Source organism: Elephas maximus, chromosome 1 (assembly GCF_024166365.1).
Source record: "Elephas maximus indicus isolate mEleMax1 chromosome 1, mEleMax1 primary haplotype, whole genome shotgun sequence".
NCBI lineage: Eukaryota > Metazoa > Chordata > Mammalia > Proboscidea > Elephantidae > Elephas > Elephas maximus.
Window position 1 is genome coordinate 107,780,027 of NC_064819.1, and position 66,593 is coordinate 107,846,619.

The 66,593-nt window shown below is 41.6% G+C and overlaps 1 protein-coding gene across 1 annotated transcript; it reads right to left on the bottom strand.

The window, feature by feature from the left end:
* Positions 1-15,127: 15,127 nt before the first annotated feature.
* On the bottom strand, positions 15,128-45,759 carry ZNF318 (zinc finger protein 318). The gene is made up of 10 exons (XM_049892652.1): positions 45,151-45,759; positions 41,620-41,771; positions 35,875-36,514; positions 33,409-34,857; positions 31,582-31,681; positions 27,733-28,034; positions 21,364-21,567; positions 20,800-20,899; positions 19,825-19,943; positions 15,128-19,530 (listed from the first exon to the last, which is right to left on the bottom strand). Exons 1-10 carry the CDS (start codon positions 45,604-45,606, stop codon positions 16,228-16,230), a joined length of 6,825 nt encoding a protein of 2,274 aa, XP_049748609.1. The 5' UTR covers positions 45,607-45,759; the 3' UTR covers positions 15,128-16,227.
* Positions 45,760-66,593: the final 20,834 nt, after the last annotated feature.

Sequence of the window (66,593 nt, forward strand, 5' to 3'; positions counted from 1 at the left end):
CAGTATCCATAATGTTTTCATACTTGTTTACTTGTCGTACTTTCAATTCACAGGATTGAGGCTTACTTTTCTGTATATCTCTAGCACTCAGTAGAGTGTAAGTGTTCATTACATGATAACTACTATTATTACTATTAAAAATCTTCCCCTAATACTTTTGGCTTCATGTTTTTAAGCACTATTACCTGTGTTTTATTGACTTTGCAAAAGCATTTGACTGTGCGGATCACAACAAATTACGGATAACACCACCAAGAATGGGAATTCCAGAACACTTAATTGTGCTCATGAGGAACCTGTACATAGATCACGAGGTAGTCATTCCAACAGAATAAGGGGATACTGCACGGTTTAAAGTTAGGAAAATTGTGCATCAGGGTTGTATCCTTTCACTATGCTTATTCAATCTGTATGCTGAGCGAATAATCCGAAAAGCTGGACTATCAAGATTGGAGGAAAACTCATTAACGACCTGCGTTATATAGATGACACAACCTTGCTTGCTGAAAGTGAAGACTTGAAGCACTTACTGATGAAGATCAAAGACCGCAGGCTTCGTTATGGATTACACCTCAACATAAAACAAAAATCCTCAGAAATGAACTGATAAGCAACATCATGATAAATGGAGAAAAGGCTGAGTTGGGGATTTTATTCTACTTAAACCCACTATCAACACCCATGGAAGCAGCAGTCAAGAAATCAAAAGATACACTGCACTGAGGAAATCTGCTGCAAAAGACCTCTTTAAAGTGTTAAAAAGTAAATATGTCACCTTGAAGACTGAGGTGCACCTGTTTTCAATGGCCTCATCTGCATGTGAAAGCTGTGGGATAACTAAGGCTGAAGAAGAACTGATGCCTTTGAATTGTGGTGCTGGTAAAGAATACTGAATATACCACGGATTGCCAAAAGAACGAACAAATCTGTCTTGGAAGTAGTACAGCCAGAATGCTCCTTAGAAGCAAGGATAGAGAGACTTCGTCTCACATGCTTTGGACATGTTATCAGGAGGGACCGGTTCCTAGAGAACATTATGTTTGATAAAATGGAGGGTCAGTGAAAAAGATCAAGACCCTCAACAAGATGGAATGACACAGTGGCTGCAACAATGGGCTCAAGCATAACAATTGGGAGGATAGTGCAGGGCTGGGCAGTGTTTCATTCTGTTGTACATAGTGTCACTATGAGTTGGAATCGACTCAATAGCACCTGATAACAACAACAATTAGGTACACTTAAGTTTTAGGATTGTTGTGTTTTCTTGATGAACTGATATTGTTATTACTGCTGTGAGAAAGGCTCTTCAACTTTTTTTTTCCCCTTCAGCTTTTCAATTCTAGGTGAGTGGGGAGGGGGTGGGGGTGGAGACAATGACCTGAAACACCTAGAATGCTGTCACAAAAAGTATTAGGGGCACTACCAAGACCCCTAGATAGAGACCACTGGAAGATAGATTTGGATTCAGTCTAAGAAAGAACCTTTTAACAGAGCCCAAACATGAAGAGGCCGCCTCAAACAGTAGTGAGCTTCCTGTCTGGATATAAGTAACACTGGACAACAAACCAACTGATCATCAGTGTGCATAAGGGATGAAAACATCATAAGCTGACAGGCCTTGAAGGTCTCTTCACAATTTGACAATCTATGATTCTGTGATTCCATTCCCAAAGAGGAGTTTTGAATTTGTGTGAGCAAGAGAGCATTGCTGAAATAATGACAGCTACCGTCTATGGAATGTCAGTCACTGTACCTGTTATTTCTGATCCTTGCAACAACCTGATGAGGGGTATGTATGTTACATTAACACAAGTACAGAAAAGGAAAGTGGCTTGGAGAGGTTAAGAACTTTCTTCAACATTATACAGGCCCCAAGAATTCTGACTCCAGAGCCCACACTCTTCCCACTCTATGCTCCTAAGCTTGATTTCTACTAAGTTGTCCACGTGTTTCAGCCTGAAAGGATGGTAAATTTATCTGTACGGTAGCTCTGTACCTGAAGAAAAGAGGGCCTGTCCAGGAAATAATGGGTTGAGAGACAAGGGCCACGAAAATGTCACTGAAACCTTTCCATGGCTTCGCAGTGGCAGCAGGATAGTTTTTAACTTGGCTCTAAAACCCTCCATACCCAGGCCCTCCACCTCTCCAATCTTCTAGCCATTCTTCCTGTTGCATAATCCATACTAAATGAGCTTCTTAAACCTGCCAAACTCTTTTCTGCCTCAAGGCCTTTGCAAATGCTGTCTCTTTGCTGGGAACTCACTTCTCTAATAACTTCACCTCACCAATTCCTGCCTCACTCAGCTCACTCAGCTCCCTCACCTACTCAATACCAGGCTATTGGTCCCAAGTACTATATCCCATAACAGCCTGTGCTATAGGGCTGAGGGGGCCCAATCAATGACAACCCTGTTTTCCTTGCCTGACTGCTGGACAAAATGAGGGATAAAAGGCAGATGGAGACCCATGCATTACCGGTAAAGGCTAGGTTGTAGCTTAGTGAAAGAGTCAAATAGGCCTGCCAACCTCCTGCCTACCTCCCCCACCCTAGTCTAGGCTTTGTCTACCCTATTAGTCTGTAAGCTCCACGGGGGCAGGGACCAGGGTTGTCTTGCCAACCCCTGTGTGTGTTTCTAGTGCCTTGCTCAACTTTTTGGCATACATGTTCAATAAACATTTGTTGGTGAATGAATGGTAAATGTTATATGCAAGTCCCCCTCAGGTATAAGTAGACGAGCGTCAGTAGGAATAGGAAGTTAGACAGAGATGTAGGAATAGGAAGGGGTTGAGAGTTAATGGGACACTAGTAGTAACAGAAGCCCTGGAGTGAGGGAAGCTCACCTGCCTAGGAGTAAGATCTCAGGAATTTCTTAATGTACATGAGGATCAGTATGTATGATGCCCAAAAGGGAATATAATTTACACTGATCCTGATTATAAATACTAGGTAGCTCATAATGTAAAAAGGGAACTGAAATTTTGTTTTGGCAGCAAACCAGTCCCATTAATTAGTCATCCATAAGAACTTGCTAATTAAGCTTAATTAGCATGTAGCACAATTATGTCTATCATTAAATATGTGGCAAATCAGAGAATGTGTTATATAAACTATAAAGAACCTTGCATATATGGCTGCTATTATATGGCAGGTTAGCTTTGCAGTGAGTTTTTGTAGACTTACTCAACTAAATGGTCATAGGCTTGTGCCTTTTAAGGCATTATCAAGAACTTTGCTCCTAGACGACACTTTTAAAAGGGAAAGTACCTGGTTCTGGTATGTCTGTGAAAAATCAGTCTTACCTCTTTAGAGCGTATTTCTTAATCTTTATTACCCATATCCCTTAAGCTTTCTCACTCCATCTTCCGCACATCCCCTCCAGCAAGAAAACCCTACTTTCTGTAGTTTATATTACTTTTAAAAAATGTAATACAAATGGAAATATACAGAAAAACAAATAGAATGAATATGCTTTAATAAAAACACACTAATCCCCCTACCTATAGAGAATTGTTGCTTAATAGCCATACATCTCCTATGACTCTTTCAAGAATCTGTTTGATTTTTTCCCCTTGTTTTCCAGCATCATTTTGGCATCACAGGAACCTGTTGAAGGCAATCTCTGTATAGCTATCTGTACTGGTAGCTTGGGATTTACTGAGTGGGTTACATTTTGTGACTCAGTGAAATCAGCTGGACTAATTCAGAATCAAGACTGCATAGAGGACCCCCTGACCCTTCACCACGACTGCCTTTAATCTTTGCTCATAAAGAAATCAATAACAGTTTTGAACGATGGTCTTCTATGCAAAGATGGATTTGGCTTCTGTAGTATCATCTGGAAATGTGTATTTCATCTGAGAATATATAAAAGTAACTACTCCCAAATATCTGTAGCATGAAAATGTATCCATATGCCAGAAACTAAGGAGGTAAAAAAAAAAAAAGAGGAGTGAAACTCAGTGGTCAGTTTGCTTATCATTCTAGTAATGGTAACAATGCTCTTTGGAATTGGCATAAACTACCACCAACTTCTTCATCTCTGTACTAAGGTCTAGGGGGAGGTAACTCTTTATAATACGTGAGTACAGTTCTTCTAGATCATGACAGTATGTTAACAAAGCTAAAAGGGTTTAAACTTAAGGATTCAGACAAATGCAAATGCTTACCTTTCAACAAAGGAGTCTTTTAGTTCCTCTATGAAGCTCAAGGTCACAGAATCAGGAGTCAAGCCCCAGCTTCTTCTCAACTCCAAAATGACTGGGGTTTTTCTCTTCTTATTCTGAGCTTTTGGAACAGGCAAGGCTATAAAGTCCTTATTTCTAATCTCTACTAAAAAAAAAAAAAGGAGGCGCAGCTACTATTGTACTGGAGACAAGAACCTGGGCACCCATCTCTTGATGAAAAGTCACAAAGAGAAAGGCTAAAAAGAAAGAAGGCACTAAATCTCTGCAGCTCTATAGAGGACATTTTTATTTTCTGTTTAGCAGAATTTATTTTGGAGAACCTCATCTTCCTCGAGACCATGTTAATGCAACTTATGTCAAGACGGTTCAGTAGGGCAGACCCTGCCTTCCCATGGTGAACTTGTGACCTGGGCCTGGTCTGAGTACCCCAACCACCTGACCACAGTGCTGGTTCCGAGATATAAATGTGACCCAAGATAGACTAATCAGTGTCCTCCCTGAGACTTTTAGTGTTACCAGAAAAGATACATTGTCATTTTCTAGATGGAAGCTTACAAGGCCATGGCAGCTTGAGACTGATGGGGACCATCCTGCTCGAGTGGAAAGAGCTCTCAAAATGAGGTGAAGAAGAAATGAACAGAGTCAAGCAGAGTTGCAGGAGTGAAGAAGAGAGTTCTAGTGACATCTCTGCCTTCCAGGATCTAGGTCGACCTTAGTTTCTCAGTTACCAAGCCACAAAATCCTCCCACCCTTTTATTTTTCTCAAGCTTGTTTGAATTAGGTTTCTGTTACTCGCAACCAAAAACTCCTAATTAATATAACCTATTATAACATGCGCCTTTGTAGTAGAAGAAAAGCATCTTGTATTTACGCATTTTATCATCTTGTACAAAGGGTCTGACACTGTACATAGTACTATATACGTACTTTCTTAATGTATGATTTCCAGGGATCCAACTACGATATTTTTACATTAATAATGTGTGCCTTCTACGTTTGTTGGCTAACCTTGCCCTCGCACCACGAGGTATTTTCATAACTGCCAATATGCCAATTTTTTTTTACACTAAAAAATAATTGGCATAGCGGCACTTATGAGAATACCTCATGGGGAAGGGCACAGGTGGCAAAGAAACATAGAAGGCATGTATTATTTGCATAAAAATATAATATATTCTGTCTATAAGAGAATCACTTTAAAGACACAAATAGGTTCAAAGTGGAAGGATGGATAAAGATATTCCATGCAAACCAAAAGAAAGCTGGGGTGGCTATATTAATATCAGACAAAATAGACTTTAAGCCAAAAATTGTTACAAGAGACAAAGGAGGAACAATTCATCAAGAAGATATAACAATTATAAACACAGACTCACCAAAATATATGAAACATAAAATACACGAAGCAAACATTGTCAGAACTAAAGGGAGAAATAAACAGTTCTACAACAAGCAACTAGAAAAAGAAAAGGAAATTAAACCCAAAGCTAGTAGAAGAAAGGAAATAAAGATTAGAGTGGAGATAAACAAAATAGAGAATAGAAAAACATTACAGAGAATCAATGAAACCAAAAGTTGGTTCTTTGAAAAAGTCAATGCAATTGAAAAACCTTTAGCTAAGATGACTAAGGAAAAAAAAGAGAAGATACAAATAACTAAAGACAGAAATGAAAGTAGGGACATTATTACCAATCATACAGAAATAAAAAGGATTATAAGACAATACTATTGACAACTGTACACCAAAAAAATTAGAAAACACAGATGAAATGGAAAAATTCCTAAACACGTACAAATTACCAAAACTGACTCAAGAAGAAACAGAAAATCTGAACAGATCTATAACAAGAAAAGAAACTGAATCAGTAATCCAAAACCTCCCAACAAAGAAACATTTAGGAAGAGGGTTTCACTGGGGCTCGGGTGAAGGAGAATGGGGAATGGGGACTAACTGCTTAATGGGTTTGGTTTTTATTTTGGGGTGATGAAATGTTTTGGAATTAGAACTGGTGGTTGTAAAATATGGCGAATGTACTAAATGACATTGAATTGTTCCATACCTTTAATTTTACATTATTGAACTTTCACCTCAGTAATAAAAAAAGCGCTTATAACAGAAGTAAGAATAATGGCTATATTTTGGGAAAGTAGCAAGTGGAAGAGGGCATGAGAGGAGCTTTAGGGGTGTTGGTCATATTCTCTTTCTTGATTTCGGTGTTAGTTACCCAGATGTGTTTACTTTCTGAGTATTGTTGAGCTAAACACTTCTGATGTGTATGCTTTTTTAAAATATGAATATTATACTTTAATATAAAAGTTTATTAAAAAAAAAAAACTTAAACAGAGTTACATACGACACAGCAATTCCACTCCTAGGTATATATCGCGAAGAATTAAAACCATAGGTCCCGCAAAAACTTGTACATAAATGTTCATAGCATTAGTCATAATAGCCAAAAAGTGGAAATAATCTAAATGCCAAGCAACTGGTGACTAGATAAACAAAATGACTAGAAAAACAACAGAATACTATTCAGCCATAATACAGAAGCAAGCACTGCTACAACTGATACATGCATGCTACAACATGGATGAACCTTGGAAACATTATGCTGAGTAAAGAAGCCAGACACAAAAGGCCACATGTTGTAGGACTCCATGCATATGAAATGTCCAGAATAGGCAAATCCATAGAGACAGAAAGTAGATTAGCGGTTGCCAGATGCTGGGGGCAGGAGGGAACTGGGAGAGACTAATATGTACACTGGGTAATACGCACAAGGTTTTCGGGGGAGTGATGGAAACATCCTGGAATTAGATAGTGGTGATGACTGCACAACCTTGTGAATATACCAAAAAATCACCATTTTAAAGTATACTTTAAAATGGTGAATTTTGTCATGTGAAATGTAATGTTATGTGAATTATATGTCAATAAAAAAGGAATAGATCTTAAATATTTCATCACTCTGAATATATACAAATGCTAACATATCAAACAAAAGAAGCCGCAAGAGAGAAATATTATTCTCAAAAATGTTCCCCTTCCCCTGCCCATCCCCCAGATCAGCATACCTCAGTCATGTACTTCACACACCACTGGAAAACGGGGGTTCAAGCAGCAAAACGGGCTGGAGGTAGGAATGGAATTCACAGTTAGGGATGAAAGCTTGTGACCCACACCCTTGACTGTTCCTGAGCAGAGGAATGTGGTGGCTGATGAGAAACAGATCTTAGGCTGGCGCAGGGAAGGAAAGTGGTGGTGACAATGTGCTGGCAGCCCTGGCACCAGACTGCTTTCCATTGCTTCATCCACAGGGTCACGCCTCAGGAATGAGTAGTCCTTCAACTGATAAAACCTCAGCAGCAAGAGGCCCTGATACACCTCTTATCCCTTTTCTACTGATGGCTTTGGTTGTACATTATGCAGTTCTTTGTATTTATGACATCGTGAGTACTCCCCAAAATTACCAAAACCACAGATGTATTTGGACAGTAAACTAGACCCCCAGGATCCTAAAAGTGCCTCGATTTACAAATAAGGGACAAAACTACGCTAATGGTCTTCTAGATAAATCTGGAACTGGGATAGCTCAGATTTAAATGAACTTAAGCATTTGAAGAACTTAAAGGTCAGCTAATTTTTTTGTTGTTGTTGTTCTTGTTCTCAACCCCACTGTATTCTCCCTCCCAGAATCACAAAGTACAAAAGAAGCACCTACTGGCAATTTAGACGGACAAGACTAAGGGGTTTCCTCAGTATTTTGAAAGGATGCTTGCTGCTTCCACGTACCTGACATTTCAGTGTGTGCAGAAGCAGTAAATCTGAATGGGGTTAAGTCATGGATTGAATTATGTCTCCCAAAAATGTGTGTTATCAATTTGGCTGGGCCAGGATTCCGCATATTGTGTGATTTTCCTATATGTTGTAAATCCTGCCTCTATGATGTTAATGAGGAACGATGGGCAGCAGTTGTGTTAATGAGGCAGGACTCAATCTACAACATTGGATTGTGTCTTAAGAGAATCTCCTGAGAGAGAAAAGAGAGTAGCAAGCAGAGAGATGCTGGGGGCGGGGAACCGCATACCACCAAGAAAGCAGTGCCAGGAGCAGAGTGAGTCCTTTGGACCTGGGGTCCCTGTGCAGAGAAGCTCCTTGTCCGGGGGAAGATTGATGAGAAGGCCAACAGAGGGAGAAAGCCTTCCCTTGGAGCTGACACCCTGAATTTGGACTTTTAGCCTACTTTACTGTGAAGAAATAAATTTCTCTTTGTTAAAGCCATCCACCTGTGGTATTTCTGTTATAGCAGCACTAGATAACTAAGACAGGGTGTGATACCCCAGAATTTCTCAGACATCCTTTTTGTGATTATACCTCCTTCCTGGCAACTTCCTTTAACTATTCATATCACACTCCTCTAAGGACATGCCCAATTGTTACCTTGATTTTGGTAAGGGACACTGGAACAGAGATGGAAGATGTTCTACTTGCTAGGGACATTTGGGCACAGGGCCCAGAAGGGATGGACAAACCCAAACTCCACAGCTCTAACACGGTATCGTGGCACAAAATGAGAGATGGAAGTTTAGGTGATAGCTGATTCAATGCTAAATGAGGTGAGGAGGGGCACCTTCTATGCCCATCTTCACCTTGTGCCTCCTCTATTGGTATGAAGATACAAACACACATAGAAGTATTTACTCACCCAACTCATCATTTCCTGGAAAGTGAAACTGCAGCGTCTTCTCCACAACCTATCCCTTCCCCAGCAGCTATACCCACCTTCTGGAAGTCAGACCCTTTAGGTAACTGCCTATTGGCCACGAGGGCGCTCATCACTTCTGTGGACTCTGTGGCTTCCATCCAGGCCTCCCTGAGGCAGAGATGTCTGCTGCAGTCCTTCCTTTTGGAAACCTGAATTGCTCCTGAAAAGAAAGACAGGTTGGTGAGTCAATAACAATGTCATCAGAATCATCTTATGCAGGTAGGCTATGGAAAGGATGGATGGAACCTTAGTGGGGGGGGCAGAGTATCAGAAAGCCAAGAATGTAAATAATACCTCAATATACTTTTTATCTCCTTGCTATCTTTCTCCACTCTCTCTTTTGTTCTCTCATTATGTAACTCTGCCTTCTATTTTCACCCTGCTCACTCACTTCCTTTAAGCATGCCCATTTCCCTTGTTTTCTACAAAATTCCTTCCTTGCCTGATCCTCTACAAATGGAACAAAAGCCTGTAAAGTTTTAATTTACTACATCTAGATAGTAGTAGTCTTCTGTCCTTTTGTATGTAACAAAGTTTGTGATAGCTTTTGTGGACCTGAATAAAAGTAAGTTTTGTGAAGACAGGTAGCTTGATTTATATAATGTCCAAGTGCCTGCACAAATTAAAAAAAACCCATTGCCACTGAGTCGACTCCGACTCATAGGGGCCCTATAGGACAGAGTAGAACTGCCCCAGAGTTTCCAAGCAGCACCTGGTAGATTCAAACTATCGACTTGACCTTTTGGTTAGGAGCCATAGCCCTTATCCACTACACCGCCAGGGTTTCAACGAATATGCACAACCAGCTCAACAGAAGTTGGGATAACAAAAAGGGAAGAGGAAGAGAGGGAGAAGAAGGGTAGCAGATTCCTGAAGAAGGTATGTTGCCCTGGTTCAATGGGAGTAGAAGAATTGAGGGAGTCTTGAGGGGAAAAACAGCAGGAACTGGCTGTAATGATGGAAAATAGATGAGAAGATGTACGGAATGTGAGACACACACACACAAAAAATCATTAATTTTTTTTAATACGGAAAGGAAAAAAACCTGGCCTGTAATTCTGCAGCCCCAGCTAACCCTTACAAAGATTAGATTAGATAGATAAACACACGCATGCAATGCATTTTCATGGGCAGAATGTTGAAACAAAACAAGAAAAAAAAAAAGAAACCATCTCTCCTCCCTTTTCCAAAGACAAACTTCTTTGGCTAATGTTTTTGTTTCTTTCCAGAAATAAAATTGTGATAGCTTGATTTCCAGTTTTGAGAGGTGACAAGAAACTGTTGGGCTATAAAAGGTTGAATTATTCCTTCAGCCAAATCAGAGGGATTTGAGGTTTGACTGGCTGACTTCAACATCTGAACTCTGGCTAGACAGAGAAAAGATGTGAAAATCAGAGCCCCAAAAGCCTTTTACCGCTAACTCTAAGGTTACTCTACCCTCCTCCCCATCCTCAGTTTCTCTTCTAGAGCTGTGGGGGTAGTGTGTCCCCCACCTGGCCTGACACCACTACTGCAGAATGCTGTTGAAGTGAAGGGATCACAAGCAGCCTTGATATGCACTCATGGCTGTAGACAGTGCTTTGTATACAATGACCCAGGACAGAGCAACAGGACAGTCAGCCTATAGAGTTCTAAGCACCCAGTGTTATGGATTGAACTGTGTCCCCCAAAACTGTGTATTGTAAATCCTAACCTCTGTGCCTGTGGTTATAATCCCATTTGGGAATGGGTTACCTCTGTTATGCTAATGAGACGGGATTAGTGTAGGGTGTGTCTTAAATCAACCTCTTTTGAGATATAAAAGACATTAAACAAGCAAGCTAGGAAGCAGGGATAGGGGAAGAGAGATGGCAAGCACATGAAGATTGTCCAGGAGCAGAAGTTCAAACAGACAAGGATTTTCCTTCAGAGCCAACGGAGAGCAAGAGCCACCACCCTGAATTCAGACTTCTAGCTTCCTGAACTGTGAGAAAACGAATTTGTTTGTTAAAGCCATTTACTTGTGGTATTTCTGTTACAGCAGCACGAGGTAACTAAGACAGAATTTGGTACTGAGGGAGCAGAGCTGCCATCCCCGTGCGCCTGGAAGGCAGAGCTGAAACCCAGGATTGAGGAGCCTCCACCCAGAATCCAGAGGTGGTGGCCAACACTCAGAGTCTGGCCGGCAGGGCCATTGCCTAGATCGTCCCAAAGAGTGAAGGATTAGTTTCAAGCTTTGAAAGCTAATGTAACCGTTCTGCTGGGTTTTGGACTTGCTTGGTGCCCGTTATCCTTTTTTTCGTCCAACTTCTATTTGGAATGGAAATGTCTACCTTGTGCCTGTTCCACCATTGTACTTTTGAAACAGATAACCTGTTGCGTAGATTTCACAGGTTCACAGATGAACAGGTTATTCTGCCCCAGGATGGAATACGCCTGAAGCCTTACCCGTAATTTGATTTAGATGATTCCGAAGACGAGATTTTAGGCTTGCAGTTGATTTTAAGACTTTTGGGATGATGTGATGGAGTAAATGTGTTTTGCATGTGGCAGGGGTATGAATTTTGGGAGCCCAAGGGTTGAATGTTATAGATTGAATTGTGTCCCCCCAAAATTATGTATTATAAATCCTAACCTCTATGCATGGGGTTATAATCCCATTTGTGAATGGGCTATCTTTGTTTTGCTAATTGAGACAGGATTAGTGTAGGGGGTAGATTTTTGAGTCAATCTCTTTTGAAATATAAAAGACATTAAACAAGTAAGCTAGGAAGCAGAGATGGGGGAATAGAGATGCCAAGCGCATGAAGGCTGCCCAGGAACAGAAGGTCAGAAGAGACAAGAACCTTCCTCCAGAGCCAACAGACAGAGCAAGTCTTCCCCTAGAGCCAGCGTCCTGAATTGGGACTTCTAGCTTCCTGAACTGTGAGAGAATAAATTACTGTTTGTTAAAGCCATTCACTTGGTAACATTTCTGTTACAGCAACACTAGATAACTAAGACATCTAGCAAATAACAATCATTAGTTTACGGTTTTTACCCACTTGCTAATTGTTAAGTATTAACAATCACTTAATTTAAATAACAGCTACTATTACCACATTGATTCTTTCATCCAATTTTTATTGCATGTCCTCTGAAGGGTCAGGCAACTGTGCACTATAAATACAATGATGGAAAAAAAAAAGTAACATTGTAAGCAAAGACAGACTTCTGTTTTGGAGAGTTTATAATCCAGTTGGGATGGGGTGAGGGAGAAAGACATATATTAATCAAAGAAACATAAATGTAAAATTGCAACCACGTTCAGTGCTACAACATAAAAGTACATGGTGCTCTGAAAGTGTTTATGGGTTTAGGGCAAATCAGGATGGTTTTTTTTTTAAGGGTAAATTTTCATTATAATGCAACTGCTTGATTTATCAATGAATAGTGCTATTATATACATAATTTTTAGTTAAAAAACGCATAAACACGATTACAAAATTAAACTCTAAATAAAGAAATGTGCCCACAATTCCAGATTATTTTCATTTGTCTCCATTCTCACATAAATCGTGAATGAAGACTCTGTTTAGCTCCTCATCCTAATGGTTTGGTAGGTAAGCTTTATTAAGGTGGAGAACCAATGTTCAGGAATATATTAAAAATAAACAACACCCCTCCTCACTAGGTTCTGTTCAAGGCTATATCCTCTCTGAACCTCCCCAACTTCTTCAGTAATATACATAATGTCCCTATTGGGATCCCTGTGTCCTTTCTCAAACCCCCAATTCTTCCTTAGTCCCTGAATCTGGCAATCTAATAAATTAATGCAGGCTTTGCTACCAAAAACTCAGCTAACTTCTTGATTTTCTAGAGATGGAGCGGCATGGGGTGAAGTGGGAATACTCTGCTACATTACTCAGCAGTATTAGCAGAAAGGTTATTGAGTATTATGTGTCCTGAAGCTAGCTGTGAATATGAGGAAGATGGCTTGTAAAACAGGGAGGTATCCATTCACAAAGCCAAGGGGAATGAATATTAAGGGGTTATTTACACAACCTAGGTAAAATTAGGTGTTTGTCTCAATTTAAACATAACTGATTTATTCTCAGTAGTCAGTAATACTTGCTTCGGATGTTTTCAGAAATTGGAACCATAGTTATATGACGCCACAAGCCACACGTAAAGATCAGGCCCACTCCTGGCATGTGCCTTCGCCTCTTAATGTGAAAATTTATTCAGTGCTGTGAAAGTGTGAATAAAAAGACACAGGCTCTACCTCTAGGCACTAGCTCCTAAGTTAGAGTTCTGCCCTTTCTTTCCAATGACTTCTCTGAATGAGCGCCAAAGGTAGATTGCACTGAGCTAAGACGATGCAGCAGCCAACACTTGCTTCCCAGACTACAGAATCCTGAGCATCCTCCTGCATAAGGCAGATATGAAGAATGCCGTTTCTTCAACTCTAGAACCCGTTGCCATCGAGTCAGTTCTGACTCATACCAACCAACCAACCCACTGCTGTCGAGTCGATTACAACTCATAGCGATGCTACAGGACAGAGTAGAACTGCCCCATAGTTTCCTAGGAACACCTGGTGGATTCGAACTGCCGACCTTTTGGCTAACAGCCGTAGCACTTAACCACTACGCCACCAGGGTTTCCTTCTAACTCATAGCAACCCTAAAGGACAGAGCAGAACTGCCCCATAACGTTCCCAAGACTGCAATCTTTACAGAAGCAGACTGCCTCATCTTTCTCCTGTGGAATACCTGGTGGGTCTAAACCTCTTGGTCTGCAGCCAGGCATGTAACTGCTATGCCAGCAGGGCTCCCACCAAGTCCAGAAGTGGGCATCATTATAGGAAAAGCCCAAGATTAGTAAATGCCTTCGGTGCAGAGCCTGAAGTTATAGAGTCTGAGGGACTACCGTTTGAGCGTGGCTGAGTATAAGAGGAGTTGCTACCAAAGCTAAAGCTCAAAGTACTCCAGTCCCAGCTTCTTGTCCTTCCTAGATTTGCTCTTCCCTTTCCTACCCCTTTTAAGCGGTCCCCTCCTAAACTAGAGACTTAGATTCTGAGTCCCATTGAGAAGGGGTGAGGTTAGGACTGGGATCTGGCTTTGGTAATCTCTTTCCACTCACCTGTCTCTACCCCAAAGGCAAGTGGTACTAAGTGAATAGGCCTGAAAATCAATACAAACTGGCATTTTAAATTCTTTATGTTCCCTGAATTCCTGTAGATAGCCTCCTAGACTGGACAAGGGGTATATTCTCTGGAGAAACAAATACATCTCTGAAGCTCACCTGGGTTCAAGCTCCTCTGTGGGGCATCTTCTCAGTCAGTCTGGTTTCCAGGCCAGAAAAGTACACTGAACTCAGACTTCAGCCTAAAAAGCAGGCCTAGGAAGATTACTCAGGACAGCCTAACCCTGTACACATTTAGTGCTGGGATGGACAGAATGAACCTCATCTTACAGAAGAAATACAAAATCTGTGGCATGGTGAAGTAACTTGTCCAAAATCACAGCAAGGCAAATGGCTGAAGCGTATTTAAGGATCTAGCTCTTCCCAACCCGTACCCTTTCCACGACATGAAAAGAGGGGACAGGACAACCCCTAAACTGACGCTAGTCAAGGCTCTTGAAAAATTAAATAGCCTTCTAAAACTCAATGTAGGGATTCTGCAGCTCTGCAGACAAGAAAAACAGAAATATGAAATCTTAGGAGAAAAGACCAGCAACTCTGCATTATTTTTGAGGAGCGGGTAGGGGAGTGGGACTCTGAGGTCTCTGTTAAGCCAGTTTACAAATTGCTAATAGGATGTCACGGTAAAAATGGCACGGAGATTTAAAAATCCCAGGGCTGAACTTCCTAACTCCCAAGAGGGCCCTCAGCAGGACGATGCATATCCGTGGGGAGCTCAGTTCCCAGAGGACTCCGGGCAGAGCCAGCACAAGGGTGTATAAAAAGCTTCACAACCAATACCAGATGGCCACTGCATAGTCACTACCCATCCAGGCAGCAGTGGGGCACACAGTATATAATTTAACATTCTAACCATGCTGGAAGTAGCTCTGACAAGTGGAGAAAGAATGCTTGGCAGGGAGTGGGAGTGAGGGTGAGAAGACAATAGGGCAGCAGCAGGGACTCATTGTTCTAGTTTTCCTGAGTTCAAATGTGTGTGGTTTCAAAACAAAAAAATCCAGAAAGAAACATGAGATTAATGCATTTATTCCAAGTAATTAACACATTAAAAATAAAGTTAAACTTGTCCAAGCCAACACATGAATTCTTTAATCTTTTTAACAAAATGTACAACCCAAAACATCACACTATGGTGGAAATAACTTGGGAAAGGGAGAGGTAGAGGAGATACATGTGAGTCTGTGGAACAGAGAATGAGTCCGATCCCAAGACAAGTTTCAGATCATCTACCTCTTCAGAACAGAAATGGCTACTAAACAATTTAACATAAAGTATTTCTGGATCACAATACAATGAGCTAAAGGCCATCTCAAAAACAAAAGTGACCCAAAATATATACCTGCTTCATTGAGTCATGAGTAAGCCTTACCGATTTGTTGTCTTCCAAAAGTGAGTCTGCTAGATTTTCTTCCATGTTTACTGAGGCCATTTCCAAACAGGTTTGGGAGTTGGCAGGATCATCTCCAGCAAAGGCAACATAGTAAGGGAAGTATGGGGGCTCACATGCCACGGGGAAGTAAACAATAAACAAAAGAGCTACTCACGCTGCATTTCAAACAATGTTAAGGCAGGCCCATCCAAACTGGAAGCCTAAGGGATGAACAATTCTTCCTTCATCAGTAGAAGTTTTCCATTTCAGAAAGCCTTGTGGTGTTTCTCCCAGAGATCCATCAGCTGCCCAGAAAATTGGGTGGGAATACAACACAGCAATTGGAGAAGTCAGCTGTCTCCCTCCTCCCCCATATTCCAGAAATTACAGAGTCAAAGTAAAAATACAATCAAAGCACACTATGTGGACAGTCAGATAGACATTTGATTTTAATGACAAAGTAGGAGAAAATAAATGGCCAAAAAGAATTAACACAAAATACTTTTTTACAGACATATATAGAAGCAGTTATGATTGATTTGTCTGGTATTTTAAGGGAAAAGAAATAAAAAGGAAAGGAGGTAAATTTTTTAGCTTCCATGGACATTTACTGTAAGATGTTAACAACATCTTTTGGTCTAGCTTCCAGAGGAGATAGCCAAATAGCACTGGGTCATCTGGGCACCTGATTTCTAGAAGCCAATGTGATTCATCCACAAGTAGCTCTGGGTATATATTCTTTCAGTTGTGAACACTGGATTCCATGAGGTCCTGGATGGTATCAACTGTAGGTTCTTGTACAGGCATTTGCTGAGGGGCTATGTTACCTCCAACTACCTGCTCCCTTGGAAGGGACCGTGAATTCTCTTCATCTACTTGAGGAACTGCTACCTCTGTGACAGATGCATTCGGTATTTCCAGCTGTAGTGGTCCCATTTGGAGAGAGCTACACTCAGGAGGGTCACCTGGCTCAGAGAAAGGAGAACACAGCTTGTCTTTCTGAACTCCAGATGTCCGGGTGACAAAGTCAACAAGGTCTGGAAGGCAAGGAGATGGCCCAAGGCCTGAAGAGTTAATTGTTTCTGATTCTAATCTAAGTGACTCTTGTTTCTCTAACTGGGAAGTTTCTTCTACTTCCTCAGGCATCATTCCTCCTGCTAAGAGGTCAAGGGCCTGGTGTGTTACCTCTAAGCTCCCCGAGCCAAGGTCAACATTTTCTACAGGCGGTCCAGTTTTTAAAATGTTAGGAGTGATCCTCCCATTTCTGGGATTAGATGAGTTTTGCTCACCCTCTACCCCAAAGTTAAGCACCAGGGGTTTTGAAGAATCTAATGGGAACCCAGAAAAGGATGGGATTGGTTCAAAGTCAGCAGGAGTGGAGGGATTACATTCTACAAGTGATGCAGAATATTCTTGACACACTTTCTGAGACAGAACAGTTGGGGATCTGCGTGCTGGTTCTACCTGAGTACTGCAGAAATCAACACAGATATCCCCCAGATTCCCCAAGGCAACAAGCTCTGCTAATTTTAAGTCTGTAGTTTCAAAGTCTTCTGAGGTCTTGCTTTCTATTGTCACTGTTAATTCTGGATGGACACCTCTTAGCTCCAGGGCTTCTGATTCTCGTTTTTCTGGGTTCTCCCAGGTCTCTTGCTTTTTCTTGTTCTCATCCCAAACAGCCAATTCATAGATCATTTTGCCCTGAAAGCCTTTTGATCTTTCTCTCTTGAGTTTGAGGCTTCTGTACCTAGAAATTTTGGAAGCTGACTCTGGAGCTGAATTTTCTAGCCACTCTTCACCAACTGAAACTCCTTGCTCCTGTAGACTATCTGTTAAAAACGTATCTGATCTGACTGAGGACTGAAGAAGCAATTCTGGGGCAGAGTTCTTCACAGGTTTATCTTGTGGATTCTGGAGTAAAGACCTAGCTTCTGACGGAAATGAGTCTCTTTTTGCCTTTGTGGAAGAGAGAGCCTGCGCACTCAATTCAATCACTACTTTACTTTGAGTTTCACTTTCTGTTATCAATTTCTTGGGCTGTTCAGCCTCTCTGTCAGTCATCAGCAACTTGGGCTGTTCCACTTCTCCCTCCCACATGTACCTGCTTCCATCATTCAAATTAGAATTTTCTATCCTGTGGGGCTTAACGTTGATACCCATTCCCTCTGCTACCATCCCCTCAGAGAGTTTTGCTCCCATTTTTTTTAGTTCAGTGTTTGTCTCTACCTCCCCTTTTCCACAATCCTCAGATTGGTGGAGCTCTTGGTTTTCCTCATCCTGGTTACCAGATTCTATGCGATGGACTGCCACGAACTTCTGAGATTCAACGATATGACAATGTGTTTCTGACCGCTGAGGGCCTGGCTCTGCACTGGGTGGTCCTGGCTCTCCCAAATCAAGCTTGATTTTTCCTTCTGGAGGCATATCCTTATTAGTGTCACTCTGGAAGGAGCTAGAATTCCACATGGCCAAAGTATCTGTCTTTGGGGTAATAGTTTCATAATGCCTGCTTTGGCACAACCTTGTCAGAGGCTGCAGGAAGCCATGGCTGCTGTCTCTGCTTTTTGGGTCTGTGTGTTCTACTACTGACCATTTCCCTAGGGACATCACAGTTTTTGCAATGGGCATTTCAGGGTTGCTGACTAAAGGTGCAGTGACTAAACCCCTATCTTGAGGCATCTCCTCTTGGGATGCACTGCTGTTCAAAGTAGAAGTGGAAGAGCTGTTTGAACTTTCTGCTCTGGAGAAGTTGCTGTTTTCCCCATTGGCCAATGGACCACTGCTCAGCTTAGTCTCAGGGGCCCCTTTTCCACCACTGCTGTAAAATATATCATATAGGTCCTTAGCATTGGCTGTGGCTAGGCATGAATTTCGCTTCTCCAATTTTTTGGCTTGTTCACTGAACACACTTGAGAGGGGTGGAGGTGGACGCACTAACAGAGAGAACAGGGCCTGGTCTCGGTCACTCTCACTCACCCCAGGAGCAGTCTCATCAGAAGGAATGGCAGCTGGCTGTGCCGAGGCCACGATGGCTACAGGTAACACTGGGTTCAAAATGTTAGGAGCCAGAAAGCCAGGGCTGAGAGTCTGAGACACAGTTGGGTTTGATTTTACTGGAGCCAAGACAGCATTTGCTTGAGCAGGTGATGCAGCAGCTGGATGAGGTAAAACTGGGGGTGGTGGAGGTGGTGGTGGAGGGGGTGGTGGAAGAGGTGGTAGCATTTGCTCAGGTATATGGGATGGCTCATTTTTTTCAGCCAGCACCATCTTCTCCTCTGGAGACCCTTTCAGAATCACCTCTTCCCCTCCAAATGCTTTGGAGATGATGTCTGGAGGCAAGAGGAGATCAGATGAAGACTCTTTGACCACTGGCAGAGGCTTAGCAGTGGTTCCAGAGGACTTGATAGACAGAAAGGTGTTGAGAGGAGCTGGCTTACTCACTGTGGCTGAACTTGACTTGCGAAGTACTGTGGATGGGATGGGAAGGTTGGGTCGGATCTTAGTTAGGGATGAAGTTGTCACAACAGGCATCCAAGGGCTGGTATGTGCAACAACAGTTTTCCCAGAGAGCTTGATTTTGATGGGCTTTGCCTTCCCAGCTTCAGCTTTGCCATCTTCTTTGTCCTTAATGCTTTCCACAATGTCTTCCTTAGGGATACCTGAGGGTACCACTGAACTTTTTTCATCCTCTTTTTCTAGCTTCTTCCAGCTGAATTTTCCAAAAGAGGAAGATATTGGTGATTCCTTCTTTGCCTCTTCTTTTAATTGCAGTTTGGTGCCAACTCTCCTTTTATTTTCAGCCTTTTCAGGGGAGTTCCCACCCTCAGAGAATTGGTCCTCTAATTCCAGAGAGACCTTGTCATCCTCCTTTACTTCCTTCATGACTTTTGCCTTTTTTTCTTTCTTCTCCTCCTTTGGTTTCTCACTAAGTTTGCGTTTAAGCTCACTCTGCCGTCGCCGTTCTGTCTCTAGGACCACAGCCAAGCCAGCTTGGCGGTCCAGATTCCGCCGCTCCTCATATAATGGGTTTTCATCCACATATTTCTGGGAAGAGAAAAGATAAAGGATCAATAACTGTTCAACACACTTCAAAAGAAAAAAATCTTGACCCTACCACTGTTAAAATTCATCTAGTAGAAAATTTCTAAAATCATCTTCCTCATGGATATAGATAGTACCATCAACTCAGCAGCTCTCATTAGGATTGTGGAGAACTTCCTAGTAGTTAATATTAAAGAAATGTAAATAACTTCTTCTGGCTCTGAAGAAGATATGTGACTAAGTCAAAAAGATTGCTACAAAAAGCTGGAAACTTCACAGGCTATTACAAAGACGAACCTTGTATTTCTCATTGTGTTGGTGACCTTTCACATGTTGCTCTCCAGAAATTGGATCCCCCAAAAATTCCTCACAGAGCTGGCAGTAATATCCAGTGATGGGTATCAGGAACTCAGAGCCTGGAAGCAGCAGAAGAAAGTCATGGAAATAAGTTCTTTCCACCCAAATTCACAGTTACCAAAAGAAACCCTATCTCCCTTTGCATTAAAATGGTATAGCAGAGAGGGCTTTACCCACTTTGGAGTCAAAGGTAGCATTTAGATGAATCTCAATAGCACAGTCCCCCAATCTAAGTCTTGAACCTCTATCCTCTCTACCTTTTGGGAACACTAATTGATCAATTCAGGGATCTCCTCTGCCAGACCCATTTTTGTTGCTGAATCCCCTCAAACTCCAATTAGCACTAAGCATCTCAGGAGGTTTAAAAATTACTCCCAAACAGCCCAGTACCACTGGTATGAGGATCTCTTGTGTTGGTATTAATTCCTCAGGAATTTATCTTGTCCAGATCTAAAGGATGCGGCAGCATGGACTACTTGTGGAGATAAGATATTGGGAGGTCTAAAGGCAGAAGAACTTTCTACTTCTCAATTTATCCCCAATAACAACTACTCAAAACATTTTATAGTTCCTAGTTGGAAAGGCAGTTAAAATACTTTACTGTCCTTTTTAAAAAATCTGGATTTCAAATAAATAAACCAATATCAAAGACAGTTATTCTGCTATATTTTAGAGTGGTATGTAAATGTTTTACATCTATTAGTAGATTTCTGGCCACATGAGTAGAGATTATTTTTATCTGATGGGTCTCTTTATTTCTTCAGGACCTAGTATACTATTTTATACACAGAAGCCCAGCTTTGTTAAAAGGAATGGCTATGTCTCACCCTATGCTGCTTCAGAAGACCTTATTTCAGGGACACTCTTCCTTAGTGAATGTAAACAAGCTACAGAGGAGGCAAGGAGGAAGCATACCTTTTGCAGGAACAGTTATCTTGTCAGTGCGCTTTACGGCATCTTGCTTGGCCTCACTCTGGGTCTTTGAAGCCCAAGGTCTGTTGTAGGGATCCAGTGTCTATTTGCAAGAGGCAGATGCGCTCACACAACAGCACTAAAAGTTCAATAACCCACTTTTCTCTCTTTTTCCCCCATACATAAGAACAGGGGACCACAAGCCCCAACTACCCTCCACCACCCACTCTGCCAACTGTTTAAACGGAAACCACCTGTAGAAAAGGTAAACATATGTTAGAACAAGTACCAGCGATGAATAAAATGAAACAAAAATATCAGGTACTCAAGAAATCAAAAGAGGCAAAAGCCTCACTTACGCTTGTCATGGTGTTTAGCTACAAGGCAGGTCCCCTGGACAGAGCCCTGGGGATGGTGTCTCCTTTGCTCATATCTCCTGGCTTTTCAGATTGGGGCTCCTGCCCATATGAGAATGTTTCATTTTCCAGCTTTGTGATGTAGAGAAGGGTATAGAAGTTGGAGGGTAAGGAGGAAGAGAGTGGAAATAACAAACAGCAAGACTCCTACCTGTGTGTGCTTCTTATTGTGCATATGGGTGAAGAAGTCAAACATGGTTCCACAAATGGAATTGCAATCTTTGCACCAGTGATTGCCAGCATCATAATACTCATAGGCAGTAATGGGCTGATCTGACTGCTTAGCGGCTGGTTGGGAGCTCTCAACAGGCTTGGGGCTCTTAGCACATGACTTCTCATTATTTAGCTTTGATTCCTGAGGGGAAAAACTTGCACTTAGAAGGAATTCAAGGCAGTCTAGATCTGTCATCTTTCAGAAGAAGCAAGTAGTCTACCATAATAATAAACCAAAAAACCAAACCCACTGCTGTCAAGTTGATTCCAACTCATCGTGACCATATAGGACAGACCAGAATTGTTCCCTAGGGTTTCTAAGGCTGTAAATTTTTACAGGAGCAGACTGCCGTATCTTTCTCTTGCAGAGGCTGGTGGGTTCAAACCACTGACCTTTCGTTTAGCAGCCGAGTCCCTAACCACTAAGCTACGAGGGCTCCAATTACCACAAGAATAAAACCATACCAAACCCATTGCTGCTGAGTCATTTCCAACTCACAGTGATCCTATAGGACAAAGCAGAACTGCCCCATAGGGTTTCCAAGGAGTGGCTAATAGATTTGAACCACTGACCTTACTGTTGCCAGCTGAATGCTTAACCATCACACCACCAGGGCTCCACCACAATAATAAAGGGTCATATTTCCAGTGCCTAAAGCTGCAGAATGGATCCCTGGTGGCAAAGTGGTTAGGTGCTCAGCTGTTAATCGAAAGGTCAACGGTTTGAACCCACCAGCTGCTCCATGGAAAAAAGATGTGGCAGTCTGCTCCCATAAAGATTACAGCCTTGTAAACCCTTCGGACAGTTCTACTCTGTCCTATACAGTTGCTATGAGTCGTAACTGACTAAATGGCAATGGATTTGATTTTGGTAAAGCTGCATAAACTGGGGAAAAACCCAAGGAAAATTTGTCTCCAAGGCGCAAATAGAACCAGTCAGACTCCACAGTGCTATCACATTATGAAGAGTAAATCATATATTTACTTATATATCCTAGAAGAACACTCAAGTTTATGAAAATACTGGCTACCTCTGGAGACAGGAACTGGAGAGCGGGAGTGGGTAGGAGGTCTTTTTATTACCTATGCAACTAAATACACTAAATTTAAAAATCATAATGACAACTAGGAAGGGGAGAAAAACCAAAATGGCAAAGGTAGTTGACAGCTTAAGCAAAGCAAATGCAGAAAACAGACAACAGTGAGCTCATCATCACTGATGAATACTAGTATAGAAAACTGGAGGCAAAAACTGCATTGTGTATAGATAAAAAGTCATGTAATAACTTAAAAGAAATCTGGGTAAAATATTTCTAACTGCCTAAAATATTACCCTTTGTATTTAACAACTTTGAGTTAACATTAATCTTCTTTTGAAACATTTCAAAACAAAATCTTTTAAAACTCTCCAACATTAAGTTATCAAATATAACAAATGTTTTATTGGAAATTAATTTGTCAGCAAGCTGGGGAAAAGGCACTTAGGAGATGAGAAAGGCACAGAAAAAAGACAGTTCTGGAACACAGAGAGGGTAAGTATGAATGGGGTTCTACAGTAGATAAGATAAAGGAAATGGGTTCCTGGAATACTGGCTGGTAGGGAGCAACAGACAAGAGGAAGAAAAAGAAACAACCTGGCAGCAAAGATAACCATTCACTATTAAGAGTCCTATGCAAGAGTCACTGAAAAGATCACACCAGGCAGGCAGGGGATGAATATGTCACTGTTGGTAAGAGTATTACTAGCCACCACCTTTCTGGAGGATAATCTAAGAATACATATTTAAAAAAAAAACCAAACCCATTGCTGTCAAGTCAATTCTGACTCATAGTGGCCCTGCATGACACAGCAGAACTGCCCGATAGGGTTTCCAAGGAGCAGCTCGTGCATCCGAACTGCCGACCTTTTGGCTAGCAGCCTGAGGTGTTAACCACTGCACCACCAGGGCTCCAAGAATACTATTTTAAGGTATGTAATATATACTTTTTTTTTTAATATATACTATATATGTAAGAATACATATTACATACCTTAAAATTCTATATACCCTTTGACCCAGCATTCCCACTCTTTGGCATTTATCCTAAGGAAATTATTATGTCAGACAACTGGTGATTGATTGGTTAAGTAAATTTTGGTATCCATACAACAAAAAAAACTAATAAGATTGTTAAAAGTGATATTATAGAAATCTATTACTGATATGGAAAGATGTTTATGATATACTGAGATAACCAGTAATAAAATGTATTTGAATATCAATTATTGTTGTTGTTAGGTGCCATCGAGTCAGTTTCAACTCAAGAGGCCCTAAGTACAATGGAAAGAAACACTGCCCAGTCCTGTGCCATCCTTACAGCCATTGTTATGCTTGAGCCCATTGTTGCAGCCACTGTGTCGATCCATCTAGTTGAGGGTCTTCCTCTTTTTTTGCTGACCCTTTACCTTACCAAGCATGATGTCCTTCTCTAGGGACTGGTCCCTCCTGATAACATGTCCAAAGTCCATAAGATGAAGTCTCACCATCCTCCCTTCTAAGGAGCATTCTGGCAGCACTTCTTCCAAGACAGATTCGTTTGTTCTTCTGACAGTCCATGGTATATTTAATATTCTTCGCCAACACCATAATTCAAAGGCATCAATTCTTCAGTACTCCTTAGTCACTGTCCAGCTTTCACATGCATAGGAGGAGATTAAAAACACCATGGCTTGGGTCAGGTGCACCTTCGTCCTTAAAGTGATGCCTTTGCTTTTTAACACTTTAAAGAGGTCTTCTGCAGCAGATTTGCCCAATGCAATCCATCTTTTGATTTCTTGACTGCTGCTTCCAAGGGCGTTGATTGTGGATCCACGTAAAATGAAATCCTTGACAACGTCAATCTTTTCTGTTTATCACATGATGTTGCTTAATGGTCCAATTGGGAGGATTTGTGTTTTCTTTATGTTTAGGTGTAATCCATACTGAAGGCTGTAGTCTTTGATCTTCATCAGTAAGTGCTTCAAGTCCTCTTCACTTTCAGCAAACAAGGTTGTGTCATCTGCATATCGCACGTTTTTAATGTCTTCCTCCAATCCTGACACTGCATTCTTCTTCATACAGTCCAGTTTCTTGAATTATTTGCTCGGCATACAGATTGAATAAGCATGGCGAATATCAAAAAAGATATGTAAATAGGCATAAAACGCCAAATGTCACCTTATCCAAAAGACCTTTCCTAACCACTCCATATCAAATACAGTCACTCTAAATCCCTGATTCTGTTTTCTTTTTTAATGTACTTATTACTATGTAACATACTCTTATTTGTCTTTTAATTCACGTCTATACTGTTCCTGACTATATTCCCAATATCTAGAACAGTGCCTGGCACCTTCTTGGTGATCAATAAATATTTGTTAAATGAATTAATGAACAGAAGAAGGATTTGGAGTAATATACATTGAAGTATTAATAATGGTTGTCTCTAGGGGACGGAATTGTGGGATTGTATGTCAGTGTTTATTTCCCTGAAATGAACATAAAGAGATAGAAAATCTCAAACCAATTATGTATTTTTAAAGAAAGGCAAAGAAAGAATACCAAAGACAGACAGAAAAAAGAGGTTATAGACAAAACATTCCTTACTGCTGAAATGGAAACTGGATTGCAACATATTCTCATCAGCTTCAAGGAACATGAAGACTCATCAAAACTGAGCTGATCAATTATCATGGGGCTGGTGAATAGAAAAAACTCCAAACAGTGTGTAAGTCAAATACAAAGGGCCAAACTTTCAAGCTCTTCTTCCGTCAAAGGTCCGGGACTAAGTAACTCAAGTATAAAACATTATAGTCCTATCTGGGTGAGAAAGAGAACTACTCTTCCAGGAAGACACGTAGAAATTAGAGCAGGTTGATAAGAGAATACAGACTATCCTTTCCCCTAATCCCAAAGTTAACCAAGCATCTACTATGTGCTGGACATACTGGATGCCCCGGGAAACACGAAGATAAATAAATTATACTCTTTTATCCTCAAGCTCTCATTTAATGAAAGAGACACACATGAGAACAAAAAGACAGAATGAAATAAGTCTCAAAGAAGCAATTGTATATTATGGGAGTGCTAAAAAAGAGCTGACTAAATCTGGGTAAGATTCTAAGAATTCTTCATGAAATACGTAGCATTAAAGTCGGGCCCTCATGAAAAACGGGGACTGGGAGAAAGATTATGCCAGCTGAGAGGATTACTAATGCAAAATCAGAGGTGTAATAGCATATTGCACATCTAGAAAGCAACAAGCATTTTGAAGTGGTGGGAGTGTAAGATGTAGCAGAGAGGGAATCTGGAAAGACAGGTTCATTATTCAAACAAATATTTTCTTGAACTCTATTACATGCCAGGCACTGAGCTATGTATTGGAAATTATATCGATGCCTGAAACAGATATGGCCTCTGATCCCTTGAACCTTAAAAATCCAATTGGGGGACTGATATAAAATAATTACACATGTAATTATATAATTACAACTATCATAAATGCTAAGAAAGAAAATTATAAGATATTATGAGTGCCTACCTGGCAAATTTAATGGTCTGGGGAATCACGGAAGGGAGTCGGGAAAGTAATTTAAGCTGAGATCTGAAGGATAAATGTGAGTTAGTAAGAGGGGATAAGGAAAGGGGTTTGTATGGTAAGCAGAGCGAACAAAGGACGCAATGGCATTAGAGGGATGATGCATTTGAGGAACTGAAAGACCGATAAAGAAAATATAGTGAGCAAGAGGGAAAAGAGACAGGAAATGAGGCTCAAAACATAGGCAAGGGAACATCACAATCATCAGCTATAATGTGCAGAAAGGATTAAGAGTGTTGCAGTACGATCAAGAATTGAAGGTGGCTTGGATTTGGATGGCAATGGAGATGAAGAGGATGTTTCATGGATTGAATTGTGTCCCCCCAAAACATGTGTCAACTTTGTTAGGCCATGATTTCTAGTATTGCCTGGTTGTCTTCCATTTAGTGATTTTCCTATGTGCTATAAACCATAATCTCTACCTGTGGTTAAAGAGGATTAGGGTGGGATGTAACATGCTCAGGTCACATCCCTGATCCAATGTAAAGGGAGTTTCCCTGAGATGTGGCCTGCACCGCCTTTTATCTTATAAGAGATAAATAGAAAGCAAGCAGGGTCGGGGACTTCAAACCACCAAGAAAGCAGTGCCGGGAACAGAGCGCATCCTTTGGAGCTGGGGCTCCTGCGCAGAGAAGCTCCTAGTCCAGGGGAAGATTGATGACAAGGCTCTTCCCCTAGAGCTGACAGAGAGCGAGAGCCTCTGGAGCTGACACCCTGAATTCGGACTTAGCCTACTAGACTCTGGGAAAATACACTTCTCTTTGTTAAAGTATTCCACTTGTGGTATTTCTGTTATAGCAGTACTAGATGACTAAGACAAAATGAAACTGAGATATACTCTGGAGGGAGAACTGGCAGAATTTGGTAACTGATTGGGTATGTAGTAGTTGGGGAGAGGGAAGCACTGATGGCATAAAAACTGATGGATAGTGGTACTATTCATTGATAATGAGTAACACTGGAAGATGAAAATGTTGGAGGGAGGGTGACCACAATCATTAGTTTGAGACGTGCTGACACTCAGGTTTGGACCTCAGAAGGATGATTTGAGGTAGAATATAAAACTGGAAGTTGTCAGTATGGTATCTGTGCACAGAACTGGATGAAATGGCCTAGGGAGAGAGTAGAATTCTGGAGAACTGGACCAGGACTGAGCCCTGAGAAACTCAAATATTTAAAGATCAGATAGCAAGAGGATAGGCAGCAAAGGACACTAAACAAACAGCAGCCAGAATACTAGGAGAAAAACACATGTGAGAAAAGCAGAGGGAAGAAAGTATTTTTAGGAGAGAGTGATTCCCTGTGTCAAATATTGCTCACTTGACAATTGAAATACATTCACTGGCTTCAGCAGCATTGTGATGACCCTGTTGCTAAATACGAACCCCAAAATTAAATATATACAAACTGTGAGAAAATTAGAAGTCACACTGGAGTGGACTAAGGAGTAAATGGTGGAACAAGATCATAGAGGCTCTGAATGCTGAGGATTTTAGATTCTACTTTGTGGGCAACAGGGAACTGCTGAAACTCCAGAGAGTACCACGATCTGATCTATGTTTAAGAAAATAACACTAACAAGATTAAGAACAGATAGGAAAAGAAAGCTAAGAAAATAGTTAGAAAGCGTCTGTAAGAGCCATGGGAGATAAAAGATAAAATAACAGAAATGAAAAAGCTGAGCTGTTACCTTGCTGTTGGAGGAGCTTGAGGGGGATGACACTTTTTCCGGGCTTGTAGCTTTTTCTGTTTTTTCAGACCTCTCTGCAGGTTCTTTACTGTCATTTGAAGACTTCTGGGATTTATCAAAAATATTAATTCCCAAGATCTGAGCCACCTTGTCCAGTTCGGACTGCTTCTTTTCTGCCTCTTCCGCTTCTTGTCGTAGCTCTGCAATGTCCTTCATAATGTTATCCTGAAGCCGACTCACCTCCACCAGGAGCGGGTCTTTGTGGCCATCCTTTTCCCTTCGTTTTTTGCGCAGCATCTCTCCTGAGTAGTCACATGTCAACAGAAAGCAACACAGGAAAAGAAAGTTAAGAGAGTGAATCATTTTCCAGTCACAAGTAGTAATCTATCAGGATCTTAGGGTTACGAAATCTTTTCTCACAAAAGTTTCTAAGAGCAAACAAGACTCTCCTTCCACATGGTTGGTTTAGATGCACCTTCTACGGAGATAAATGATGGATGATTACATTATCTTCTGTGTAGGGGTTATCAGCCAGCGATTTACAGACAGGCTTCCAGGGCTCTATGAACCCCCAAAATGGTATGTCCAAGTTTGTGTGCATGTCGTGTACCCAGAAAAAGGTTAATAAATGCTGTACTTATGAATCTAGGGTACAAAGATTTTCCAGAATGTAAGAAACATTCGAAGTCACATATTTGACTTTATCTGATTTAATGATCCTTCACTAACTCCCTTCACTGAGTTTTAGGTTTTGCCTCAGGCTCAACCAATGTTATCTCTTATCCCAAACTGCATGTCCTCAGGTATTAATTCTCACAGGATTCATAACTAAGTTTCCAAACCCAGTCAAAAGCAACTCTTCTCCTACCCTCTGTTCTTCCATACCATCGACAAACTGCTGCATACAGAAGTCTTCCTCTGTTCTTTCCTCATTGTGTAAATTTTTGAAAGCATAAATGGAGATGGAATCAAAAATGAGGCATCAAAGAACATCTTTTTTGTGCCAAAAAGTAAGGAAGTGCTTAAAAAATGATGGGGACATATCAAAAGGACATAGGTATCAGCTTAAAGGGGCTCCCACTGGCCATATCTGGGACAATTTGAGCATGAAAATAAATGAATAAAGACGTCATGGATTGAATTGTGTCCCCCTAAAACATGTGCTGTAAACTCTACTACACCTGTGGTTATAATCCCGTTTGGGAACAGGGCTTCTCTGTTATGTTAATGAGGCAGTATTAGTGTAGGGTGGAAACCCTGGTGGCACAGTGGTTAAGTGCTACAGCTGCTAACCAAAGGGATGGCAGTGTAAATCCGCCAGGTGCTCCGTGGAAACTCTATGGGGCAGTTCTACTCTGTCCTATACGGTCGCTATGAGTCAGAATTGACTCGACGGCACTGGGTTTGGTTTTTTTTTTTTTGGTTTTAGTGTAGGGTGTGTCTTAAATCAATCTTTTTTAAAATTTGAAAGACAGCAGAGTCGGCAAGTTGCTAGAAAGCATAGATAGGGGATGAGAGATGCCATGCCCCATGAGATCTCCAAGGAATCAAGAAACAGAAGTTGCAATGAAACAAGGACCTTCCCCCAGAGCCAACAGAGAAAGAAAGCCTTCCTTTAGAGCTGGCACCCTGAACTTGGACATCTAGCCTCCTAAACTCTAAGAAAACAGATTTCTGTTTGTTAAAGTCACGCACGTGTGGTATTTCTATTACAGCAACACTAGGTAACTAAAACAAAAGATTATAACCTATCAAATAAAGAATTCATGAGTTCACAATGATATACAGAAATAAACAGGGGGAGAGCTCCTCCTTACAGTGGAAAGCCAACTGATAAAAGTAGAAGGAATAACGCAATTAGAAAATCGTAATTTAGCAACTGACTGAGGCAAGACTCATCAATGAATGTTAAACCAGTGGGTGGATATCTGAGGAGTAACTGAATGCTTTACATAGTCTCAAAGTATCTCCCCCACAAGATCCTTATTAATCAAAAGTATAAAATACCAACTTTACAGTGGAGAAACCTGGCAGATACCAGTTTAAGCAAATGATCAAAGTTAACATCACCAGTAACAAGACAAAGCAACACCTAATATGAACTCGGCATCACTTCTGTGGTATTCCTGCCAAAAATACATAACCTGAATTTAACCACATGGAAACATCAGAAAAAACAAAATTAAGGGACGTTCTACAAAATATGGAAACCCTGGTGGCGTAGTGGTTAAGTGCTATGGCTGCTAACCAAGAGCTGGAAAGTTCGAATCTGCCAAGCACTCCTTGAAAACTCTGTGGGGTAGTTCTACTCTGTCCTATAGGGGCACTATCAGTTGGAATTGACTTGACAGCAGTGGGTCTGGTTTTTTTTTTTTTTTGTCTACAAAATATGTGACCTCTCTTCAAAAACACTGATGTCATGTTTACAACAATGACAAAAGAAAAAGAAGAGCTGAGGCTGCTTATGTACAACCAAACACCTCACGGGATCTGGTTCCTTGGTTTGGAGGTTTAGGATTATGATTTCATGGGATATCCAGTTAATTGGCCTAATAACATGTTTAGTGCTTCTGTTCTACATCTTGGTTCGCTGTGTAGTGTATGGGGTCTTAAAAGCTTTCAAGAGGCTGGTCAACGTACAACACTTGTTCTCTACTCGCATGGAGCAACAAAGGAAGAAGGAGAGTCAGGAATAGGAGGGAAGATGGAATGTGTGGCTAACTGCCTCCATGAACAACTGCCTCCTTTGCCAAGAGACCAGAAGAACTAGGTGGTGCCTGGCTACTATTACTGAACACTTTGATCAAAGATTCTACACAAGAATCCTAATCACAAGGAGGAAATGCAGAACAGAATTTCAAATTTTCACAGAATCCAGATTTTCTGGAGTCACAGAGGTTGGAAGAACCCCTGAAATAACTGCCTTGAGATAATCTTTAAACCTTAAACCAAAAACATCTCCTGAAGTCTTCTTAAAACCAAACAATAGGTTAGCTGAACTAGTAAAGAATGTCCGCCTTGAGCACTGAGCTATTTTAAGATTTATCTATAAGGGGTCAAATTGACAACAGCAACTCAAAATGTTAGACAGGAATCTTAGACGACAGTGAGTTTATGTCAATGAGGACGGAACAACTCAGAAAAGGAAGATGAGAATGGTTGCACAACTCGAAGAAAATAATCAATGTCACTAAATTGTATATGTACTAATTGTTGAAGTAGTATATGTTTTGCTGTGTATATTCTCAACAACGAAAACAAATTATTTTAAAATAAAAAAATTTTAAAAAGTATCATGAAATACAAAGACTCAAGAACTGTTACAGATTAAAGGAGACTAAAAGAACATGACAACTGAATGTGTCACATAATCTTCAATTTTCTTTTGCTATAAAGTTCATTATTGGGACAACTGGTGAAATATGAATTAGAGCTACAGACTAGATAATAATATTGTATTATTGTCAATGTTCCAGTTTTGGTAAGTACATTTTGGTTATGTAAGACAATTCATTGTTGTTAGGAAATACATACTTAAGTATTTAGGGATGAAAGAGTATCTTATTTATAAGCTACTCTTCAACAGTTCAGGTAAAAATTACATACATATATAAATTGAGAGAAAAGGCTAGAGTAAATGTCATAAAATATTAATAATCTTGGAAAAGGGTATCTGAGAATTCTTTGCACTATTATTGGAACTTTTCTGTCAGTCTAATTACCAAACTTTGTTTTTACAAAGTAAGGCCTCAGGTCACAGGCCTTGTATGAGAGTCCCAAAAGCTCTCTATTTAGGTTTCCTGCTCAAGTTACTACAAAAAGGCAGTCATGCAAAGGACTGTCTGGTACCTTGTTGTTTATGAAGCCGCTCCAGTTCAGTCCTGAGATAGTACATCTTCTTTTGGCGTGCTTCCCGGTCACTCTTCAGCTTTTCCCTCTCTTCAATAACCTGCAATGCACAGCAGTGAGACAGCCCTTTGCCCTCCAACATCCTACCTTTTCTACTGCTCTCTTCCATAAGCTCTCATGCTAGGTAATACCTGAATATGAGGACCAAAGGCCTACCCCCAAAGATTCTGCCTTTATAGTCAAGGTGTTATTTTATTCCAATCCAAGTTTCAGAGTTACAATGCCCAGATAGTTCTATTCTTACACAGGAAGCCCTATACTATTAACGTCAACCTAAAGTCACTGACAGCAACTATTAGATAGTGGTTTTGAACTCAAAGGGAATCATCAAAAAGAAAATTAATAGGTGTTACATGTATCATCTTTTCTAATCTTCATGACCTCTATTTTACTGTAAGAAAATTGAGGTTGTAAAAGATTAAGTAACTTATCCAAGGTCACAGTAAGAGTAGATTTAAAATCTAGGTATACCTAGCCTAAAGTTCACAATTTTTCAACTATACTACTAACGCCTGAGGGAAAAAACAAATACGGTTTGTTTATAACAGGCTAGTGTGAAATACCTGTGTATATCAGCCCTGACTTAAGTGCTAGGCTCTTAAGAGAGACAGTCAAGTCCAAGTCTCCAAACGGTGTCTAAAGCCTTAAGTTTTGTTTTTATTGAACCTATCCTCCTCCTTCCCAAAAGACTTCAACATAACTAAAAACTCAAGTTCAGGGTATCCCAGGACAATGGAAAATTAAGAGAACGTTGTTTGGCCCTCCAATTTTTTTTTCTCCTTAGCTCTTGATTTATGAGCAAAACAGATTTACACATATTACATTTTTCTGTTCCTAAGCCCAGTAAGTTATTTGTTATTAAGGACCTTTACGATAAAGGATATATATTAATTTTTCCACTCAGAATTCATCTATTCTGTATTCCCCATCCCTACATAATTTTTACCTACTGCTTTAAAACACCTAGAATTATTATACCTCTACCCCTGCTTCAGAATCTCTGGTGGTGTAGTGGTTAAGTGCTACGGCTGCTAACCAAAGGGTCGGCAGTTCAAGTCCGCCAGGTGCTCCTTGGAAACTCTATGGGGCAGTTCTACCCTGTCCTGTAGGGTCACTATGAGTCGAAATCGACTTGATGGCACTGGGTTTGGTTTTGGTTGGTTACCCCTGCTTCTGCTTCCTTACCAAAGTGTGGAAATCCAATGAAACTTGATGGCATAAAAATTGCTTTTATAAAAAAAGTGTCATAAAAGTATTATTATTCCTAGAGACACTGATAAAGCAAAACAAGCAAAGCTTATTTCTTGGTTTGTTTTAATTATCAAGCAACACCTAGTTATTATAGTTTTTAATCCCTATAATCACTACAAGGGAAGGATCTGAAACTCATGGGGTGAAATATAAGTTTACTGATCCTCCTTTACCCAACCCAATTTTGGTTCTCCACCCTCTGAGATCATATTGAAGACTTCAAGGCGCCCAGCTCCTACCCACAATGTTATAAGATTATCAATACAGTTAGGGAAAGGACCTTCAAAAAAAAAAAAAGGCCTTGAAATCACTGTGGGACCTAAGGTCATTTTTCATTTTTGTGAAATTATGTGGAAAAAAACAAAGAGGTTATATATACTAAAGGCAATGACAGCAGCCTCCAAAGGACTTAAAGTGAAAAGGCCTTACAAATTTTCAGCCCTCTCTCAAAGAAAAAAATTAACTTTCTGTTAAAACAGAAGGCATAGGCACAGGATGCCCACAGCTAATACTTACCTTCTGCTTCTGGGAAGCCCGATTCTTCTCATCAGAGATCTTCTCAGGATTGTATCTTATGAGTGATGGGATGGGCACCTGGACAGGCACTTGAACAGAAGGAACTGAGCTTAGCACCGACTCCTCCTGCTTGGGATCATCAGGAGTCACAGTGGGAATCACACGGAGATTAGGACGGCTTCGAGTAGCTTGTTTAGTAGCTGGCATCACTCTGTGTGGTTCAGGTAGAGGGTGGTTTGACGGTTGAGAGGTGGGGTACATGGGCCACCTTGTGGCTGCATATGCCATGTAGTGCCTGTAGGCATCAAAGGAGGCAGGGGGAATGGCAGGTCCCTGGTAGTTTGGAGGTATTCGCGCTGCAGCAAACTGAGGGGCCCTCGGTATGTGAAACTGAGATAAAGAAGCAGGGTGTGGAAGTCTAATTGGAGCAGATGGGGCTGACTGCAACATGCATCTGACTGCAACAGATGACTGAAACCCACCGCCAACCATCTCTGGTCCTGCAACCTGACCCATTGGATGGTCAGACTTCAGGAAAGGGGGGCTGTTTTTTGCGAGCAGGTAAGGATCCATGAGGGAGGCTGGGTGTGGATGGGACACCTCTGGGGACTGGGTATTGCTATGGTGTGCCTCTCTGCTCTCCAGTCTGTGGGGATCTGAGGAGCGCCGGTCAGCTGAGAAATGGCGGTCAACTGAGAAACGACAGTCAGATGAAAAGTGTCGGTCAACTGAGGAACGGCGGTCATCTGAGGAACGTGATGATGGCTTCTTGCCATGAAGTCGTTCTTGGGTGCGCGCAGCCAGATTACTAATCTCTGCTACTCCAATATCCAGTCCTATGGTCTTCAGCAAGTCATGAATCTTAGCATATTCTGGATTGGTCTCTTCTAGTGATTCTCGCTTTACAGAGAGAACTGAAGAGGGAAGGGAGCTTGCCTTCTGCCTCATAACTTCACTCTCAGAGCCCCCAAGGGGCTTTGGTGGGGATTCTGCCTTTAAGTCCTCTTCTTCATCCCCATAGAGAAATTTCTCCTCATCCTCAATGTCAGGGAAGCTACGTCGCCTTTTTTCCTGCGTACTGGTAGAATCTGCCAACATTCTCAGAATGCGGGAAAAACCACTGCTGTCCTGGCTAGCCCTCTTATGGGGCAGCAAGAAGTCTGCGTGCCGCTCAGGTCCCTCAGTCTTCATATCCAATTTCTCTTTGTGATACAGAAAACTTCCAAACTTTTCTCTGAGAGGACTGCTGTCTTTGGTCATCCCAGGGAGGGAACCCCACTGGTAGAGGTTGTCCTGATGTTCCTTCAAGGCAGTCTCCACCATAGTCTCTTTGTTGTTCTCAATTTCTGAAGCAAAAGCAGCTATAGCACCACTTAGTGGAAGAGACTGGTGTCCAGAGTAGAGTGTGTGATCTTGGCTGGAGCTGGTACTGCTGGAAAATCTCTCGAGCTGCAAAGACAAACACAACTGATTTAGTCCCTATGCAGAATCTAAGAAAACTAGTAACTGAGATAAAAATACCTTTTTTACTTCTTGAGTTAATACTGGAGAGATAAGAATGGGTGAAAGGGAGAGACAGTACCTTTAGCCAGGCTCAAGATATGGGTCCCCATCTCTCTAGCTGTCTCTGCTGTAGCAAGGGGAGATAGGAAATGACGTAGATTGAACAATCTTCTCCTTCACCCATGTGTAATGGTCCTTATCAAGGAATATGAATTGAAAAGGGCTTTAGAGATCTTCTAGCTTACTGATTTTTTCTGTGGCTCTCCAATAGAGGAAACATAAAAGCTGAGCTGCCTTCTTAAAATGGGGACAGGAAACTCTGGAATTCTAACTGTTCAGCCTCCCCCTTGCTTCTCTAAGTGTTCAAAGGCACCTCTTTAAGGCGTCTTTTAGCTCCTAAGAGCACAGCTAAAAACAAGTCCTCTTGCTTGACCATCTTTTCATGGGTGGGGAAAAAATATCAAGGCCCAGAATGGTGAGATGACTTGTCTAAAAAAAAAAATCACACAGCAAGTTGGTTGCAGAAGTGGGTCCAGAAGCAGAATCACCTGATTTCTGGTCTATTTTGTCCTACCACTCACAAATATAGTCTTCCCTCTAAAGAGAGATGAGGAAATTCAGATCACCTCTCCCTTTTGCCCCTTATGCTTCATTTCTACGACATGCATATTCAAAGATCCCTATAGGGCTATCCGGTTTAGGGAAAAAATTTCCAGTTGTAGGCACTATCCAAAATGTCTGTTTAGAAAGCCTATTTATGGCAATAGAAGCTCTCTACTGATGTATTATGAGGTCTACAGTTCCTTTGGGGAGTCCTGGAAGGTGCAGCTCATAGGCATGACAATGACATTTCACGATACATTACAAAGATACCGTTTGGGTCATTAGCCCCCAGGAAAGCAACCAGGCTTTTAAGGTATTAGAGGAACTATCAAGATACCCAAGAAGAAATGCTGCCGAGACCTGCATGGAAGGGTCCATGTCCACCTCAATCCTCTTCTTCAGAATAGACTTCTTGGGCATCACAGATACTTCCTCAGGCCGATGTAAAGAATATTCTGGCTCCGATGCTGGTAGGACACCTGATAATCCAGGGATAGGACAGCTGGTGCCACTACCATCAACTCCCACCAGCTCCTGACTCAAGCTCCTACTTCGTTCCTCTTCTTCCTCTCGCTTTCGCCTAGCAAGGTCCAGCTCTCGAAACTCAGGGTCTAGAAACCTAGGGCTTGGGCTTCGTCTACGCTGTCGATAGTTGCGGGTCCCTGATGTAAAACTCAGGTGAGTCCCTCCCATGCTGTGTATCTTCTCTGTGTCGTCGTAGCGGGGCCGTTTGGCCTCCCGGTTTCTCTCCTCAGATCGTACAGAGTAGGAGCCTTTGAGTTTGTCTCTGTTCCGTTCTGTGCCACGCAACAGTTCATCATGACAACCGATATGGGGACTATAATCAGATCGATGCAGGAAAGTTTCTCTTGTTCGATAGTCCTCATCAAGTTGTCCCAAGAAGGGACTAAGAGGCCCCTCCTCCCGGGAAATATATCGCTCAAGACCTCGAGAACATTGGGAGCTTCGAGTGAAGACAGAATCATCAGTTAGGTCATCCCTGAGAAAAGAGACAAGCATCACTGAATATAATGGACTTGGGAAGAGCAAGACCAGACAAGGCGAAGAAAGTGACATTTGGTAAAAGGACTATAGGCTGTTTGGGGCAAAAGACAATGAACATGAAGACCAAGAACAAATCTATGTATATCCATGGGACATTTCCTCTTCCTTTCCTCAGGAGCACAATAGCTTCAGTTTCTAATCAAGGGGAAATATCACCAATATATCTAGACAGTACTCTTAGGATAATTTTTTTGACTAGACTTTGGGGATGCAAAGTATCATGCTATGGTTTGGGAGATGTGAAAACGCCACTAACAGACTACAAAGAGCCCCAGATTACACAACTCCACACTAGCTAAATTCTAGTTCCTTCCTATTCAAAGTGTGGTCCAGGTCACAGCAGCATTACTATTACCTGGAACTTTTTAGAAATGCAGATTCACCCCAGACCTACTGAATCAGAATCTGCATTTTGACAAGTTCTCCAGGTAGTTAATATGCACTTTAAAGTTTGAAAAACACTGGTTTACGTCAATGGTTTTTAAGCTGAGTTCCACAGAGATTCTTAAGAGTGCTCAGAAGCTGAGCACTGGAAACGCAAACCACCAGGCAGGGCTCTGGGCCTTCCACTCCTTTCAAATCATAACTAGCCCCAACTTATTGTGCTTAAATATTACAGTTTTAAACAATAATGAATTTGGAAAATGGGTTTCTCTGTAGGGAAAAATTTTTTAAAACTACTGATCTATCTGATTGGCATGGTTTTCTCAGAAGTTTTTAAAGATTCTCCAATGCTTTGTCTTGCTGGCTCACATATTAAAAGCCACAGAACTCCCTCAGCCTGTTTCGTCACCCTCTTTCCTGCCTTGCCTGGATATCCACACTCTGCAATCTTAAACCCAGGAAAGATTAAGTGATGCTTTGGCTCGCTATTTTTATTTCATAGACGTAAAAAGGTCTTGGCTCTTCGTGTCATGGAGACGGAAATACAGGATGGGGCATCTAGCTATCCTTTCAGCTCAGAACTCTAAGTCACACACAGTAGTCTTAGTCTTTTTGTGCACTATACCCATGGAGCTCCTATGGCACAAAAAGGAAGTTTCTGATTTAAATTATAAAGAGAAATAAAGATCCTCTAACACTTTAAGAATATACCTTTTAAGTAATTTGAACAAAAATTAAAGTGCTCATGTGTCACTCATAATCCAGAGTGATAATTACCATCCAAACCAAAAAAACCAAACCCACAGCTGTAGAACTGATTCTGACTCACAGCGACCCTACAGAACAGGATGGAAATGCCTCATAGGATTTCCAAGGCTGCAAATTCTTATGGAAGCAGATTGTCACATCTTTCTCTTGCAGAGCGGCCGGTAGGTTCGAACCACCAAATCTTTTGGTTAGCAGCCGAACGCTTTAACCACTGTGCCACCAGGGCTTCACAATTACCATCCAGGTCTTTTTCTAGTACCTAACTTTTGTTTTTAGTGAGTTTCTAGAAATGACTTTTTTTGTTTCTGCAGAGTTAGCAAAACATCAAAAAGTTCTTTTCTTACTCACCGGCCATGTATTAGGCCTAGGCAACAGCTATAAACAACTTTAGGAAAAGCCAGCAAAGATAAACTATCACCCCCTCTGCAAGAGTGCCACCTTTGAGAATCCAGGTCCCTGTGATCCACCTCCTCCACAAGAATCTGGGGAATTCTAAGGTCTCAGTGTAGTGAGAAAGAACTGGAAATCAAATGTAACTGTAGAATGCATAGAGACAAAGGTAGGCTAATGGTTACAGGGGTTAGGGAAGGGGGAAAGTGGGGAGTTACTGCTTAATGGGTGCTGAGTTTCTATTTGGGGTGATGAAAAAGTTTTTGAAATAACAGTGATGATGGTTGCACAACACTGTGAGTGTAATTACAGTCACTGGATTGTACACTTAAAATGGCAAAATTTATGTTATACAGATGGTACCACAATTAAAAAAAAAAAAAGTAACTGCAATAGAAAGTTTGGTTCTGTAAGTCTGTTGGCCATGAATAACTCTCCACACCTCTTTCCAAGGAGGAATGTCCTTGAATTGAGTCACTGTTGCTGAAACACCACCTACCATACAAAAAGCCTCTGATCGTATCAGTATGGGGGAAAACATGGTCTCCACAGCTTGTAGCAAGTTCATCCATGTTCCCATGTCCAGCTCCTGGCTACGAGTATTACATGTCACCATTAAATAACATACTAGCTCAGGCTCTAGTCTAGCAATAAATATCAAGAAGCTTGAAATGAGATGGCTCTCAGAAAGTCTCAATTCCACACTTGCAATCTCCAGCAAGAGGCAAAAACTAAAACAAAAAAACAATGAAAGAATGAGTTATCATGTAAATAAAAGCAGAAATCAGGTTGCTATTAGAAACTTATGTCTCCGTTCCCCAACACTCCAAAGGATAAGACAGAGAACTAGCTGCAGTAACAATGAGCCCTGAAAAGAGCTCCCATCTCCTGTAACCAGGAATAGTCCAGTGAAGAATTCTCTCTGAAAGGCTTGGTTAAGTCCAACTCTTTTCTAAAATAAGGTCTATCTTTTTAAAAAATTGATTGTTAATGTGAGTGATGGGTACATGGGGACTCAATGTGTTTAAAAATGTGTATTAAAACGAGTTTAAAAATGTATATAACATGTCCACATAAAAGCTTGTGCACAAATGTTCACCGAAGCGTTATTTGAAACAGCCAAAAACTGGAGACAACCCAAATGCCCATCACTGAGGAATGGATAAACGAAAACACAGTATATCCAGACAAAGAAATATTATCAGCAACAAAAAGGAATGATGGAATGATGATATATGATATAACATACATGAACCCTGAAAATACTATGCTAAGAGAAAGAAGCTAGTCACAAAGGATCATATATTGTCATGAATTCATTTATACAAAATATCCAGAATAGGCAAATCTCAAAAAGAAAGTAGACAGGCGGTTGCCTAGGGATGATGACATAAGGGGTCTGCGGGGTGATACTTAAGGGGTGTGGGGTTTCTTTTCCGGGCAATGAAAATGTTCTAAAATTGGTTGTAGTGGTGGATTCATAACTTTGTGAATTGAACAATTTAATGGGTGAGTTGTATGGTGTGTGATTTATATCTGAATAAAGCTGTTTAAAAATGTGTATGATAAAAAAAGAAAAAAGGTCCTTCTGAGCCCACACTTCTCATTCTTTCCTTTGCTGACTCTCCAAATGGCGCCAAGAAAGCTGCTTCCTTCTGTCTTTTCCCTAAGGCAGATCACAGACAAAAAACAAAACAAAACAAACCTGACTTCAACCTATGTCAAGGCCAAGAAGGAGCTAGGAGATAAGAATTCCATGAATGGAACGTATAATGTGTAGAGTTCTTTGATAACCAGAGGAAATCAACCTCACATCCACATGGTTTTAGAAGTGTTTTAGACTTTTTCACACAACATGCTCATACTCCCTTTTCAGAATAAGTTACAGTCCCGCCAAGCTGAGGACAGAGACAACTCCGGCAACTTGGCTGTAACTCAAACCTGATATAAAATTTAACAAATTCAGTAAAAGAAGGGAAAAAACATCAGGGCTCAGGGGGTAAAAAGTATCTATATACAAAGGCTGGAAATGGTTTATTTCATTGGCTGAGACTAGACTCACTCTCAGGAGATATCCAAATATGCCAAGAGTCCTATGGCCTGGTTTTAATGCACAGTAATTATCCACACAAACTATACGAAGCAAGAGGAAAGGAACACAGATGTACAGGGAGCAAAATGTGTAAAGAATGGCCTTGTACTTCCTTTCAGAGCCTTAACCTCGCTTTCTCTAACATGTAACTCTAGGAAAGAAGATTACTATTCTAAACTCCCTAAGAAAAATATTTTTATTTTCATAACTTAAATACAGACAATTGGTTATCTGAAGCATACACACATAGCAAAGTTTATACAAAGGAGAAGTGACACCCTAGGCCTACCAAGAGGAAATGCTGAAGTTACCTCAAAACCTCATCAAGGAAGGAAGAGAATCACACCATGTACCACCTACCCAGACTGCCTACTCAATCATCTCCCAAAACAGAAGCAGCCGAAAGAGCAAGGGCTTGTTGTCTCAAATAAGTGATACAGTCACATGCCTTGACAGCCCAATTTCCAGAAGCTTCAGTACTATATCACGTAGGACTGTCTTACCTTGCTTTTCTGCATCCACAGCCACTGCAGCTTTGAAGTAAGCATTACCCAAGTGCAGTACTGGTCCTCAGGCTTCCTGCCCAGCTGTCCCCCACCTGCCTGCCTATGCTCTGTATACCACTGCATGGAAAGTCTGTTTGACAGGACGTTACATAGATTTATTGCTGCTGCTAATCATTTGGTTAATTCCCAATGTGCTTGGCAGAGATGATTAGAGACATGCTCTCAGCTTTCAGAAAGAGTGCTTTCCTCCACTGCCATCCTCACAATCTTGACTACTACAAAATAAAAAAACACCTAATGTGATTATTTACTTCTCATGTATAATTAAGTTCCTAGTACCTGTGGTCTACATTTAACGCTGTGTGGAATGCATTTGCCTCTCCTCAACACTCAATAGTTGTAAAGTAATAACTGAACATACACATTTTTAAAGATTTCTAACTTGCTATTAATTCCTATTTAATATACACATATTAAATACACATTTATCTAAACCCTTTCTGAAACTACATTTCAGTCTAGACAAGCTGAAAAACAACATCATTAAAAAATGATCTCCTATTCTGTTCAGAACTTCTCCTTTTCAGAAACTGCCCCTAGTTCCAATATTTCAGAACTCATATCATCTCAATGCTTTGATTTAGCAAACTCTACATCCCCTCAGTCTTATTCTTTGCAGTTGGGTCAGGATGCTACCGAATTCATTCAGCAACAAAGTTCACATCAATATACCCTTCCCCCTTAGAAAACCTTTTCCATTGTTACACTTCGTACTGGACACATGACCATAGCGCATAACTTCAGTGCTGGCACTATCCTTTCAAATACAACACTAAGAAAACAACAACATTGCTGCCTTCAAGGACTACTGTAGTGTGCCTTGACTTGGGCGAGGCCTACCTGTCCACATCCTCCAGATTATCCACTGGTGACCCCAGCCGATCACTAAGCCGTCTCCGTTCTGGTGTGCCAACACAGAAGTGGTCATTGCCAACAGTGATCCTCAAACTCTGTTCCAAGGAAGAATCAGAACGCAGACCAGGAGAATGTCTCTACGAAAGTAAAGGGTAAAACGGTAGTCAAGTAGTGTCAAGACATTCCTACACCCAAATACGCTCTTCTGCCTAGTCAGAAGGTGTGGTTGAACAAGGTAAGAAATGATTATGGTAAAATCCCACCAAACCCATGGCCGCTGAGTTGATTTTGACTCATAGCAACCCTATAGGATCCAACGGAACTGCCCTACAGGGTTTCCAAGGCTGTAAATCTTTACGGAAGCAGAATGCCACATCCTTCTCCCTCAGTGCAGCTGGTGGGTTGGAACCGCTGAGCACTTTAACCAAGGCACCTTCAGTGCTCCTCTTTCATGAGATACCATTCCGAAAAAATAAAGACCTTTTTAAAAAGTATCATTTTTTTAGAGATAAAACCTCACATCTCCAACCACCTGCAGTGCAATTAATTACTTTTGTGTGTGGCCTTTCTAGCCGTGGTCTTGTGACTGCCACCCAGATGATCGGGTGGGGCTGTACAAATCAAAGATAGCTGTGGCCCACCAAAGGGACTGGTCAGTTTTGCCTTAAGAGAGCCAAAAAAGAGCAGAGAGGAGAGCCTAACACCACCAAAGGAGAGACCCACAGCAGAGACCTGCAGGAGACAGCAGTGGTTTCTTGGCCCACAGAGTGAGAAAACTGAGTGCCTTTGGGCAGAGACTGAGGGCCAGGGAGAAGTCTACGCCTGACCCATGAATTTGGGATCTGCCAGCCTCCACAACCACATGGGCCATTTCCTACATATGGTTCGTGAGTTCTGTGAGACGCTGCAGCAAATTAGGGAACCAAAGACAGGTGGGAGAGTACTGAGGTGACAGGGAATAGTTGATGTTACAGATGATGGAGTGGTGCTGCAACCTGGAAAAGTCAGACATTTGGGACATCTCTAACATCCGCCTCATAGGAACCAGCTTTGGGTTGATCCTTATAAATGATTCGTTTACCTCCCAATCAGTGACCTCTCATTCTTTTACTGACTGGGCATGGGAATAGAGGAATGAATAAAGTCTCTGCTCTTAGAACCTATACATTCTAGTGAAGCACACAAGCCAAAAACAGGTTTTAAAAAAAAGAGTGTATAGCAATAAGTGCTATAAAGTCATAAAAACATAACATGAAAGAGACTGGGGAAAAGGAGGAGCTACTTTACATAGAATAATTAGAGAAGGCTTTTCCAAGAAGCCCTGGTGGCACAGATGTTAAGCCCTAGGCTGTTAACTAAAAGGTTGGCAGTCTGAATTCACCAGCTGCTCCATGGGACAAAGATGCGGCAGTCTGCTTCTGTAAACGTTACAGCTTTGTAAGCCTTACGGGGCAGTTCTACTCTGTCCTATTGGGTCACTATGACTCCACAGCAGTGGGTTTGTTTTGTAGGTATCATTTCACCTAGGCCTGAAAGATGAGACATCAGCCTTGCAAAGAACAGGTGTAAGGATGTTTCAGGCAAAGGGAAGAGCAACCTTGGTAATGAGTTTGTGTGTTTTGAGTAACAGAGCCAGTGTGGCTGTAGCAAAGTGACAGAAGAGATGAAGAAAGGCAGAGGCCATGGTTAAGAAATGCATATTTTATTTTAGTGTAATAAGAGGCAACAGAAGGGTTTTAGCCAGGCGAATGACGTGATCTGACTACATTCTTCCTCTAAATGCTTGCATGGCCCACATCATCACCTACTTCAAGTCTTTATGCAAAAGCCACGTTCTCAGGAAGTCTTCCCTGGTCACCCTATGAAAAATTATAACTTCTCTGTTCTACTTTCTTTTCAGCACTTTAACACATTTAACATGCCGTAGCATTTTACTTCTTGATCTTTTAACTAGCTCCCCCTGCTAGAATACAAGTTCTACAAGGGCAGCGGTTTTTGTCAGTTTGTTCACTGTCATATCCTCAGTACCCAGAATAGTGTCTAGAACATATAAGATGCTCAATAAATATTTGTCAAATGTATAAAATGAAGGTTTTAAAAGATCATTTTTTGACTGCTGTGCACAGAATAAACTGGAGGGTAGCAAGAATAAAGTGTAAAAAAGCCTAACGCAGTACTCTAGGCAAGAAGTAATAAGGCTTAAACCAGAGCTGAGGCAGAAAAAGGTCAGTTTTCAGGATGTACTTTGGAGGTAGAGCTGACAAGGTTGGTGGTGGACTGTACGTGGGAAGAAGAGAGACAAAGATGACTGTTTCTGACTTGAGCAATGAGTGATGCCATTTGCTGAGACAGAAAAGACAGGGGCAAAGAAGTTGTGCACTGGAGATGCAGAGGAAGGTTGTGGGAACAAGTATAGTTCTTCCTGCTTCCTGTGTAGTGACTGACCCTCACATTGACACTGCCTGGCTTCGAAAATCTTAACATAGTGATAAGCCAATCACCTATGACCAGAGTTCCTAGAACACTTAGACACATGTTAGACAGCCACTCAAGAAAACAAAAACTTTGTCAACGGTTTAAAAAGTTTGCTGAAATGAAAAAATAAAATCAAATTCCAAAACACCAGAGACTGTACTAGAGTGGTGGTTACCGTGAAAAGTCAAGATTATGTCTAAGCTAAACTTCTTAACCTCACCCTCTGGTCCTCTAGCAGCAAAACACACCCATCAAAATTCTGGCTTTGGGAACCAGGCAGATTGGAATTAAATCACAGCTCTGCCACTTCTTAGTTCTGTGAACTTGGTCAAGTTACTTACAACCCCTCTGGGTTCCCTCAGCTGTACTGTAAGGAATACCACTAACTGTCTCACCTCATAGGGCTGTGAGGATGAAAAGAGAACATATAAAGTGAGGGACTAAGCATAATTCCTGCCATGTAACTCAGTTAAGTGGTGGCAGTTACTACAATGACTGTGGTTATGCACACTTTATTTCAGAGAAACAGCTCCAATTTATGTAGCTAACATCTTCCACTGCAGGTCTCTACCCTGGTAAGACTCAAGCATTCCTATCTCGCCACAAAGATGGAAATTTCACCTCCTTTTCTAAGACCCAGGGGGCAGTTCAGGTCTAAGGGAATTGATTCAAAACCCCGAACTCTGAGGAAATGTCAACTATCCAAAAAGTACAAGGCACACGGTTCGGGCGAAATCCCCCTGCCTGTGGCAAACTTTTCCACACCTCACCAGAGTGAAAGAAATAGTCTTTTCCAAGGAAATGGGGCACCCCTTCCCGACCGGGCGCCCGTGCCGGGCCCGAGTCCGTTATTGTGTCAATGAAGCTCACAGGGCTGACGGGGCGCCTTCGGCGTCGCTGAGGGGGACCGTGGCGGGGACAGGCCTTCGATTTTGAGACCCTGGCCTGGAGGCCTCGGGGAGCCCCGGCTACGGGCGTTGCTGGAAGCGAGAACCCCGGGCACTGGGACGGGGGGGATTCCCGGGTGAGGGGTGGAATTACCCGGCTGCCGCTGTCGCCTGGATGGTCTCCGCGGCAGTCCCGGGCGAAGTCGGAGCGGGACTCCCCCCGGCTGCTGCCTCTGAAGGCGGGTGGGCCCGGCGGGAAGAGTCGTCGGCTCCGCAGCGGCGACGGGGAGCCGCGACGGGCCCGCGGCGGGGACGGGGAGCCGCGGCGACCCCGCGGCGGGGACGGAGAGGCCCGGCGGCCGCGGGGCGGGGACGGGGACCCGCGGCGACCCCGCGGCGGGGACGGCGAGGCCCGGTGGCTGCGGTGCCCTGAGGGCGAGCGGGGCCGGCGGGCCGGGGTACGCGACGAGGAGGAACCGGAGGGCGGCGGCGAGGCGCGGCGAGCCGGGCCTGAGGAAGAGCCGGAGTTGCGGCCGCTACGCGAGCCGCCCCCGCCGCTGTCTTTAGGCCGGTGCGAAGAGACGGAGGAGCGCGCACCGCTGCGGTACATGGCTCCGGCTGCAGGGGCCACGGCGGCAGGTCCGACCCGGCGGCAACCTGGACGTCGGCCCCGAGCGCGCCGCCGCAGCTACAGCCGCTGCGCGCCGCCCCCGCAGCAAGAGCAATCCCCTCCTCCTCGGCCCCGCGCCGCCCGGGGGCCCGGCCGAGCGCGCCCCCGCAGCAGTGGCTGGCGGTTGGAGAGCGCGAGCACGCTCCCGGCACCCCCCCCCCACTCCCCCATCCCCTCCCGCGGGGCTTCCGGCTCCTCCACTCACAGCGCCAGGGAGAAGGGGAGGAGCACGGAAGCCCGGGCAAGCCTCGGTGAGGGGGCGGGGAAGTGAAGCGCGCGACCTGAGTTCTGCACGCTCCGCCCCAAACTGGCAAGATGGCGGTCACTCGGCTGCCCACTTCCCTTTCCCAGACGATCACGTGACCCTGAGGCTCTGCGGCCCGGGGCGAAAAAGAAAAGATTAGCCGGAGATGCGAGGTGTTCCAGGGATCCCTGAGGCTTCGGGACGGGCTGGCTGCGAGGCAGTGGGAACATCTCCCTTTCCCCTATCCCCAACCCTGTCTTATGTGGAGACAATTAGGTGCCGCTGAGTTGGCTGCGACTCATAGCGACCTTATGTAGAGACAATACTAACCACAACCAAATCCGTTACGGTCAACTCCATTCGGACTCATAGCGACCCGGTAGGACAGAGTAGAACTACCCCCATTGGGTTCCAAGGCTGCAATCTTTAGAGGAGCAGACTGCCACATCTTCCGGATCCACTGGGTGGGTTTGAACCTCCAGCCTTTCGGGTAGTAGCCTAGCGCTTAACCACTGCCCCACCGGGGCTCCTGGTGTGGTGACAATACCAAACTAAACCCACTGCCGTCGAGTGGATTCTGATTCATAGCAACCCTATAGGACAGAGTAGAACTGCCTGATAACAGTTTCCAAGGAGCGCCTGGCGGATTGGAACTGCCAGACCTCTAGGTTAGCAGCCGTAGCAGTAGCACTTAACCACTACGCCACCAGGGTTTCCGTGATGACAATAAATGGTTATAAATGATGGGAATATAAATAACTTATAAATGTTAGCTAGTTTGGAGGTTAGCACCGTGACAAAAGCGAACACCCATGTTCTGGTCTGCACAGAAGTAGCACAACAGCGCTGGCCTACTTTCCAATTTGCCTGATTTCTAGAGGTTGAAATTGAAGATGGGTAAGTAGGAAAGGCGGGGTGAAAATTAAACTCCCTCAAATCGAAACACATCAGAGTAAATTTTCGGTAGGTGTCCGTACCTCTCAAACAGAGCACTGGTGATAATGGTGAAGGTCACACACCACGAGGGGCCCCACATCATGACCAAGGAGGCCTGGAGAACATTTGGTGAGCTATCCAGACCCCAACTCTATGGCTGGAATTTTCACAGAAGCTGTGCTGTAGGGATAGTCTCCAGGCTCAGGGCTTGCATCCTAAGAACAAAAAACAAGAAAACGCACAAAAGAGGAAATACAGTGGTCAAACGAACAAACAAAAGCCTTGGCCCTGACTAGTCAAACTCTTTGAAATCAATGGCTGAACATTTTTCACCTATCAACTAGAAATAACAAAACCTGAAATGGGTAGAAGAAATTAGATTTCTGCTTCCAAAGCAAAGGTGAAACAAAAAAAAGTTTAGTTATAAAAGATTTTCATTTTCTAATTTATATGATTCTATATAAAATATATCCATTTTCACATGCTTGTAATATGGCATACGATAATAGCTCAGTAAAAATAAAGTTGAAAATCTTTATTAGTTGGTTTTTCTTATACCAGTTTGCTTTACTCCTTGACATTACTTGCTTGGTCCCTATAGGTATTGGAACGTCTGATCTCAGATTTTTGGGCTTTGTGGTTTGCTTAAGGAAACCTTCCCCATGCTAGCATTGTCACATATTCTATATTTCTTTAAGACTTTAATAATTTTGTTTCCCATCTTTAGTTCATCTGGAATTTTATTATGAATCCTCACAGAATCCACTGAGTTAAAATCTAAAATTATTTTTTATGGATGGATAGCCAAGTTTAATGTGAAACATGAATTCAGACTACATAAGCTGGGAAGCCGTAGTGAAGGAATTGTTGCCAGGTGGGAACCCCAGGCTCTGCTCAGGGGGACTCGCCTCAGCCAAAAAAACGAGGACCTAGGTGGGAGAATGCAAAGGAGCCTTTATTTCGTTGCACAAGGAAAGAAACAGTCAGGGCTGCTGCTGCCAAGACTGATCGGCAACTGGTGAGCGGGAAGGGGTTTATAAGTAGGAAGCTCACGCAAGTTAAATCAGCAATGTTCTTAATCATATTACGAAGGCGCAATGGGGTTTACATAGAACTTCGTGCATACATGTTCAGAAAATGGGAGTTAAACTCCACCCAGAGGCAGGGAAGTTATTATGTATGAGGTATTTAATGAGCTAAAAAGTTATCCTAATGTCCACATGACCCCTAAACCGGTTTCTGCCAATTTCCTCTAGTTTTGGGCAGCAGTTAAGGAGAGAGGAACCAGGATTTTAATGTAAAACTGTGGGGTGTACCAAGCAAGCTGCTTGATTGAGGCAGTGGAATCTTCTGAAGCCTGGGGACCTCAACCTTAGAATGAGTTACCTAGCTAATGAATGAACCTGGCCAAATGCCTACTGTCCATATCTCAACTCATTTCTGTTGTTTTCTCTTGGTGTGTGTAACATACATTAAGAAACTTAAAATTTTTTTTTTATGTATGTGTGAAAAAAGTGGCCCTTAAAGGAAACCAGATACCAGAGTTGATGAGGGAAGTGAAAGAAAGAAGTCTGAGAAAATGATGGCTCTTAACTAACCCAAAAACCAAACCCATTGAGTCGGTTCCAACTCATAGCAGCCCTATAGGACAGAGTAGAACTGCCCCCATAGAGTTTCCAAGGAGCACCTAGTGGATTTGAACTGCCAACCTTTTGTTTGGCAGTGGTAGCACTTAACTACAATGGCACCAGGGTTTCCAACTCTTAACTAGGACTCGCAAATGTTGGCTTTTTCTCACTTATAAAATCTTTGTGAGCTTTTTTAGGGCTCTTTTGCTGGGACCTGGGCAATGTGCCTCCTTTGGTTGACTGCCCAGTCCTTGGCCTTTTGGAGGTTCACCTCGTGTAAAGCTAACACCTCTAGAGTCCCTTTCCATCTGGACTTATCTCACGTGAAGGATCCCTCTTAAATGATCCCAGGTTAGTTTTCTTCCAGGTACACTTGGCCCACAGGACAATTCGTTCATCTTTCCCTTGTTGGCAAGGACAATGGGGTTCTCTCTCCATACCACCACCTTGGTCTGCCTTTCCAGGGCCAATAGTCAGGTGGGAGTTAAGTCATCCAAACCCTAGGAGACACAGGCCAATCATTCTGAATAGTTCTAATGAAGGTCTCTCCTTCATTTGGCTTTAGACAAAGGGAAAGGCCCCTCTCCATCCACAGTGCTGGGCAAAGAAACAGAAAGCCCACAGGTAACTATCCAACACAGCATTCGTTCTCTCATGTAGACCGGATGTGGGTGATCAGTAATGTAGGCTTACTAGGTTCACAATCTCTTACCATCCTCCTTTAAGATGGGAGGAGGGAGGTATCTGGCATCTATTGTGTTGCTTTCTGTCTTCGAGGTTTTACTAAAATTCCAGACAAGAAAAAACAACAGAAAAGAAAGACTAGAAGAAGGATCTAAATTAACATCCTGTCACAACTGTTGTCTGTCATCAATTCAAGAATTTCTATTAAAATTCTGACCAGAATAGTGGAATGGTTAAGGCTTTGATGCACACTGGAACAGACATATAGCAATGACAGATAAAATATGAAAAGAGAAAAGTAAAGAGACCTAAGCTCTAAAACAAGATATCGCCCCCCACCCCCGCCCCAGTGAATATGCTAATACTTTGAAATGAGTCTAGAAGCAAGAGATTTGACTTCTGTGAGATAATGGAGACTTAAGTCCCACCAGGAGGTAGAGGACCTGGGCAAGGCTTTCAGCTTGAAAACAGGGACATCCCTACCCCGATGAGGAAGGTGAACAAAACTGTCGCCAACCTTCTGCTTGAAGCAATAGCTTTATGCAAAGCTATGTGCCAAATGAATGAGAAGACAAAAACATTGACAGTCTTTAGAGCAGAACCTGAGCCTAGGCACTCCCTGCTAATGACCAGAATGATAATACCCTGATATCACCGATGTTTCTATTAGAAAATATGAATTTTCTGTTAAATGTGGTAGGTTTGATCCATGCGTTTATCACTATTCAACCCTAAACCCCACTAAAATGACTACTGGTAGTGGCTGTTATTGTTAGGTGCTGAGGAGTTGATTTCGACTTGTGGTGACCCCACTGACAGAGTAGAACTGCTCCATAGGACTTCCTAGGCTGTAATCTTTATGGAAGCAGATTTTTCTCCCCTGGAGATGCTGGGCGGGTTTGAACCACCAACCTTTCAATTACAGCCCAGTACTAATTAACCATTGTGCCACCAGCGCTCTTTAAAATGATAGTAAAGGTTTTTTTTGTGTGTGTGCATGTGTCTGTTTTTCAAGATATAAACTCATACGTGCAACCTGAAGGTATGAGGGACACAATGCCCCATGGGATGGAATTTTTATCAGTGGGAGATAGGAGCCAATGGACAAACCTCCCACCCCCCATCTCTTCCCCTATCTCACTTCTCCCAGGGTGGTGCTAAGATACAGTTTGTTGAAGGCACAGTCCCCAGATCAGTTTAATTTGGCAGCATCAGCTTGATGAAGCATTCTTATTTTGGCTGGCCTTCCTTTCCTGCTTCAATCCCCTTGTTCCTCACTTTTGTTCCCTGGACTCCGTAATAAAATAAACCAGGCTCTGGTGTCTGGAGAACCCAGTCTAACACAACCAATAAGGAAAATATTGATATATTTCATTTCATTAAAATTAAGAACTTCTGTTTGTCAAGAGACACCATTAAGAGAGTGAAAACTCAAGTATCAAAGTGGGAAAAGATACAGGCCATACATAAAACCAATCAAGGGCTCATATCCACAATATATAAATGATAGCTATAAATCAATACGAAAAAGAGATAACCCATTAGGAACGTGGAAAAAATACTTGAATAGGTGCTCAGAGGGGAAATACAAATAGCTATGAAACCTCACAAGTAACAGGAAAATGCAAATTCAAACCATAAAAAGATACCATTTCACACTCACCAACATGGCTAAAATTCCAGACGTAGGTGAGGATGTGTGTAGTTTCTTATTTTTTCTGTTCTAGAAAAATGAAGCACCACTGGAGTCATCTGTTTGCTAAAAGATAAGGCAGCTGTGAAACCATCTGGTTCTGTTGTCTTCTTCAAGGGTAAATCTGTAATTATCTTCCTGATAATTTTTGTCATTATTGGTCTTTTCAAGTTTTCTACTTCTTCATAGGTCAATTTTAGTAATTTGTTTTTTTCTTGCAGAACATCCATTTCCTCTAGGTTTTTGAATTTGTTGCCATAGAACTAGTGAAGCATTCTCTTTAATTCTTTTACCTAATTTCTTTTGTGTCTATAGATACGTCTCATTTCTTGTTCCTAATCTTGATATTTTTCACTCTCTTTATTCCCGATCAGGTTCATGAAGTGTTTATTATTGGTCTTCTGAAGGAATTGGCTTTTGAATTTCTTTTTTCTTTTTAGTTCATTATCATCAGTTTTTGTCTATATTATTTCTGTCCACTTGATTTTTTTTTGCAGCAGATTTTCCCAGTGCAATATGTCATTTGATTTCTTGACTGCTGCTTTCATGGGCATTGATTGTGGATCCAAGTAAGATGAGATTCTTGACAACTTCAAGAATCTCATTGTGTTACTTATTGGCTCAGTTGTGAGCATTTTTGTTTTCTCTATGTTAAAATGTAATTTATACTGAAGGCTGTAGTCTTTGATCTTCTTTCATAAGTGTTTCCAGCTCTCTTCACTTTCAGCAAGTAAATTTGTGTCATCTGCATATTGCAGTTTATTAATGAGCCTTCCTCCAATCCTGATGTCATATTCTTCTTCATATAGTCCAGCTTCTTGGATTATTTGCTTAGCATATAGATTGAATAAATATGGCCGAAGGATATAACCCTGACTCACACCTTTCCTGATTTTAAACCATACAGCATCCCCTTGTTCTTTTCATATGACTGCCCCTTGGTCTATGTACAGGTTCTGCATGAGCACAATTAAGTGTTCTGGAATTCCCATTCTTTGAAGTGTTATCCATAATTTGTTATGCTTCACACAGCCAAATACTTTTGCATAGTCAACATAGCACAGGTAAACATCTTTCTGGTAGTCTCTGCTTTCTACCAAGGTCCATCTGACATCAAGAATGATGATATCCCTCATTCCCCATCCTCTTCTGAAACCAGCTTGAATTTCCATCAGTTTTCTGCTGATGTACTGCTACAACGGTTTTTGAATTATCTTCAAAATTAATTTTACTTGTGTGTGATATTAATGATACCGTTTGATAATTTCCATATTCTGTTGGATCACCTTCCTTTGGAATGGGCACAAATATGGATCTCTTCTAGTCAGTTGGCCAGGTAGCTCTCTTCCAAATTTCTTGGCATAGACAGACTCCACACATCACCTTAATGTGTAGAAAATACTTTGATCTTAAGGATGGTAAGGACCAAATTACACTACAGACTGGAGCAGCTAGAGAAACTTCTCTTGCTCAACTCAAATGTGTCTCACTCAAATGTGACTTCAGGTGACCTGGTAAGTCAGAGTAGCAGGCCCAAATATGGTACATATTGCCTCTAAACTTCAAAGAAGCCCACAAAGGGATGTGCTTTTTGTTTGTTTGGTGGTAGGTAGCATAAGTGTTAGCAACTTAGCCCTCATTTTGGAGAGGACACCTATGTGCGAGATAACTAAATCTCAAGAAACTTCAGTGAAGTGGATGGCATTTGTACTTTGGCTCCCCACCTTCTCAAAACTATGTTATACTCTGCATGTCCTATCACCTTGATTCACCAATTTAGTGGATAAGCAAGATGCCTTGTTGGATGGGTAAGATGGCCAAGAAGTACCATTAAATTGTGGCACAGAGCTAGAGAATCCATGTAACCATAAGACAATAAATAAATGTGTATTGCTGGGTATTGTATCTCGTGTTTTGTGTTAGTTAAGCCAATGAAAAAGATTTCACTGGATCAATAGCTTCCTTGTGCCCCTTCCTTTTCAATAGTATCTCCTAAGATAGATGTAGTCACTATTCTAACTTTTATTATCTTTAATTAATTTTTCCTATTCTCCAAGCCTCATACACCAGAAGTGTATAAGCATTACAGTTACTCCATATCCTTGCCAAAACTTGGTATTTTGGGTTTTTCTTTTTAACTTTTTTAGCCATTCTAGTAGATGTAGTGCTATTCCATTGTGTGGTTTTTTGTTTTGTTTTGTTTTGTTGTACTTTAGGTGAAGGTTTACAAAGCAAACTAGTTTCTCATTAAACAATACATGCATTGTTTTGTGACGTTGGTTGCCAACACCGTGCCATGTCAACGCTGTCCCCTTCTTGACCTTAGGTTCCCTATTACCATCTTTCCTGTCCCCTTCAGCCTTCTCGTCCTTGCCCTGGGCTGGTGTGCCCATTTAGTCTTATTTTGTTTTATGGGCCAGCCTAATCTTTGGCCGAAGGGTGAAGCTTGGGAGTGACTTCATTCCTGAGCTACAAGTGTATCCAGGGGCCATACTCTCAGGGTTTTTCCAGTCTCTTGTCAGACCAGTAAGTCTGGTCTTTCTTTTTTTTTTTGAGTAAGAATTTTGTTCTACATTTTTCTCCAGCTCTGTCTGGGACCCTGTATTGTTATCCCTGTTAGAGCAGTCGGTGGTGGTAGCCTGGAACCATCTAGTTGTGCTGGGCTCAGTCTGGTGGAGGCTCTGATAGTTGTACTCCATTAGTCCTTTGGACTAATTTTTCCCTTGGGTCTTTGGTTTTCTTCATTCTGCCTTGCTCCAGACAGGGTGAGACCAGTGGAGTATCTTAGATGGCTGCTCACAAACTTTTAAGACCCCAGACACTACTCACCAAAGTAGAATGTAGAACATTTTCCTAATAAGCTACGTTATGCCAATTGAGCTAGATGTTCCCCACCATTGTGGTTTTAATTTGCATGTCCCTGATGACAAATGAGATTGAGCATCTTTTAATATACTTATTGGTCATTTGAATATTCTTTTGTAAATTGCATAAGTATTTTGTCTATTTAATCTATGGAATTGCCTTTCTTTTTCTTATTAATTTTTAAGAATTCTTCATATATTCTGGTTATGAGTCCTTTGTCAGTTATAAAAAAAATTTTTTTTATATGTATTACAAATTTTTCTCGCATATGGTGGCTTGCCTTTTTACTTTCTTACTTTGTCTTTGATGGCTTAATCAACTTTCGCATTTAAAAATTGCTACTTTAACATCGAAGAGGAAATAACCAAATCAATACCATTCACAGTAGCCCCCAAGAAGATAAAATACTTAGGAATAAATCTTACCAAAGATGTAAAAGACCTATACAAAGAAAACTACAAAGTACTACTACAAGAAACTAAAAAGGACTTACTTAAGTGGAAAAACATACCCTGCTCATGGATAGGAAGACTTAACATAGTAAAAATGTCTATTCTATCAAAAGCCGTCTATACATACAATGCACTTCCGATCCAAATTCCAGTGTCATTTTTTAATGTGATGGAGAAACAAATCACCAACTTCACATGGAAGGGAAAGAAGCCTCGGATAAGTAAAGCATTACTGAAAAGGAAGAAGAAAGTGGGAGGCCTCACCCTACCTGATTTCAGAACCTATTATACAGCCACAGTAGTCAAAACAGCCTGGTACTGGTACAACAACAGGCACATAGACCAATGGAACAGAATTGAGAACCCAGATATAAATCCATCCACATATGAGCAGCTGATATTTGACAAAGGCCCAGTGTCAGTTAATTGGGGAAAAGATAGTCTTTTTAACAAATGGTGCTGGCATAACTGGATATCCATTTGCAAAAAAATGAAACAGGACCCATACCTCACACCATGCACAAAAACTAACTCCAAGTGGGTCAAAGACCTAAACATAAAGACTAAAACGATAAAGATCATGGAAGAAAAAATAGGGACAACATTAGGAGCCCTAATACAAGGCACAAACAGAATACAAAACATTACCAAAAATGATGAAGAGAAACCAGATAACTGGGAGCTCCTGAAAATCAAACACCTATGCTCATCTAAAGCCTTCACCAAAAGAGTAAAAAGACCACCTACAGACTGGGAAAGAATTTTCAGCTATGACATCTCCGACCAGCGCCTGATCTCTAAAATCTATATGATTCTGTCAAAACTCAACCACAAAAAGACAAACAACCCAATCAAGAAGTGGGCAAAGGAGATGAACACACACTTCACTAAAGAAGATATTCAGGCAGCTAACAGATACATGAAAAAATGCTCTCAACCATTAGCCATTAGAGAAATGCAAATTAAAACTACAATGAGATTCCATCTCACTCCAACAAGGCTGGCATTAATCCAAAAAACACAAAACAATAAATGTTGGAGAGGCTGCGGAGAGATTGGAACTCTAATACACTGCTGGTGGGAATGTAAAATGGTACAACCACTTTGGAAATCTATCTGGCGTTATCTTAAAAAGTTAGAAATAGAACTACCATACAACCCAGAAATCCCACTCCTCGGAATATACCCTAGAGACATAAGAGCTTTCACACAAACAGATATATGCACACCCATGTTTATTGCAGCACTGTTTACAATAGCAAAAAGCTGGAAGCAACCAAGGTGTCCATCAATGGATGAATGGATAAATAAATTGTGGTATATTCACACAATGGAATACTACGCATCGATAAAGAACAGTGAAGAATCTGTGAAACATTTCATAACATGGAGGAACGTGGAAGGCATTATGCTGAGCGAAATTAGTCAGAGGCAAAAGGACAAATATTGTATAAGACCACTACTATAAGATCTTGAGAAATAGTATAAACTGTGAAGAACACATACTTTTGTGGTTACGAGGTGGGGAGGGAGGGAGGGTGGGAGAGGGTTTTTTAACTGATTAGTTAGTAGATAAGAACTGCTTTGGGTGAAGGGAAGGACAATACTCAATACATGGAAGGTCAGCTCAACTGGACTGGACCAAAAGCAGTTTCCGGGATAAACTGAATGCTTCAAAGGTCAGCGGAGCAAGGGCGGCGGTTTGGGGACCATGGTTTAAGGGGACTTCTAAGTCAATTGGCAAAATAATTCTATTTTGAAAACATTCTGCATCCCACTTTGAAGTGTGGCGTCTGGGGTCTTAAATGCTAACAAGCGGCCATCTAAGATGCATCAATTGGTCTCAACCCACCTGGAGCAAAGGAGAAAGAAGAACAGCAAGGTCGCACGATAACTATGAGCCCAAGAGACAGAAAGGGCCACATGAACCAGTGACTTACATCATCCTGAGACCAGAAGAACTAGTTGGTGCCCGGCCACAGCCAATGACTGCCCTGACAGGGAGCACAACAGAGAACCCCCGAGGGAGCAGGAGATCAGTGGGATGCAGACCCCAAATTCTCACAAACAGACCATACTTAATGGTCTGACTGAGACTAGAGGAATCCTGGCGGTCATGGTCCCCAAACCTTCTGTTGGCCCAGGACAGGAACCATTCCTGAAGACAACTCATCAGACATGGAAGGGACTGGACAGTGGGTAGGAGAGAGATGCTGATGAAGAGTGAGCTATTTATATCAGGTGGACACCTGAGACTGTGTTGGCATCTACTGTCTGGAGGGGGGATGGGAGGATAGAGAGAGTTGGAAGCTGGCAAAATTGTCACGAAAGGAGAGACTGGAAGGGCTGACTCATTAGGGGGAGAGCAAGTGGGAGTATGGAGTAAGGTGTATATAAACTTATATGTGACAGTCTGACTTGATTTGTAAACATTCACTTGAAGCTCAATAAAAGTTAAAAAAAATTGCTACTTTAAACTCATGGCAAAGAAAATAGTTTGAGAGAAAAGTTTTCAGTGTGAAAACCAGGAGCCTGAAAACCTCAATGCATAAATTTTATAAACAATACTCTTGAAATATTTTACAGGTTTAGAAGAAATTAAAAATGCCTTGAGTTGGGGAAGAATGGAGAAGTCAGATGTAAAGCAAAGAACTTGGACTTTAAGAAATTTAAGAGCTGGGTGATGTGCACCTCAATTCTAGTCCCCTCTATTTCTGTCTTAGTCATCTAGTGCTGCCGTAACAGAAATACCACAAGTGGATGGCTTCAACAAACAGAATTTTATTCTCTCACAGTCCAGTAGGCTTGAAGTCCAAATTCGGGGTGCTGGCTCCAGGGGAAGGCTTTCTTTCTCTGTCAGCTCTAGGGGAAGGTCCTTGTCATTAGTCTTCCCTTGGTCCAGGAGCATCTCAGCACAGGAACCTCAGGTCCAAAGGACACGCTCTGCTCTTGGCTCTGCTTTCGTGGTGGTATGAGCTCCCCATGTCTCTCTGCTCACTTCTCTCTTTTATATCTCAAAAGAGATTGGCGTAAGACACTACCTAATCTTGTAGACCTCATCAATATAACTGCTGCTAATCCATCTTATTATATCATAGTGATACTACATACAACATATAGGGAAATCACATCAGAAGATAAAATGGTAGAAAATCATACAATCATAGGAGGGAATCATGATCTAGGCAAGTTGACAGATATTTTTTGGGGGACACAATTCAATCCATGACACTTGCCATGGGTAGAAATGTAGGCATGGTAATGTGCACTAGGCAAATGGCATGAGACAGCCTCCTCAATTTCCTTAGATCCCACAATGTTGCAAAAGAATAGGTCAGCTTGAGCCAAGAACTTATGAAGGACATGGATGAGACTCAGAGAGATGTACAGTGCCAGCAAGTGCCAATATGAAACTGAGTTATCAGTGGAGACACCACTGAGCCATGATTGGCCAAGCAAATAGAGCAACAGTTCACTGAGTGTAGACTTCAAGGGCAGTCACCAAGAAGGTGCCCAGTGACCCCACAAAACCCATTGCTGTTGAGTCAATTCTGACTCATAGCTACCCTATAGGACAGAGTAGAACTGCCCCATAGGGTTTCCAAGGTTGTAATCTTTGTGGGGAAACCCTGGTGGTGTAGTGGTTAAGTGCTGTGGCTGCTAACCAAGAGGTCGGCAGTTTGAATCCGCCAGGTGCTTCTTGGAAACTCTATGGGACAGTTCTACTCTATCCTATAGAGTCACTAGGAGTCGGAATCAACTTGACAGCAGTGGCTTTAATCTTTATGGGAGCAGATCACCACATCCTTCTCCTGTGGAGTAGCTGGTGGGTTTGAACTGCTGACCTTTTGGTTAACAGCCAAGTGCTTAACCACTGCACTACCATGGCTCCTCATCCAATGACCAGAGAGACAGAAAAGGAAAACTGCTTCAGAAACCAAAGGTGCGAGAGACCTTATGAGAGCAGATTCAAGATTCTGTCCATTTACCAGGAGACCACATAGCTCTTTCATATACCCTGAAGACATACTAGAGAAGAGCGGGAGGAAGAGGAGAATATCTAAAGATCTGAGAATTTACTGGAAAGAGTTGTTTTGTTGTTTAAACCAAAAGAGATGAGGATTCTATTAGTTGGCAAGTTAAAGTCACCAACCAACCAGTGGGACTGGGGTTGTGAAGAAGATTTGATCAGTTATATAAAATAGAGAGACTATATTTTCTTGGCACATATGATTGTATAATCTTGTAAGCACACTACTGTTACAAGTGTAAATTATTTTTATGCTTTCTCACCTCTGGAGGGAGCTTCTTTCACATTTATTTTCGTTCTTGGGTATTAATTTAAATACAAGCAGACTCAATGTCCTTGTTAAAATAAAAATCTAGCAGAGTTAGAGGCTTTTATGTTTTCCATTGTGCCAATCAGCCGATGAGACGGTATTTATACTTACAGTATTTATATCATTTAGAAAATTAGAAATGCCAATTACTACATTACTAATAAGGCAATAAATCAAATAAATTATCAAGTAAGAAAGTTAATAAGGATTATAAGTTTATTTTGAAAGTAAATTTCCCAGGACATGATTCTTACAAACCAAAAAACCCAAACCCGTTGCTGTCGATTCGGACTTATAGCGACCCTATAGGACAGAGTAGAACTGCCCCATAGGGTTTCCAAGGGAAAAAAAAAAAAAAGGAGCGGCAGGAAATTCGAACTGCTTACCTTTTGGTTAGCAGCTGGGCCCTTAACCACTGTGCACCAGGGTTCTGTGATTCTTACATGACCCCTTTATTCAAATTATACTTCGAAAAGAACAGATTTATACAGAGAAAACTGTGAGAGCAGGAACTTGACAGTACTGCCTCGTTTGGTGGATCTCTCAAATTTTTCTGCACCTTTTGAAAAAAAAAATTTTTTTTTTTGACAGGGTGCAGTCTTACCACTTTTCTACCACTCATTTTAGTGGAAAATATCTGAGTTTTCCTTCTCTGACAGGTTTCCTCTTACCCAGGTACCGGCTTTCACAGGTTTTGTTGTACTACCAGAGAACAGAACAAGTTGAAGATAGGGATGGTCACTAAGACTTCATTTTGCACAGGAAAAAGAGATTGATATTTTTGTAAATGTTCTCAACTTAATGTCATATCAAATCAGATTCTTTGAACTCATTTTATAATGCAGAATGATATCTCTCCCTCTGTTGCAGCAGGGAAGAGGGGACATCTACATTTCTTTCATAGACATCTTTTTGTTAATTTTTAAGACCTGTATTTTAAGGCCAGGATTTGGAATTTCTTATTTCTTACTTAGGTAGCATTAAAAGCTAAATGCAGCCCCTTAGGTCTCAATTTAACTGGCTGAAATGAAGAAATAGATGAAAGAATTTTATTTGACAAGGAACGTATAGCACGGGTCTTCCATATTAAGCTTCTGCATTAGCAACTCCCTTCTCCCCTCCTCCATCTTTTTTTTTTTAACTCCCATTTTCCTAACCTGAAACATGCAAAAATTACCTGAATGTGGTATATCCATACAATGGATTACTACTCAGCAGCAGAAAGGAATGAACCACTGGAGGCATTGAGTTTATGTTAATGGTGGTGGAATATTTTGAAAAAGGATAGTGATAATGGTGGCACAACATAAAAAATTTAATCAATGTCATTGAATTGTAAATGTGGAAGTTGTGTTGGCAAATGTTTTGGTATGTATATTTTCACCACAATAAAAAAATTAGTGATATAAATAGGCAACTCATGAAAAAATAAAAAGGAATGAACCACTGATACATGGGACAATATAGATAAATCTCGAAAACATTGTGGTCAGTGGAAAAAGTTAGGCGCAAGAGTACAAGCTATATGATTCTGTAGATATGAAATTCTGGAAAAGCAAAAGCCATATGTACTGATAGAACCCAGATCAATAGTTGCTTAGAACTGGGGGTAGAGTGAAGGATTGACTGTAAAGGGGCCTAAAGGGAACTTTTTTGGGTGTGGCACATTTTAGGTACTCTATATACATTGTTGTTAGTCAGTAGATTCCAACTCATGGAAACCCCATGTGGGCAGAGTAGAACAGCTTCATAGGGTTTTCAAGATTGTAACCTTTCAGAAGCAGATCGACAGGCCTGTCTTCTGAGGGGTCCAGGTGGGTTTGAACTCCCAAACTTTTGGTTAGTAGTTGAGCACTTAACTGTTTGCACCACCCAGGGACTGGAAGATATCATAGCCTGATTTATATGCTGATGGGAATGATTCAATCGAGGGAGACAAACTGCTGATAGAGGAGATGGGGGGAATGGATGACAGTCCCAACCCAAAGTCCTCAAGTAGTTGAGAGAGAAGAAATCTAGCACCGAAGTCGAGAAATCTAGCACCGAAGTCGAGGAGGTTACGTTTGGAAGCAGAGACAGCCTGTCTATAGCATCTAAGGAAGAGTGCGTGAGCACAGATGCTTTATGGGAAAATATTGTGATGGAAGAGAAAAGGAACTCTTTCCTGTTTGCTTTTATTTTCTTTGTGGAATAGAAAGCAATGTTGTCAGTTGAGAGTGAAAAGGGAAAGAGATGTAGAAGGTTGTAGAAGGTGGAGAACAGTCATCCTGGATGGCAGACTGGGGTTCCCTTACCCCTGGGGCATGAAGCAGTTTTCCAAGAGCTCAGGCATGGATAGTTTTAAGAGAATCAGTTTTCACATACTCAATCTCCATATGTCCTTTTTCCTAAAATTGGTCTAGCTGAGAACACCACCTGACCTTCCTCAATTTCCCTTTTCCCCTTTACAACAGAAACCATACCTCTCACCCACCTCAAATCTTGCCATAGTTGGCAGTATAACATGGTGATTGTGATTCCTGACTCTGAAGCCTGACTACCTTGAGTTGAATTCCAGCTCTGCTACTTACCAGCTCTTATAGATTAAACTGTGTCCGTCAGAAACGTATGTTGTAATTCCTAGCCTCTATGCCTGTGGTTATAATCCTGTTTGGGAATGGGTTGTCTTTGTTATATTAATGAGACAGGATTAGTATAGGGTGTATTTTAAGTCAATCTCTTACTTAAAAGAGATTAAACAAGCAAGGAAGAGAAGCAGAGATGGGGAAGATGGATGCCAAGCCACTTGGAGATCTCCAAGGAACCAGGAAAAAAGCTGAAGAGACAAGGACCTTCCTCCAGAACTGATAAAGAAAGAAAATCTTCCCTTAGAGCCGGTGCCTTGAATTTGGACTTCTAGCCTCCTAAACTGTGAGAAAATTAATTTTTGTTTGTTAAAGTCACTCACTTGTGGTATTTCTGTTATAGCAGCACTAGATAACTAAGACACCAGCTGTGATAGCCAGTCTCAATGATCCTTGACTCCTGGTATTCATACCGTACCACATTAAATCAGGAACTAGAATATCTAAAACAATTTTGAAAAAGAAGAATAAAGTGGAGGAATAACTCTACCCGATTTCGAGACTTATATAGCCATAGTAATCAAACAGGGCAGTGATGGTTCAGTGATAGAATTCTCACCTTCATGCAGGAGACTCAGGTTCGATTCTCAGCCAATGCACCTCTGCAGAGTGATGGATCCCTTTTGTGTGGACTTTCCTGCCGTAGCGTTGGGGCTATCACCCAAACTATTGGGTGGGACTATGTAGCTAGGGTAATTGTGGCCCACCAAAGGGATTGATCAGTTTTGCCATCCTTCTGGGTTTGAGGTGAACCATCCTAGAAACAGGAGAGAAAAGATCCCACTACCACCAAGGAAGAACGGCCAGGAGCAGTATGTCCTTTGGGCCTGGGACCCTGCACTGAGAAGCTCCTGCAACCAGGAGACAGAGAGAGAGAGAGCTGTAACAGTGAAGGCAGCGAGAAGTGGTGGTAGAGACTCAGCAGCAGGAGACGGCATGGCGGGCTTCTCAGCTCACAAAGAGAGAAAGCTGAGTGCCTTTGGGTAGAGGTAGAGAGCCAGGGAGAGGTGTGTCTGCAAACGGGACTGGGAAGAGTCTGTCTTGATGGAAGAACTGTATCCTAAGTGGTCCTGAGCCTAGATTGTAACCTGTTATTTCCCTAATAAACCCCACAATTGTTAAGTATTGTCTGTGAGTTCTGTGTGGCCATTGCAGTGAATTATTGAACCCAGCACAGAAGTAGAGTGTTGTGACAAGGACAGTTGGTGTCAGAATTGGTAAAGATGGCAGAGAGAGGAGACATGTCTGACCTCTAGGTCATGGGGATCAGCCTTGGGCTGTTGATTTTGATTCTCTTTCCTCCTTGTGAAGTTAGAGGAAGTCAGATACTGCCCCCAAATCATTTATACAACCTCAAATGCAGCCACCACCTCTCCCTCAGTGGAGGCTTGTGTGTTGCTATGATGCTGAACAGATGAGAGCCAACGACAATAATAATCAAAACTGTGTGGTATTGGTGAAGGGACATAGATCAAGGGAAAAGATTACAGAACCAAGAAATAGCCCCACAGAAGCATAGCCAATTAGTTTTTTACAAAGATGAAAAGCAATTCAATGGAAGAAGGACAGTCTTTCCAACAAATGGAGATGGAACAACTGGACACCCATAGGTCAAAAACAACAGCAACAAAAAAGAACCAGAACCTAAACCTCACACCTTATACAAATGTTAACTAGAAATGGATCATAGATTTATGTATAAAACTTTTAGGAGAAAATCTTCAGCACCTGGTGAGAAGTTCTTAGACTTGATGCCAAAAGCATGATTCATTAAAAAAAAAAAAAAAATCTATAAATTGGTCTTCATCAAAATTAAAAACTTCTCCTCTGTGAAGGGCTCTGTTGAGAGGATAAAAAAAAAGGCAAGCTACAGACTGAGAGAAAATATTTGCAAACCACTTATCCAACAAAGAATTGTTGTTGTCTGTAATCTAGAATGTAGAAAGAATTGTCAAAACTCAACAGTAAAAAAAAAAATCAGAAAATGGGAAAAAACATGAAGAGACCTTTCACCTAAAAGGATATACAGATGACAAATTAGCACATGAAAAGGTGTTCAGCGTCATTAGTCATTAGGAAAATGCAAATTAAGTGCATACATCTATTGAACAGCTAAAATAAAAAACTGTGACAGTACCAAATACTGGTGAGGATGCAGTGAAACGAAACCTCTCATACATGCCTAGTGAGAATATAGAATGATAAGCCACCTTAGACAATAGTTTGGAAGTTTTTTTTAAAAAACCAGACATACACTTACCCTACGACCACCATTCACACTCCTGGGCATTTATCCCAGAAAAATGAAAACTTATGTCCACACAAACACATGTACACGATGGTTCCTAGTAGCTTTATTTTTAATAGTCAAAATCTGGAAACAACAAAATGTCCCTCAATAGGTCAAAGGTTAAACAAACTGTAATATGCCATACTGTGGAATACTTCTCAGCAATAAAATGGAATGAATTATTGACACACACAACAACTTGGATGGATGTGAAGGGCATTATATTGAGTGAAAAAAGCCAATCTCTAAATGTCACATTATTCTATTTATATAACATTGTCAAAATGACAAAGCTATAGAAACGGAAAATGGTTTGGGGTTGTCAGAGTTGGCGATTGGAAGGTATGTGACTTCAAAGGGTATCACGAGGGAGATCTTTGTGGTGAAGGAATAATTCTGTATCTTGATTGCAGAGGTGGTTATTCAAATCTACACATGATAAAGTGACATCAAACTTTATACACACATTCTACCAATGTCAGTTTCCTAGTTTTGATATCAAAATATAATTATGTAAGATGTAACTATTGGGAGAGACTGGGTGAAGGATACAGGGGACCTCTCTGTACTAACTTTGCAATTTCCTGTGACTCTATAATGATTTCAAAATAAAAAGTTGAAAATAAAAAAGAAATGCAAAACAAAAATGTGGTGCAAAAGAAATGCAAAAACAAAATTCTCTGGCCAGTAAAAATTTCTGGAGCAAGAACCAAACAAGTAGCCTCCTTTATTTAGGTCACTGTCGTAGGACTTCTGTCTCCCCCATCTTATACCTGTTTCTGTCATGAACAAGCATGATTAGGAATGCAGTATTTTGGCCCACATTGGAACATTCGGAATTCAGATATGTTGTATGTTGTAGACCGTGGCCAGAGAAATGGTAATTTCTTGTCTTCTGCTCCCTGCTTACTATTGAAGAATGCATTGCTCCGCAGGGAATGTCCCTGAGAACAAAGCAAAGAGAATGTAGCTAACAAACACAGCAGATAAAAGCACTTTATTTCATTCAAAAACAAACTCATGGTAAGACTCCATAGCTTCTCCATTTAGCATTAAACTTCAGAAATGAGTTGTCATTATCATTGGGTCCATATTAACCTATTTGAATTGAAAGATGAAGTATTTGACAAAGAGGAATGACTGTGCTAACAAATTTATATGGAAGATACTTTCCATACATTGAACAAGCTAAATATGTAGCTCCGAGATCTTGATAAGAAATATATATTTAAAATGTTGTCCTTAGTTGCCATGGAGTCAATTCTGACTCATGGCGACCCGGTCTGAACAAAGTAGAACTGCTCCATAGGGTTTTCAAGGCTGTGACCTTTTGGAAGTAGATTGCCAGGCCGGTCTTCTGAGTGGGTTCGAACTGCCAGCCTTTCTGCTAGTAGTCAAGCACGTAACCATTTGTGACACCCAGGACTCCTTTATTTTTTAAACACGGATGCAAAATATAAGATATACGAATATACAATGCATATAAGTTATGTATTTAAAATATTAAAAATACATATAAAAGCATTTTTTCAATACAACCCAATGTAAAAATGGGCAAACTATTTAAATACATATTTCACCAAAGAAGATATACAAATGGCTAATAAGCACATGAGATGTTCAGCATCATTAACCGCCAGAAAAATGCAAATTAAAACCGCAATGAGATACCATCCCACACCCACTAGAATGAGTAAAATAAAAAGGTAAGCAATAGCAAATGTTGGCCAGGATGTGAAGAAACAGGAAACCTCAGATATTGGGAATGTTAAACAGTACAAAAACTTTGGAAAACAGTTTGTCAGTTTCTTAAAAATTTAAATATAAATTTACCACAAAACCTAGCAATTCCACAGCTAGGTACCTACCCATGAGAAATGAAAACCTATGTCCTCCAAAGACTTGTGTGTTTCACTGCATGCGTACAAGCAGAATGGGGTGAAGGTAAGTGTGAGACATCTAAGAGCCAGAAGACAAGGAGCATCTTTAGAGTCCACAAAGGAGGGTAAAAGGGGAAGCTAATGCTTCTTTTAAAGATTCTTCCTCTCCCTTTGCCACTTCCCACTGTTGCAGGGGAAAAAAATCATAAAGTTTAGTAAAGCAAGAAGAAAGTTTTATTCAGCATATATTCAAAAAGAGAAAAGCGGGAAGCAGACAAGCATGCTGCCACACCCATGTCTGCCCAAGTCCGAGGAAAGACTACAGATTAAGCAAGAATGGGAAAACAGACAAGCCTGCTGCCACACACGTCTGCCCAAGCTCAGAGAACATTATAGAATAGGCAAGAATGGGAAAACGGACAAGCCTGCTGCCACACACATGTCTGCCCGAGCTCAGAGAATATTATAGAATAGGCAAGAATGGGAAAACGGACAAGCCTGCTGCCACACACATGTCTGCCCGAGCTCAGAGAATGTTATGGAATAGGCAAGAATGGGAAAACGGACAAGCATGCTGCCACAGCCATGTCTGCCCCAGTCCGAGGAAAGACTACAGAATAAGCAAGAATGGGAAAACAGACAAGCCTGCTGCCACACACATGCCTGCCCGAGCTCAGAGAATATTATAGAATAAGCAAGAATGGGAAAACGGACAAGCATGCTGCCACAGCCAAGTCTGCCCGAGTCCAAGGAACCTTACAGAGTCATCAGTACATATTAACATTACAAAATGGGCAAAACCACTGAAAGCTTCACCTTTTCACAGATTGGCTAGAAACTGTGATCTTACATTTTGAATTGTCTCTCTCAACAATCATTGATACAGGTTTCAGTAATGGCAGTCGGAGGGTCTTCACTGGTCCAACAACTTTCTATTCACTAAATGTTAACAGAAAGAGTGGAAAGTCTTTTGTGTTCTGGCTTATGTGACAGGTTCCCTAAAAGATATTTTCCAAGATTATTTTAGCTATTGTCTTTATACCTCAGTTGATGTGTCCTTGCGAGTCCTTGCAAGCCCAACCCCAGCTGGGTCACATTCTCTATGCTCAAGGACAGGTAATAATGACTCCAACATTATTTCTTAAATCACCACTCCAATCCATGGCTAACTTAGTGCTTAGGCACACCAGGAGGACCCAAGTTCCTACCAAACATCTGAGGAAGGTAGTGAAGGACGCGGTCCCCCAATTTCAGTAATATCCCTGTGTCCTAATTTTCAATGAGAAGTTTG

Coding starts and splice junctions, on each gene's coding strand:
- ZNF318 (XM_049892652.1), bottom strand. CDS start 45,606: ATGTACCGCAGCGGTGCGCGCTCCTCCGTCTCTTCGCACCGGCCTAAA. Junction 28,035..31,581: donor GCGGCTTCATAAACAACAAG/GTACCAGACAGT, acceptor GTGACTACTCAG/GAGAGATGCTGCGCAAAAAA. Junction 19,944..20,799: donor GATAACTGTTCCTGCAAAAG/GTATGCTTCCTC, acceptor TGCTGCTTCCAG/GCTCTGAGTTCCTGATACCC.